Genomic DNA, 72,089 nt, shown 5'->3' on the forward strand with positions numbered 1-72,089 from the left:
ATCAAATTTCAGCTTGGTTCCAACAGCAAAGATGAACCTTCCAATGGCATTTCAAATTGTAGAGATGTGGTTGGTAGGCACCCAATTTGCTGACCCTATCTTGTGCAATATAGCATATTTCACAGTCAACTTCCCAACAGGGAGATGCTTCTTGCTAGGCCACTCCTTCACTTGTTTTGCTATAATTTCCCTACAGACCTCATTGTCTGTGGCTTCCAGTTCACATGCACCTTCTGTACCTCTTCCTAGAAACTTATTAATCATAGTAGGAGAAAAAGTGATACACTTCCCTCTTAAAAACACTTTACAAAATTCCTTGCTATTTTTATCAGCAATGTCTTCAGGGATGTTGACCGCAAATTCTTTAACCAGTCCTTCATAACACTGAGATAACCCAACAACAATTTTCATTAACCCATCATATTTAATTAGGTTTATGACCTCTTTGACCTCCACAGCATCCTTGCCTAATTCTCTTTCCACCGCCACCCTTCTTTGGATTACAAACTTCCATTTTCCTGCACCATCTTCAAGATGGAAAGAAATATTGTCCAGGTGTACATTAACAACTTTTATAGGGGACTTCCTAACAGTTGTCCTCTTGACAGGGGAGATGTCAGGGACATCTTCTTCAACATCTTCATCTGACTCAGAAATTTCTCTCACTTTCCTCTTCTTCACCTCAACTTTGCTCCGAGATTTTGAGGGTCCTACACCAGTAGTCTTCTTAGCAGTTTTGGCTGATATCATTTCAGCCACAGACCTACCCTTTCTAGTTTTCATCCTCTTAGCCACACTAGGCCTCAAGTGATGAAGTGAGTTATCATCTTGGTCATCCGAACTATCAACTTCTAGGTCAATCACCTTCTTTGTAGAATCATGCTTCTTAGACTGTGAAGCATTGACAGTAGGTGATGCCACAAATTTCTTACCAGACACAGTTTGCCCTAAAGAGCCCAAACCTTCAGCAGCCATATCCTTTTCAGACCTAGAGGAATCACCATCCTTCTCATTATGAGGTCCAACCTCAAGAGAGGGGTCCCTTTTTCATAGAGGAGTAGAAACTACCTTTACAAAATGTCCTTCATTGAGAATCCTAGTGACTAGGTTTCTTATGACATGATCAGGGTGATGCATGTCGTCCTTAGAACTAGGGGTATGAGTAGAGCTGGAAGGGATATTAGAACTGTTACCTTGAGTAGGGCATGCAGTGGCTGAAGCATCCATGGGATGGTTGGAGTCAGGAGCTTCGCCTGGAATTACAGACAGGGGAATCACGTCTAAAATATCTTCATCAAGAAAGTCCATTGAAGGCGTTCTATCCTTGTGCGTAGGTTTGGTAGTTTTAGAACCAGATGGTGTTGGATGTTGTGACATCTTGTTGTTTTTGTGGAAAGGTTTCAGTTTCCCAAGCAGAGAAGTTTGATGAAGTCGCAGGAAGTTGGAAATGTTTGAGTAGAGGTTGCGTGTGAAAAGGCAATATATGGAATTTCCAATACTAGGTGATGATTTACCATAAATGGGGCACTTTATTTTAAGTAAGCAGACAATAATTTTATTACCTTTTCCACTCCAAATTAATTGCTACAAATTCTCATAAATACAAATCCCTAATTTCCCTCTTAGAGATTCAAATTGATTTGCATCCAAGGCTTTTGTAAAGATATCAGCTAACTGCATTTCAGTAGCAACATGCTCTAGGACTATGATTTTATCTTCCACTAGTTCTCTAATAAAATGATGACGAATATTAATATGTTTTGTCCTGCTGTGCTGAATAGGATTCTTAGAAATATTTATAGCACTCAGGTTGTCACAGTACAATGTGATGGCATCTTGCGTGACATTGTATTCAGTCAGCATCTGTTTCATCCAAACCAGTTGAGAACAACTACTTCCAGCTGCTATGTATTCAGCTTCAGCAGTGGACAGAGACACACAATTTTGTTTCTTACTAAACCATGATATTAAATTGTTCCCCAAGAAGAAGCATCCTCATGATGTGTTTTTCCTATCATCAACACTTCTAGCCCAATCAGCATCACAGTATCCAGTCAACACAGATCCAGATCCATGAGTGTACAGCATCCCATAGTCACTAGTGCCATTGACATATTTCAAGATCCTTTTCACTTTATTTATGTGACTGACTTTTGGTTCAGCTTGATATCTAGCACAAACACCTATAGCAAAAGTAATGCCAGGTCTTCTTGCTGTGAGATATAGAAGACTTCCTATCATGCTTATGTAGAGACTTTGATCTACACTAACACCATTTTCATCTTTAGAGACTTTCAGATGAGTAGGAGCAGGTGTCCTTTTGTGACTTGCATTCTCCATGCCAAACTTCTTAACAATATTTTTGGCATATTTGCTTTGAGATAGAAAGATAGAATCTTCCATCTGCTTGACTTGTAGCCCAAGAAAATAAGTCAACTCTCCAACAAGATTCATTTCAAATTCAGACTGCATTTTCTTAACAAAATGTTCTACCATCTTATTTGACATCCCACCAAACACAATATCATCCACATATATCTGAGCCACCATGAGTTTTCGTCCTTCATTTTTAATAAATAAGGTCTTATCAATGCCTCCCTTCCTATAGCCATTGTCAATGAGAAATACTGTGAGTTTATCATACCAAGCTCTAGGAGCTTATTTCAAACCATAGAGGGCTTTCCTCAACTTATACACGTGCTTTGGAAGATTTGGGTCTGTAAACCCTTTAGGTTGTTCAACATACACTTCCTCATTTAAGTAACCATTCAAGAAGGCACTTTTTACATCCATTTGGAACAGTTTAAACTTCAGAATACATGCCACTCCAAGCAATAGTCTAATGGACTCAAGGTGACCTACATGGGTAAATGTTTCATCAAAGTCAACTCCTTCAACTTAAGTGTATCCTTGTGCTACCAATCTTGCTTTATTTTTAGTAACCACCCCTTGTTCATCAGATTTATTCTTGTAAACCCACTTTGTTCCAATAACATTTATTCCTTCAGGTCTTGGAACCAGTTCCCATACTTCATTTCTCTTGAATTGGCCTAACTCTTCCTATATGGCATTGATCCAGAATTAATCAATTAAGGCTTCTTTGACATTCCTGGGCTCAATCTTGGACACAAAACAGCCATGTGAGATCACTTCCCTTGATCTAGTTATGACCCCTTTATTTGGGTCTCCTATAATGAGATCTTTAGGATGATCCTTCTGAATTCTGATAGAGGGTCCCTTATTAATTTTGTCAGCTTCAAGTTCAGCTTGAGTGAGTTCACTCTCATTACTTTTGTCTGGGAAATCAACTGGGGCATCATTTAGAGATGTCTCAACATCGTCTGTGACATCAGTATGTTGATCATCAACCACAACATTGATAGATTCCATCATTACTTTTGTTTTGGAATTAAAGACTCTAAATGTTCTGTTGTTTGTTGAGTAACCCAGAAATATACCTTCATCACTCTTGGGATACATCTTCCTTCTTTGTTCACGATTAGTCAATATATAACATTTACTACCAAACACATGGAAGTATTTGACAGTAGGTCTTATTCCTTTCCAGGCTTCATATAAAGTAGTATGAGTCCCTTTCTTCAAGGTTAGTTTGTTGTGAACATAGCAGGCTGTGTTCATAGCTTCAGCCCAAAAGTGGTAGGGCAATTTCTTAGCATGAATCATAGCTCTAGCAAATTCTTGGAGAGTTCTATTTTTCCTTTCTACCACACCATTTTGCTGAGGGGTAATGGGAGATGAGAACTCATGACTAATTCCTTCAGATGAATAGAATCCAGCAAATTTATTATTCTCAAATTCTTTCCCATGATCACTTCTGATTCTGATAACCTGACTTTCTTTTTCTCTTTGAAGTCTTAGGCAAAGATCTTTGAATACCTCAAATACATCAGATTTTTCCCTTATAAAATTGACCCATGTGTATCTGGAGAAGTCATCCACCACCACATAAGCATACTTTTTCCCACCAAGACTTTCCACCTGCATAGGTCCCATCAAGTCCATATGAAGAAGTTCCAGCACTCTGGAAGTGGTGTCATGTCTGAGCTTCTGATGTGACATCTTTGTCTGTTTTCCAATCTGACACTCCCCACAAACTCTTCCTTCATCAATCTTTAAGTTTGGGATTCCTCTGATAGCTTCAACAGATATAATCCTCTTCATTTCTTTGATGCCATAACTTCACTTCTTCTTCTTTGGCTAGAGTACACATTAATGAATAACCAGTTTCTTGAGAACTCCACATATAGCAGTTGTCCTTAGATCTGACTCCTTTCATGATCACTTCATTTTCTTTATTAGTAATTAGAAATTCAATTTTTGTGAAGTTTACATTTAGACCTTGGTCACACAGTTGACTGATGCTGATTAGGTTTGCAGTCAGTCCTTTAACAAGTAGCACATTGTCAAGGTTAGGGACTCCAGGGCAGTTTAGCTTTCCAATCCCCTTGATTTCACCCTTTGCTCCATCACCAAAGTTTACATAGCTGATGGCATGAGGATGAAGGTCAGTTAGCAGGTTTTTGCTTCCAGTCATGTGTCTAGAGCATCCACTATCAAAATACCAGTCTTCTTTGGCTGAAACTCTGAAGGAAGTGTGAGCTATCAGGTTAGTAGCACCATTCCTAGGAACCCACTATTTTCTGTTGACAGGGATGTGATGTTTGGGTCTAGGTTGATGATGAGAAGGACCAGGATAGCCATACAACTTAAAGCAGAATGGTTTTATGTGGCCAAATTTTTCATAGTAATGACATCTCCATCTTTGGTGTTTTCCTTTATGTTGCCTTTCCTTATGATATTGTGACACATGATGTGACATCTTTGTTTTGCTACCAGTGTGACTAAACTCAGGTTTGGATTCATTGAACCCAGGGCCAGACTTGTCTCCTGCCATTTTTCCAATCTGGGGGATTTTGTCTAAGGTGCCAGATCCATTGTTTAGCATTCTGACATACTCTGTCATCTCATCCAGTTTGGAGTTCAAGAACACTACTTCAGTCTTCAACTTAGATATGGTTTCCAAGTGTTTTGTCTTCTCATCCTCTAGTTGGGTTATCAATTTCTTCTGATTTTCCACTTGTTGACACACCTCTTCACTTATGTAACACAACTTTCTGTAGGTAATGGCTAACTCATCAAAGGTTACTTCATCACCACTCGAGTCTTCATCAGAACCCCATCTTCCAGTCAAGGCAGTCACCAGATTGGAAGACTCTCCTTCTGTTTCACTTTCATCAGACCAAGTAGCAGCAAGACTCTTCTTCTGTTTCTTGAGGTAGGTCCCACATTCAGTTCTAATGTGTCCATACACATCACATTCATGGCACTGAACTCCTTTTCCTTATTAGGACTTTTCATCAGATCTTGTTCTTCTTCCAGCATCATTGGACCTACTGATGTCAAACGAGTTGTTCTTGACATTAGACTTAGACCTTACATCCATCTTTTTCAGGAGTTTGTTGAACTGTCTCCCCAGTAATGCTACATCATTTTCCAGATCTTCATCAGTATCTTGACCATTTTCTTCCTCTTTCTCTTCAGTGTTTGACATGAAGGCTATGCTTTTGACTTTCTTTTCAGATCCATCACTCATTCCCAATCAAATGTTTGGAGGGATCCAATTAGCTCATCCATTTTCATATTGCAGATGTCTTAAGATTCTTCTATGGCTGTCACTTTCATGGAAAATATCTTGGGAAGTGACCTAAGAATTTTCCTCACTAGTTTTTCATCTGACATCTTCTCACCCAGGGCTCCTGAGGCATTAGTAATTTCAAGGATATTCATGTGAAAGTCATGAATATTTTCATCTTCTTTCATCCTCAAATTTTCAAACTTGGTAGTAAGCAGCTGCAATCTAGACATCTTTACTCTAGAGGTACCTTCATGAGTGGTTTTGAGAATATTCCAAGCATCTTTAGCCACCTCACAGTTGTTCACCAATCTGAAGATGTTCTTATCAACCCCATTGAATATAGAATTCAATGCTTTAGAGTTTCCAAGGGCTAGTTCATCCTCCTCCTTGGTCCATTATTCCTCAGCCTTCTTATCAGTTCTAACTTCTCCTTCCTTAGTAATAACTGGATGTTCCCAGCCTGTTAGAACAGCCTTCCAAGCCTTATTATCTAAATATTTCAGGAAGGCTACCATTCGAGATTTCCAGTAGTCATAGTTAGATCCATCCAGAATTGGTGGTTTGTGAACAGATCCTCCGTCTCTATCCATAATACCAGAAAGTAATGTCCCAAGATCTCACCCAGAACCAGAGCAGGATGACTGCTCTTATACCAATTGAAATTCTGGTATCAGATATGAGATGTCGAAGGTAATGTCACGATACTAATATCTGAACAATATAAACAGGATAAAAGATAAAGAACAGTAGTACAAGTGACACAAGCAATTGTTAACCCAGTTCGGTGCAAACTCACCTACGTCTGGGGGCTGCCAAGCCAGGAAGGAAATCCACTAAACAGAATTAGTTCAAGGACTATCAGTAAACAACTTCAAGTTACAGTCTTTTCACCTAATCTCTACCCGTGTGACTTTTATCTAAGAACTCTTAGATAAGAGATCCTACTCACTCCCCTTCAATCACAACAGTGATGTAAAAACAAATATTACAAAGAAAGAAGACACTCTTCAAGAACACATACTTGATCTTGCTTAAAATATTCAACCAAGTAAACACACACTCATGCTCCAAAGCTTAGAGTGGACAAATTACAACACAAAAGTCAGTCCAATTCAATCATCAATGGATGAATGAATGGCTCACAATACACACGCTCACACAAGACTAAAACCCTTATTCTCTCTCACTATTTCGTTCGTTATTTCTTGTGTGTTAAAACCAGGTTTTCCATGCCCTTTATATAGAAGTGTTTGAGTGGGCTTGGACATCATAAAACCCTAAAACTATTTTCCATTCGTATCTTCTTATGACAGTTGATCATATCTTGTTGGAAAATAAATCAATCTGGTTTTAATTACTGATTGAATGGCGCGTTCAATCTTCACATCAATCACACATAGATTAACATAAAAAGCACAATCATAAAATACATAACATTTAGAATGAATGTTCTGTATATAGATGTCTTGACATCAGGTCTGACATCTCAGCAAAATCCTACACAACCATATTTTAAACACCTTGCAGGAAGCTGTTATCTCATGTCAAGACAACACTTGTGACAACTTGTGAAAACTCTTGGTTTTACCAAAATTGATGCCAACACATAGAACCAACAACCATGAATCTCAGAATCAAGTATTTGGATGTCTTCAGTGATTCAGCTTTGGTTGTGAATCAAATCAAAGGAGAATGGGAGACAAATCAACCCGGTTTAATACCATATAGAGATTATACGAGGAGGATTTCAACTTTCTTTACAAAAGTTGAGTTTCATCATATCCCTCGAGATTAGAACCGGATGGCAGATGCTCTTGCAACATTGGCATCAATGATTGTAGTGAAATATTGGAATGAAGTTCCCAATTTATCTGTGATGCGTCTTGATAGGCTAGCTCATGTGTTTGTTGTTGAAGAGATCCAAGGCGAGAAGCCGTGGTATTACGACATCAAATGTTTCCTCCAAAGTCAGATTTACCCGCCTGGGGCATCTTTGAAAGATAAGAAGACTTTGAGAAGATTAGCCGGCAATTTCTACTTGAATGGTGATGTACTGTACAAGAGAAACTTTGACATGGTTTTGCTCAGATGCGTGGATAGACACGAAGCAGACTTGTTGATGACTAAAGTGCATGAAGGTTCCATTGGTACTCATTCCAATGGACATGCAATGGCAAGGAAGATGTTGCGAGCAGGTTACTATTGGCTGACAATGGAATCTGATTGTTGCAAATTTTTGAAGAAGTGCCACAAGTGTCAAATTTATGCTGATAAGATTCATATTCCTCCGACACTTTTAAATGTTATCTCTTCCCCATGGCCCTTCTCCATGTGGGGAATTGATATGATTGGGATGATCGAGCCCAAAGCTTCGAATGTACATCGTTTCATTCTAGTGGCCATTGACTACTTCACAAAATGGGTTGAAGCGGCATCATATGCAAATGTAACCAAGCAATTTCTTGTAAGGTTTATCAAGAATCAGATCATATTCCATTATGGTGTGCCAAGTAAGATCATTACTATAATGGATCAAACTTGAATAACAATATGGTGGAAGCTCTTTGCAAAGACTTCAAGATTGCATATCATAATTCTTCTCCCTACAGACCTAAGATGAATGTGGTTGTTGAAGCTGCGAATAAGAATATCAAGAAGATTATCCAGAAGATGGTTATCACATATAAGGATTGGCATGAGATGCTCCAATTTGCTTTACATGGGTATCATACATTTGTCCTCACTTCAACAGGGGAAACCCCATTCTCTCTCGTTTATGATATGGAAGCAGTGCTCCCCGTAGAGGTTAAGATTCCTTCATTGCGTGTGCTCATGGAAGCCAAGTTGACTAAAGTTGAATGGTGTCATACCAGGTTTGACCAATTGAATTTGATTGAAGAGAAGAGATTGTCTGCCATGTGTCATGGTCAGTTATATCAGCAGAGGATGAAGAAAGCTTTTGATAAGAAGGTCAAACCTCGAGTGTTCAGAGAAGGAGACCTTGTGCTCAGGAAGATTTTATCGTTCAAACCGGATTCCAGAGGAAAATGGACTCCCAATTACGAAGGCCCGCATGTTGTTAAGAGAGGTCTTTCAGGCGGTGCCCTGATTCTTACAACTATGGATGGTGAAAAGTTCACTCGTCTTGTGAATGCAGATGCAGTCAAGAAATACTTCGCCTAAAAAAAATAAAAGAATAACTCGCTAAGTTGAAAACCCGAAAGGGTGGCTTAGGCAAAAATGAGCATCTCGGTGGATTGAAAACCCGAAAGGGCAATCCATGCAAAAATTAGAGACATAAAACAGAAAAGAATTTCCCGATAAGTTGAGTACCCCACCTTGGGGCAACTTATGCAAAAATTAGGGATTATAGCAAGTAACTGCATTCTACTTATCTTCAATGATTTTGAAGGCTTGTTTGAGCATAATGGTTGACATCAGTTCATCATCCCAGCAGCGGTCGAGAGTACAGTGGATATCAAGAGTTGGTAGAAGGATTAAGGATTATTTGTATTCAATGTAACCCTTTCCCATGAAAATTACCATTTTCAACATTGTAAAATCTATGGAGTCTTGTCATTTACAGACTACCATTCTATTAAATAAAGTTGAGCCTTTATCCAAATTATTTCTGCTCTTATTTACTTCAGCCAGTAGTTTTAAATTTTATTATGATCATTTTGAAATTAAATTTTTAAATCAAAACCAAGTTTTCTTTAAAATATAAAAGCAAGAACTTTTCCAAAGCAAGTAACAGTAATATCAACAACATTTCAATGGATAGCAAGTCCTTAAGTGTGAAGCATCTGTGGTTCCCCAAGCAGTAACTCTTCGGGTATCCCTAGACGTCAGTGTTGATTCATTTCCTCAATGGAATGCTATTATCCCCAACTGATAGATTCAGTTCCCCGGTGGAGTGTTTAATCCCCAGTGGAACTTCTTTATCCCCAACCAAGTTGGTTGATACCCTGTGGCTTCCTTGTCCCCAACAGAATTTCGGCCTTCCCCAACGGAGTTTTTGCATCCCTAATGAAGTTCGTATCTCCTCAGCAGGGTTGATCTTCAGAGATTTGGTTGATCTTCGCCAGTGGATTGCATTTGCTCCCAGTCAGAATTTCCTCCTGGTTTTTTAGCAGCTTTTGTTGATTTATTTTCTCTATAGGGTTGTCTCCCATTTTTATGGTGTTGACTTAAAATTCCCCACAGATTGGATGTTCTATCCTCTGCAGATCTCCTCTTTCTAGTTAGGGTTAAGCCTTTTGGGATGTTGATCTCTCTGTTCTCCGAAAATTGTCTCCGTATTTTATGGATTGACCGCGGATTGTATCGGTGGTTCAATTCCTTTGCGACACCTCTGTATCCTTTGTGATCATTTTGTCAGAATAATCATCATATATACATATACATATACATTCCTATAATTTCATGATTTGCATATCCTGCACCTTCATATTTGATTTGTTTGAAATTCTCACTCTCTGTTATGGCGGTACTTTATCCCCATACCAAATCTGGTGTCTGTCCTCCTTCAATTGTAGAGTGTCATCCCCTTAAGCAGAAAGACTTTAACCTTTCTTTGTTTCCCCACTGAGTTTGTTTTTCTCATGGATGATTATTATTTCAGTTTCCTCTCAAGTAGATTTTCTGGATGGAATTACTCCCCTTGAGTTATATCCTCATTGGGTTGAGTCTTGATTGACCGTTTTCTTTCTAGCTCTTACCTAGATATATGTTTTGGTCCCCTAAGAGTCTATTACCCAGTAACTGGTAATATTCTTCTTGGTTTGCTGTTTGTTACTTCTTGCCCAATACCCGGAAAGAGTACCATTTTTTTTTCTCCAGTAGAGTCCCCTGAAAGTATATCCTTGATATGTTCATCTTAACCAGGTGACCAGTATCTTTCTTTTCCCCGTAGGAGTTTATCCTTGATATGTTCACTTTCACCAGTGATAGATATTCTCTTTCTTTGGTATTATACCCAGTAAGAAGGTAGTTGTAATCCCCATTTTATTCCTCAGAGAGTTAATCCTTGATATGCTCATCTTAACCGATGACGGATTTTCTTCTCCTTGTGGTCTCCTACCCAGTAACCGGTAGTTATAAATCCTATTGTTCCCCTGAGCGGAGTCAATCCTTGATATGTTCATCTTAACCGGTGACGGATTTTCTCTTCTGTGGTATTCTATCCAGTACCAAATAGATATAATCCCTATTTTATCTCCTCACAGAGTCAATCCTTGATATGTTCATCTTAACCGATGACGGATTTTCTCTTTGGTTGGTATTCTATCCAGTAACTGATAGATGTAATTCCTACTTTTGTTCCCCTTTTCAGAGTCTATCCTTGATATGTTCATCTTAACCGGTGACGGATTTTCTCTTTGAGTTGGTCTTCTACCCAATAACCGGTAGTTGTAAATCCTGCTTTGTCCCCTTGTAGAGTTGATCCTTGATATGTTCATCCTAACCGGTGACGGATTTTCTCGACGGTTTTCTATCCAGTTTTCGATAGATGTAATTACTCCTCTTTTGTTCAGTCGGTATATCCTTGATATGTTCATCCTAACCGATGACGGGTATCCTCTTTGACATTCCCAGGCAAGTCTATCCTTGATATGTTCACTTTAACCGGTGATGGATTTTCTTCCCTGTTGAGTTTATCCTTGATATGTTCATCCTAAGCGATGACGGATACTCTCACCCTTGGTCTTCTGTCCAGTAACTGGTAGTTGTAAATCCTATTTTCTGCAGTTTGTCCCCAGCAAGGTTATTCTTACCCAGTAACCGGTAATGAATACTCCCTTCTGGCGTTCCTCAGCGAGTCATCCTTGATATGTTCATCCTAACTGGTGACAGATGTCCTCTCTGTCATATCTTTATTATCTCCTTACCCAATAACAGGTGTCGCAACCCGAAAAATACGGTCTGCGAAAAAACAACCGGCGAGAAAGAAAATGACAGAAGAGTCGCCACCGTGCGTTATTTATCCCAAAGGAGGGAAAGGAAACGCTCGAAGTAAACCTGGAGAAAGGAAAAGGAAAAGACAAGGTCTCGCAACCAAATCTTGGGTTCGGGAGTCGATTATGCGAAGGGAAGGTATTAGCACCCCTACGCATCCGTAGTACTCTACGGGATCCACTCTTGTTGTTTCTTGTCTAAAGGGTGTATGTTTATCTAATGTACTATTTACTAAAAGGGTCAAGAGAAAAATGACTCGCACAGATATCGCATCCATTGCATACGTATCTCATCTGAATATGAGAATCAGAGTCTTCGTAGCTCGGGTACCTATGGGTTAAGGATAAGTGTGCTCGCTAAGACATTGCGTCTTATGCCTACGTATCTCATCGGGAATGAGAATCAGAGCAAAACGTAGTTCAAACTAACTACGGGAATAAGGGTCTCGATTGCAACTAGGGCAAGAGAAAGGGAATGTCTCGATCGCAACGAGGGCGAGAGAAAAGAATCGCAACAAGGGTGAAAGCAAACAAGGATTAGTTGTTAGTCGTTAGTCAAACTCGGCAAGACATCGCATCTTGTGCCTACGTATCTCATCTGAACATGAGAATCAGAGTTGCCGTAGTTCGGCTCACGTACGCCAAACAAACACAGGCAAAGGCAAACGTGGAGCCTGACTGCCAATCACTGGACTTACATCAGCATCCGAACCAAACACACACAAAGGGGCAAACGTGGAGCCCGACTGCCAATCACTGGACTTACATCAGCATCCGAACCCAACAAAACCACACTGGAACCCGAATGCCACTCGATGGACTTACATCAACTTCCGAGCATACAACAACACACATAAGGGGGTTGAGACACAAAAGTTGAAAAAGAAAAAAAGGGGCGCCCGGAGAGACCTTGCACGGTCTCCTGCCTACGTACCTCATCTGGTATGAGAATCAGGGCGACGTAGTTCCCCTACATAGGGGTTGCCATCTGAATATGGACTTACAAAAGGAGGACACCAGTTGTGTCAAAGGAGAGTGGGCGATGTATTCGCGTCCTAGCAGTAGGTGTCGCAGCTCGCTGAATCGAGTCTTAGGCAGTTACCTCTTTGCAATAGAACGGACTACATGCCACAGGATCGGAGACGCTCGGAAAGGTCTAGAAGTGGGGGAAGCTCTGCCCTAGTGTTGTCATGCAATATGTACTTAAGTGTTAGGATTTACAAATGGGAATATCTACCTAAGGTTAGCATGCAAAGGAAATGAGGATTCTAACTATGTTATCATACAAAAGGATATGGGAATCCTACCTATGTTATCATACAAAGGGTTCTATCTAATGGGTGCTACCTAATCGGAACAAGAATCGACGAATGGAGCGAGGAGAAGTGTTATGGATAAAGGTAGATGGCGATGCATGAAGCAATCGACTTACAAGGTTGATGGCGATGCATAAAGCAATCGGCTTACAAGGTTGATGGCGATGCATAAAGCAATCGACTTACAAAAAGGGTGGATGAATACGTGCTGGTTCTGTTAGGTTTTGAAAAATGATTACTCGACGTTGGATCGAGGTTTTGGTCTGGTTTTGAAATGGTTATCGAATGTTCATTTTAATTCTTGTATTAACAGATGAATAAAGAATGAAAGAATATTATACATTTCATGGGAGAGGGATACATTTGTTATGAATGGGGGTTGTCATGGCAATCAAACAATATAAATATATGCCTCATACATCATACAAATAGGCAACAGTTAATCAAACAAGTAAAATATAAACAAGTATATAATCAAAATAAATAATCAAAGAAATGAAATGAATAAGCATTAAACAACGCATGAGTGTAAGTGTAAGGGAACCGGCTCATTGTAAGAAAGCCCAAGAGTAAGCTATGTGAGGTTGATGGCGATGCTTAAAAAGCAATCGACTTACAAGGGTGTAAAAAATGGGCTCGATATTAAATCGAGAAAAATATGATTTTTATAGTTTTAAAATGGTTTTGCATGCATGATGAACTTAATAGACAACAAATCTATGATAATGAAACTATGAAAAATAATAAAGCATAAACATGACAAAAAAAATGTTAAAAGAAATAAAATACTAAAAGGAAATAAAATGCTAAAAGAAAAATACTAAAAAAATGCTACACATGAGTATTGAACCCACCCCACTCAAGACTATGATACCACCCTTCTCCACCAGACCACTTATGATCATCTACTACTGTGATACTAGGTTAAATATATGAACCGGGCTAAAAAATAAAAAGATTTAAAATAAAAACAAAATAAACATTTTTTATGGTTTTTGTATCTCTGTTAAAAAAACAAATTAAATTAAATAAAAGAAAAATAAAAAAACAAAGGCCTCACGAAATCCCTCTCTTTCGCGTCCTCTCCTCTCTAAATCACTACCAGCAAGCTCTCTCCCAACCTTCAGTGAAAATCGCTCCCTCACCGCTCTCTCAATCTCCAATCTCTCTTAATCGCTCACCTAATCTCGCGCTCAACCCTCTCTCTCGCGTCCTCAACCTTATTCCAAAATGCATAAAACCCACAGCTTAAAGGAATCTGAAGTTTACCTCCGGTAGCGATTTGGTAGTAACGATGAACGATGAAGCCAAAACTTCACTCTTTCGCCTCTCCGATCCAGGTATGTTTCGATTTGGGATTTAGGGTTTTTGTATTTGAAAATCTCTTTGCCGTTTTTCCTCTCCGCCTCCTCAATGTTTTTTCTCTCTCTGATTTCTCTCCTTCTCCTTTTATGCCCACAGGTTAGGGTTTCAATTGGTACTCAGAAGCTCAAAGAAGCAAAAAATTCAGAAGTGCTTTTTTGGTGCTCAGAATTGGAGTGCCTATTTTGATGATTGGACTTGAAAAAGGTAATCTGAACCACACTTTTTCTTCTTCATTTCTGTCTTAACTCTGTTTTGGGTAATTTCTGAAATTTGAATTTTACTGTTGGCTAATTAACTTGTGTTTTTTTTTGTTTTACCGCAGTGAAAAAAATGGAGCATTCTTGGACATAGGAAATTCATCTCTCAGTGATGTTGAGTCTGTGTATGTTCACTGCAGGTTACCATGTTCCCATGAGCATTTTGGTCTATAACCATGGAGTTGGTTTGTTGTATTTTGGTAACAGGTGAATTGGTTCATAGATGCATTGGTTCTATTATACCTTGGTCTTATGGTTTGAAAATATGCAGGGCTTTCAATAAGACCAAGTTACTTGTTCATTTGGCTTGGAGCAGCAGGGCTTAAATGCAAGACATGTTTGATGTAAATGAGGTTTTGTACCAGCTGGATGAATCAAAATCAAAGGCGAGGTAGTCATGATCAAGGTTGATCCCATCAGTTCATGCTTTTTGATGATGAAATATTATAATGCATCCTTGCCCTGTGTCTGCTTGAGGTTCAAGGCAATGCTAACTGATTTTACATGTTGTTGCTGCTGATGCAGGTTGAGGATGAGCATGAGGCTCGACACACGCCTGCTGGTACTGATTCTGGTCCAGGGTATTTGCTGCAAGTTATTTCACGTTTTGACTTAGCTCATTTGCTTTAAGCACTTAAAGGTCATAAGCTTTGAACCACACCTCAATTTATTTTCCTGCAGCCAAAGCGTGAGAACACCGATGGTTTGAATGAACTGAACAGGGGACCTAGGGCCAAAGGTGGCAAGAACCAAAAGGATTTTGCACCGACTGTTCTTGCTGTGAAAGGGCAGAATTTGCCTACTGTTGCTGATGAAGAGAAATAGAAGACTTCTAATATTCCAGACCGTGAGCAATACAACAAGGCTGATTTTCCAGAAGAATACACAAGAGGTCCAGCAGAAACCTGGTGGCTGCCCTATATGCCTTTTGTCCTCAGTTAATACAAGTTGGCAGTTTGTTGGGCTTGCAGAGATGATTGGTCCTGTTGATTTTAACAGAAGTTTGGACTACTGGCAGCAAGACAAATGGAATGGTTGTTTTCCTTTGAAGTGGCACATTGTTAAGGATGTTCCCAACAATGTGTTGAGGCACATTATTTTGCTGAACAATGAAAACAAACCTGTTACAAACAGTAGGGATACACAGGAAGTATTGTTGGAGCCTTGTCTGAAATTGATCAAGTTTTTTTTTTTTTTTTAAGGAATACCCTAGCAAGACGTGCATTCTGGATGATTTTGGTTTCTATGAGGGCCGTCAGAAGACTCTGAGTTGCTTAAGGAGTCTACCACCCTAGCTGTGAAGGACATTGAAAACCACACACTTTCTGAGAATGGAGCTGTCGCTAAAACTGGAGATGCCCCAAAGGGTGCTAAGCCAGTTGTATTGGAGAGTAAAATTGTACCCAATGGGGTTGCTAATGGTTGCTAAGATCTCTCTACTGTTTCCAAAGATGGCGGTGATCGAGTTTAATGGAATATATTCATCCTTTGCAATACTAAACTCAGCAACTTGGTTACGCCTGATTGGATCCGTCTCGCCTTCTCTTGCTGTGTGAAGATGAATGGGTGATTAGTGAGATCTGTACATCAGAAACTTCAAATTCTTGTAGTCCTACAATACAAACTTGCTGCCGTCCATCCTCTCTCATTAAGAGTTTCTTCCTGTCACCAAGAAGATCATACAATTCTCCACCATATATCTCAGAGTAGCTAAGCCAAAATTTAAATTTTTGATTTCGGTAAACTGGTCGATGCAACTGTCTAACAAGGTCGTTCGCAGCTCTGAGTAGTAATGGTTGGTGCACCAGATAAGCCTTTGGAGCTTCCTGTCTTTCCTTTACTTCAAGGCAGAAAGTTGGTTGCTGGAAGTGCGATTGGAGGGTTGAAAGAGACTCAAGAGATGATTGATTTTTCTGCTAAACACAAAATAAAACCTGAAATCGAAGTCATTGATATGGATTATGTTAACACTGCAATTGAGCGGCTCCTGAAAGCAGACGTCAAGTATCGATTTGTGATTGAGATTGGAAACTCTTTGAAACCAACTTCTTAAATTTCGCAGTTTGAATAGTCATTTGTTTTTTTTACTTCTTGTATGCAATAAGTGTTTTTGATAGTAGACATAGAATGTTTGTTGTTAGCTGCGATGCCGTTTCGGCATGTTGCAACTGGTTTTTTTCAATTGCAGCTTGTTTACATTTGTATGTCACTTTGCGGTTACGTTTTGGTTGTTTAGCTGGCTCGTGTTTGCTACTGTCTAAGTCCCTTGCAATAGACGCCACACATAACATGTCCTATTATTATTTGCTACTACTACCAAGCTGCCATCCCACATCACTGTCAGATAGCGTACAAACGTATCCACCTCTGGCACCTATATTTCAATTCACAGCTGCATGAATTTGCTGTCAAACCTCACACATGAATATTGCCATCTTGATCACCAGACATTAGTTCAGTCTGATTTGGGTGCAACACAACACTGCTAACTGCTGCACGACTTTCATATTCCCTTTGACAACCTGGTGCCCTCAAATCCTAGATCTTAATTGGGCCGTCCTCTAAACTAGAATACATACAGTTCCCATCACATTGAAAACCCAACCGCCATTACATTATTGGCATGTGAATCATAGCTCATTACCGACTGAGGGCTATTTGAGCTAACATCAAACAACCGTATGTGAGGATTACCAGCTGCAGCTAAGAAGTGTTTATCCGGGGTTATCTCTAACCGGTTTACTCGTGTATCAGGATATAGAATGGTGCGATAACATCGACCACTCTTGGCTTCCTAAAATCGAATGGTGTGGTCATAGCTGGCAGCGGTGAGTATCGCTGATGGTTGACTCATACTATAATACAAATCTTCTTCTTTTTCTTCTACTGTCAATATACATTCATCTATCAACAGAAAAGATTTAGGACCAAAATCGGGGTATGACAACTGCCCCTATTTAAGCGTCTTCAACTAGAGAATATGAAGCAAGACGTTCTTCATATGATCATAGTGGGAGATGGTTAAATACTAAGAAGACCCGGATTTTGATCCTGAATCCCTATGAAATAATTAACCATGCCTGTCAGAAATGGCAAAGAAGCAATCCCAAAAGAAGAATCCATCTGGTATGGTGAAAATCGGCCTGAGTACCGAAACAGCAAGTTGACCTGGATACCAAAATAAATGGTAACACAGGAATACCCATGGCTTGAACGCCGCACATTAGTCTGAACACTAAGTATCGGAATATGAGAGTATCAATGTTGGTCTGATCACCGGAAATCTGGTCTGAACACCACTTTGATCTGGATATCGGAAAAACTGGCCTGAATGCCACAAGTACTCCGACCTGACCGTCAGAAACTTCTTCGATCTGAAAATCGGAAACTGGTCTGAATGCCACTTCGGTTTGGATACCGGGAACACTGGCCTGAATGCCACTTCGGTCTGAATACTACCTCGGTCTGAACACCGGAAAACTGGTCTGAATACCACCTCGGTCTGAATACCGGAATACTGGTCTGAACACTCGGTCTGGATACTGGAAACTGGCCTGAATGCCACAAGTTGCATCCACCTGAATGTCGGAAACTTCTTCGATCTGAAAATCGGAAATTGGCTTGAACGCCACTTCGGTCTGGATACCGGGAAAACTGGTCTGAATACCATAAGTTCTTCGTCCTGATTGTTGAGAAACTTCTTCGATCTGAAAATCGGAAACTGGCCTGAATGCCACTTCGGTTTGGATACCGGGAACACTGGCCTGAATGCCACTTCGGTCTGAATACTACCTCGGTCTGAACACCGGAAAACTGGTCTGAATACCATAAGTTCTTCGTCCTGATTGTTGAGAACTTCTTCGATCTGAAAATCGGAAACTGGCCTGAATGCCACTTCGGTCTGGATACCGGGAAAACTGGTCTGAATACCATAAGTTCTTCGTCCTGATTGTTGAGAACTTCTTCGATCTGGAAATCGGAAACTGGCCTGAATGCCACTTCGGTCTGAATACCGCCTCGGTCTGAACACCGGAAAATTCTTCATGTCTATCTGCATCGGCGAAGATAACAAAACAGTGATACATGAGCCGGCACGCATGCCAAAGACCTATGCTGGGGATAACAATCGAAAGATTGACCAAAGAGTGCATGAGATATATTATCTATAGCCGTCAAAACGTAGATAATACACTCGCATGGAAGATTATCCATAACCGGGTTGCAGGTTGTTAAATGGATAAACGACCGAAAAGAAAAGCAACGGGGTACCAGACTAGGTATGCAAAAGATGACCAATCAAAAGAGGATAAAGTTGCTTACTCGGAGCAAGTATCCAAAAAGAAGGGGAAGACCCAATGGGGACAATACTGCTTGATCAAGGCAAGTATCCAAAGGGAACAAGACTATCAATACCACCAAGAGGGGATTACATCTACCGGTTAGTAGGCAGAAAACCACGGAAAAGTAACCAGTCATCGATAGGATGAGCACACAGGGTTAACTCCACCAAGGGGATGAAAGTGGGATTTTACAGCTACCAGTTAGTAGGTAGAAAACCACAAAGATAGGACTTACAACTACCGATTCGTGGTAGAAGCCACAAACAGTCTGCTGAGAGACCGAGCGAGAAAAAAGGATTTACAACTACCGGGTAGTAGGTAGAAGACCGCAAAATCCGCCAACAATCAGAATGAACCACAACGGTTACCTCTGCTAGGGGATGAAAGTGGGATTTTACAACTACCAGTTAGTAGGTAGAAAACCACAGAAATAGGACTTACAACTATCGGTTTGTAGGTAGAAGCCCAAAAATTCCACTGAGGATAAGATGAATGAGTGCCGATTAGTGAGCGACTATTCATTTATGCCCCAGGGAAGCACGGGAGACAGCCAACAGGAAGCCAATTTAGGATCGATCCAAAAAGGCAGACTGAAACAGGACTCATCCTAATGAGGAAAGAACTCAATAGGGAAAACCCATCCCGTGTAGGGAGGGAACGGAAACAACCGTCATCCACGAGGATGTATCTCAATGGGGAAATGGCAGGAAAGGATAGACACTTTCTGCTTAAGGGGTTGGCTCTACATGGAGAGATCAGACACACCCATATCTGCTAGGGAGGATCTACTGGAGAGATCTGTATCAACAAATAGCAGGAGACCACCATCAACAGATACACGGCAACAGCTGCATCATGAGTATCTGAATGCTATGATTATGCATGTATGCATGATACCTAAAAATGTATGATGAATGCTGACCAACAGACGTGCTCAACACACAGGTCCGGGAATCAACCATCCGGTACCACTCTTCCGGAGGGAAAACCAAAGTCACCAGAGAGCCAAGAAAATCCACTGGAGACTGGGATATCAGGGAGCAACACCATCCTGCTGGGGAGGAAGGCCACCAGAGGTTTCCGGAGGGATCGTCAGTCATAACCGGAGAAAAGAGTTCAACATACTGGCGGACGCGCCACAACAACTCGTGCTGGAAATCAGAGATACTCAGAAGCAACCAGATCTCTGATGAAGATAGATAGGCCTTAATAAAGCTCCTCATGCTAACAACTCCGCTGGGGATCTATCTGAGGACATGATGGAGTACTGGATGTCAATCCACCAAATACTGAATCTTCCAAGAATAGCACCCATGTTGGGGGAGGGAGGAAGACTGCTCTGCTGGAGAGAGGAAAGTTGAAGTCTTCAATAAATGCTCTGCCTAGGACTGCCCCACAAAAAGCGTCCAAACAGCAAACTTGCTAGGGATGCCCCACAATAGGGCTCAAACAGCACTCTACTGGGGATGCCCCACTATAGGTGCTAATAGGGACTTGGAAGAAAAAAAACTGCACTGCCGGGGACATGAAGATGAACAACTTCAACCAACACTACACTGGGCAATCTCGCTGAGGAGAAACCATGAGAGGTTCAACAGGGAAAAGATACAGTCATGCTCGAGATACGAACAATTGTCTTACCTGTTGGTAATCATACCGCCCTTGGGAGAGCACTGTGGGTCTCCTAAGTATCCTTCCATCATTGTGAATATTCACTTAGTTTGAGAACAATTTTGAAAAATTTATTTATTTTGAAAAACAATGATACTTTATCAATTAAAACATGCAAAACGTTTGTTGAGTTGAAACAAATAAGAGTGCAAATAATTAGATAAAAGCTCAAATTGATGTGATGGAATGGTAGTCTGCAAAGGGCGAGACTCCATAGATCTGTAAAAGTTTGAAATCGGTGATATATATTGGAGAGGGCTACATTGAACATAATGACCCTTACTCTACCATTCTGAATTTCGATGTATTCAGAGCTTTAGTCGACGACGCATCGAGGATTCCTGACGGATGACAGATATAGAACACAGTCTTGTCAAGATGCAGTTACTTGCCAAATCCCTAATTTTTGCCTAGATTGCCCCAGTGTGAGGTGCTCAATCTAGCGGGATGCGAATTCTTTTTTTTCAATGTCTCTAACTTTTGCCTGGATCGCCCTTTCGGGTTTTCAATCCACCGAGACGCTCCTTTTTGCCTAAGTTGCCCTTTGGGGTGTTCGACTTAGCGAGCTTTTTGTTCTTTTTTTGTTTTTTTGCGAAGTATTTCTTGACTGCATCGGGAATTCACAGGACGAGTGAACTTCTTCATCCATTGCTGTAAGTCTCAGAGCACCGCCTGAAAAGACTCTCTTGACAACCTATGGGCGTTTATAACTTAGGGTTCACTTGCCCCTGGAATCGGGTACGAAAGACAAGACTTTCTTGAGCACAGGGTCCCTCGGAACACACGAGGCTTGACCTTCTTATAGCGTGCTTTCGTCACTCTCCGCTGATATAACTGACCATGACACATGGCAGTTAATCTCTTCTTTTCGATCGAATTCAGCATCAGTCAACTTGGGACTTTGAGGGTGCTATTTTTTCTTTTGTTTCTTTCTTTCTTTCTTTTGATTCTGATTTCTTTTGATTTTGCACCCTCTTCTTTCTTTGTATTTTCTTTTTTCTTTTTCTTTTATGCCCCAGTTGGCTGTTCTGCTGATTCTCGAGATACAGCTGAGTGATCTTCTTTTCTTGCTCAAGAAGTCGGGAAATCTCGTCAGGAATCCCTTCAACATCATCTTCTTCCGCTTCGAATACAGGGAATTCACAATTGGGAGATGACGTCAGATCATTGTGTTCAATGGGTTTAAGAAACAACCTGCATAATGATTTTGATATGAAAAGCTTTTTGGAAATCAAACAAGACAATCGTTATGCAGATGAAAAGATTGTTTTTATTCCTGTTTTTAGGGTTTTTTTGTGATCACCAATTTCATGTAAAAAGTGAAAAAGGAAAACAATTGGAAAAAACAAATGTTTAACATGCATTTATTTGAATGAAAATATCATTGCACAAAATGTTGCCAACAATGTCATCACTTCTCCTTTTGGCATGGGAGAAGGGTTTTTAAACAAAGTGATTATTACTCTGACTTCTGAACAACTGTAGGAACACCCACAGTGACCCATTTGTGATAGATCCCACCAGGGATAACAATTGTCAGTATCCTTTGCATCAACAACTTCTGCTTTTGAACAAACCTCTTCGTTGAAGACCTCAGAAGAATAACCATCACCAACCCGGGACTTGCCGTCTTCAAGCTTGATTAACACGGGAACCTAAGTCTTCAAAGCTCGGAATCCCTGACCTCACAAGGTCTTGAACCTTCATCTTTAGCTGGAAACAACTATCCACATCATGACCAGGAGCACCCGAATGATACACACAATGTTGTTCAGGCCTATACCACCACCGAGGGTTGACGGGTATAGCCGGCGGGTCTCTGGGAGTAATCAAGTTCCGCTCTATCAAAGAGGGATACAGCTCTGCATAGGACATAGGGATCGGATCAAAAATGATCTTCTTCCTCTCATTACTCGTACTGGCTTGATTACCATTGGGAGGCCGGTAAGTCTGCTGCTGAGGACGATGTTGTTGATGCTGATATTGCTGAGTTGGTCTTCTCTATTGTTGTTGAGTTGCTGGAATAGTCACAGCAGCGGCCTGACGAAACTGTCCTCTGTTCACACTCCTCCGACGGTGCACAACATTTGTTTCACTTTCTCCCCTTTTGGGTGCCCCAAAGCATAATCATTGACGAGAATAGTGACAGCAGCATTCTCATGAACGGGTACACCCACTGGTGAAGCACGGTGGACTGGTGGAATCACGGCTTCCAGTCTCTGGGCTAAGGCACGCAGCTCCTCTTGCCCCTGAACAACTCCTTGCATAATTGTCATAAACTAGGCCATGTTCGCCCTCATCTCAGCCAACTCAGTCTGAACCTGGTCCATAATCCTCTGATGATTGAGTTTGGTTGAGTAACGATGCGGTCGACGGTCAGCAATCCTGTCTCAGTCAGGAACCAAAGCGAGAAGTCCCTCCAAACACGTCTGCAATGCAAGGATGTTATGTGCATGATATGCATGATGCGGATGCTATTTTATCATGAATGATCCTGATAAAGGATATGCGTATGCGAGTTAACTTTTTTTCTTTTTTTCATGCATTATTATTTTTTGAAAATAAACATGCCATGATGCAAATGATGCAACATGGCTGGTCAGGCTGTGCGTCTCAAGGCACAGGGTCAAAGCTTCGGCTTGAACTCGGAGTCACAATTCATCTGAAACCCAAAGTCATCTGGGGAACTGTCATCTGAACCCAATTTGAGGAACCAAATCACTATCTGAGCGAGTACCCTCAAATTCAGCCCAGGGATCCGAAATAAACGGAACCCTCTGATCAATACCAGGGTCAAACCTCCGGCGTCCAGAAATAAATGTCCATAAATTTGGCTGAACCAAAGTCACCATCACAGCACCACTGGCAGAAACCGTATCTGTAGGGATCAAACCCTCCCCTCACTGGTAGGTTCTAAGAACAGAAGTTTGTCAGCTCCAGCCCTTCAGTCGAGAATAATACGTTTACCACTGAAGGTTTGGCATTATTACGGGATAAAAGACCTCTGCTGACTCCCCTCAACAGGATATCCTAAAGCAAGTTCCCAGTCTCGGGGTCCTCGGATTGAGCAGCGAGAATACGCCCACCAGAGCTAACATAATCACGTCTCGGAGGAGAGGCCTCGACTGAGTTCTCGGGAAATGGTCACCAGAGTCGACGATTTCTAAAGGAATATCTGTCGTTATGGAACACCCATAGGACAAAATATATCCAACAGAAACCTCGTCTGGAATGTGGGTCTCATGAACGACTTAACGTAGCAACATACCACGCAAGCCTCATGACTATCCACTCTAACACCTATGTGTACACTCAAGCCTGGGTAGTGGGCTTATCTCTCATAGAACAGTCCCAACCCAACAAACAAACAACCCACAGATACAGCAAGCATATGTACATGAATGCAATAAGGTAAAGCAGGTAAATGCTGAAAATAAATAACTGTACAAAAGAATAAACACCCAACAAACAAGAGATCTACAAAAGCTAGGAGGGACTCGCTTAGGGAACCGGATCCCCAGCAGAGTCGCCAGCTGTCGCAACCCGAAAAATACGGTCTGCGAAAAAACAACCGGCGAGAAAGAAAATGACAGAAGAGTCGCCACCGTGCGTTATTTATCCCAAAGGAGGGAAAGGAAACGCTCGAAGTAAACCTGGAGAAAGGAAAAGGAAAAGACAAGGTCTCGCAACCAAATCTTGGGTTCGGGAGTCGATTATGCGAAGGGAAGGTATTAGCACCCCTACGCATCCGTAGTACTCTACGGGATCCACTCTTGTTGTTTCTTGTCTAAAGGGTGTATGTTTATCTAATGTACTATTTACTAAAAGGGTCAAGAGAAAAATGACTCGCACAGATATCGCATCCATTGCATACGTATCTCATCTGAATATGAGAATCAGAGTCTTCGTAGCTCGGGTACCTATGGGTTAAGGATAAGTGTGCTCGCTAAGACATTGCGTCTTATGCCTACGTATCTCATCGGGAATGAGAATCAGAGCAAAACGTAGTTCAAACTAACTACGGGAATAAGGGTCTCGATTGCAACTAGGGCAAGAGAAAGGGAATGTCTCGATCGCAACGAGGGCGAGAGAAAAGAATCGCAACAAGGGTGAAAGCAAACAAGGATTAGTTGTTAGTCGTTAGTCAAACTCGGCAAGACATCGCATCTTGTGCCTACGTATCTCATCGGAACATGAGAATCAGAGTTGCCGTAGTTCGGCTCACGCACGCCAAACAAACACAGGCAAAGGCAAACGTGGAGCCTGACTGCCAATCATTGGACTTACATCAGCATCCGAACCAAACACACACAAAGGGGCAAACGTGGAGCCCGACTGCCAATCACTGGACTTACATCAGCATCCGAACCCAACAAAACCACACTGGAACCCGAATGCCACTCGATGGACTTACATCAACTTCCGAGCATACAACAACACACATAAGGGGGTTGAGACACAAAAGTTGAAAAAGAAAAAAAGGGGCGCCCGGAGAGACCTCGCACGGTCTCCTGCCTACGTACCTCATCTGGTATGAGAATCAGGGCGACGTAGTTCCCCTACATAGGGGTTGCCATCTGAATATGGACTTACAAAAGGAGGACACCAGTTGTGTCAAAGGAGAGTGGGCGATGTATTCGCGTCCTAGCAGTAGGTGTCGTAGCTCGCTGAATCGAGTCTTAGGCAGTTACCTCTTTGCAATAGAACGGACTACATGCCACAGGATCGAAGACGCTCGGAAAGGTCTAGAAGTGGGGGAAGCTCTGCCCTAGTGTTGTCATGCAATATGTACTTAAGTGTTAGGATTTACAAATGGGAATATCTACCTAAGGTTAGCATGCAAAGGAAATGAGGATTCTAACTATGTTATCATACAAAAGGATATGGGAATCCTACCTATGTTATCATACAAAGGGTTCTATCTAATGGGTGCTACCTAATCGGAACAAGAATCGACGAATGGAGCGAGGAGAAGTGTTATGGATAAAGGTAGATGGCGATGCATAAAGCAATCGGCTTACAAGGTTGATGGCGATGCATAAAGCAATCGACTTACAAAAAGGGTGGATGAATACGTGCTGGTTCTGTTAGGTTTTGAAAAATGATTACTCGACGTTGGATCGAGGTTTTGGTCTGGTTTTGAAATGGTTATCGAATGTTCATTTTAATTCTTGTATTAACAGATGAATAAAGAATGAAAGAATATTATACATTTCATGGGAGAGGGATACATTTGTTATGAATGGGGGTTGTCATGGCAATCAAACAATATAAATATATGCCTCATACATCATACAAATAGGCAACAGTTAATCAAACAAGTAAAATATAAACAAGTATATAATCAAAATAAATAATCAAAGAAATGAAATGAATAAGCATTAAACAACGCATGAGTGTAAGTGTAAGGGAACCGGCTCATTGTAAGAAAGCCCAAGAGTAAGCTATGTGAGGTTGATGGCGATGCTTAAAAAGCAATCGACTTACAAGGGTGTAAAAAATGGGCTCGATATTAAATCGAGAAAAATATGATTTTTATAGTTTTAAAATGGTTTTGCATGCATGATGAACTTAATAGACAACAAATCTATGATAATGAAACTATGAAAAATAATAAAGCATAAACATGACAAAAAAAATGTTAAAAGAAATAAAATACTAAAAGGAAATAAAATGCTAAAAGAAAAATACTAAAAAAATGCTACACATGAGTATTGAACCCACCCCACTCAAGACTATGATACCACCCTTCTCCACCAGACCACTTATGATCATCTACTACTGTGATACTAGGTTAAATATATGAACCGGGCTAAAAAATAAAAAGATTTAAAATAAAAAACAAAATAAACATTTTTTATGGTTTTTGTATCTCTGTTAAAAAAACAAATTAAATTAAATAAAAGAAAAATAAAAAACAAAGGCCTCACGAAATCCCTCTCTTTCGCGTCCTCTCCTCTCTAAATCACTACCAGCAAGCTCTCTCCCAACCTTCAGTGAAAATCGCTCCCTCACCGCTCTCTCAATCTCCAATCTCTCTCAATCGCTCACCTAATCTCGCGCTCAACCCTCTCTCTCGCGTCCTCAACCTTATTCCAAAATGCATAAAACCCACAGCTTAAAGGAATCTGAAGTTTACCTCCGGTAGCGATTTGGTAGTAACGATGAACGATGAAGCCAAAACTTCACTCTTTCGCCTCTCCGATCCAGGTATGTTTCGATTTGGGATTTAGGGTTTTTGTATTTGAAAATCTCTTTGCCGTTTTTCCTCTCCGCCTCCTCAATGTTTTTTCTCTCTCTGATTTCTCTCCTTCTCCTTTTATGCCCACAGGTTAGGGTTTCAATTGGTACTCAGAAGCTCAAAGAAGCAAAAAATTCAGAAGTGCTTTTTTGGTGCTCAGAATTGGAGTGCCTATTTTGATGATTGGACTTGAAAAAGGTAATCTGAACCACACTTTTTCTTCTTCATTTCTGTCTTAACTCTGTTTTGGGTAATTTCTGAAATTTGAATTTTACTGTTGGCTAATTAACTTGTGTTTTTTTTTTGTTTTACCGCAGTGAAAAAAATGGAGCATTCTTGGACATAGGAAATTCATCTCTCAGTGATGTTGAGTCTGTGTATGTTCACTGCAGGTTACCATGTTCCCATGAGCATTTTGGTCTATAACCATGGAGTTGGTTTGTTGTATTTTGGTAACAGGTGAATTGGTTCATAGATGCATTGGTTCTATTATACCTTGGTCTTATGGTTTGAAAATATGCAGGGCTTTCAATAAGACCAAGTTACTTGTTCATTTGGCTTGGAGCAGCAGGGCTTAAATGCAAGACATGTTTGATGTAAATGAGGTTTTGTACCAGCTGGATGAATCAAAATCAAAGGCGAGGTAGTCATGATCAAGGTTGATCCCATCAGTTCATGCTTTTTGATGATGAAATATTATAATGCATCCTTGCCCTGTGTCTGCTTGAGGTTCAAGGCAATGCTAACTGATTTTACATGTTGTTGCTGCTGATGCAGGTTGAGGATGAGCATGAGGCTCGACACACGCCTGCTGGTACTGATTCTGGTCCAGGGTATTTGCTGCAAGTTATTTCACGTTTTGACTTAGCTCATTTGCTTTAAGCACTTAAAGGTCATAAGCTTTGAACCACACCTCAATTTATTTTCCTGCAGCCAAAGCGTGAGAACACCGATGGTTTGAATGAACTGAACAGGGGACCTAGGGCCAAAGGTGGCAAGAACCAAAAGGATTTTGCACCGACTGTTCTTGCTGTGAAAGGGCAGAATTTGCCTACTGTTGCTGATGAAGAGAAATAGAAGACTTCTAATATTCCAGACCGTGAGCAATACAACAAGGCTGATTTTCCAAAAGAATACACAAGAGGTCCAGCAGAAACCTGGTGGCTGCCCTATATGCCTTTTGTCCTCAGTTAATACAAGTTGGCAGTTTGTTGGGCTTGCAGAGATGATTGGTCCTGTTGATTTTAACAGAAGTTTGGACTACTGGCAGCAAGACAAATGGAATGGTTGTTTTCCTTTGAAGTGGCACATTGTTAAGGATGTTCCCAACAATGTGTTGAGGCACATTATTTTGCTGAACAATGAAAACAAACCTGTTACAAACAGTAGGGATACACAGGAAGTATTGTTGGAGCCTTGTCTGAAATTGATCAAGCTTTTTTTTTTTTTTAAGGAATACCCTAGCAAGACGTGCATTCTGGATGATTTTGGTTTCTATGAGGGCCGTCAGAAGACTCTGAGTTGCTTAAGGAGTCTACCACCCTAGCTGTGAAGGACATTGAAAACCACACACTTTCTGAGAATGGAGCTGTCGCTAAAACTGGAGATGCCCCAAAGGGTGCTAAGCCAGTTGTATTGGAGAGTAAAATTGTACCCAATGGGGTTGCTAATGGTTGCTAAGATCTCTCTACTGTTTCCAAAGATGGCGGTGATCGAGTTTAATGGAATATATTCATCCTTTGCAATACTAAACTCAGCAACTTGGTTACGCCTGATTGGATCCGTCTCGCCTTCTCTTGCTGTGTGAAGATGAATGGGTGATTAGTGAGATCTGTACATCAGAAACTTCAAATTCTTGTAGTCCTACAATACAAACTTGCTGCCGTCCATCCTCTCTCATTAAGAGTTTCTTCCTGTCACCAAGAAGATCATACAATTCTCCACCATATATCTCAGAGTAGCTAAGCCAAAATTTAAATTTTTGATTTCGGTAAACTGGTCGATGCAACTGTCTAACAAGGTCGTTCGCAGCTCTGAGTAGTAATGGTTGGTGCACCAGATAAGCCTTTGGAGCTTCCTGTCTTTCCTTTACTTCAAGGCAGAAAGTTGGTTGCTGGAAGTGCGATTGGAGGGTTGAAAGAGACTCAAGAGATGATTGATTTTTCTGCTAAACACAAAATAAAACCTGAAATCGAAGTCATTGATATGGATTATGTTAACACTGCAATTGAGCGGCTCCTGAAAGCAGACGTCAAGTATCGATTTGTGATTGAGATTGGAAACTCTTTGAAACCAACTTCTTAAATTTCGCAGTTTGAATAGTCATTTGTTTTTTTTACTTCTTGTATGCAATAAGTGTTTTTGATAGTAGACATAGAATGTTTGTTGTTAGCTGCGATGCCGTTTCGGCATGTTGCAACTGGTTTTTTTCAATTGCAGCTTGTTTACATTTGTATGTCACTTTGCGGTTACGTTTTGGTTGTTTAGCTGGCTCGTGTTTGCTACTGTCTAAGTCCCTTGCAATAGACGCCACACATAACATGTCCTATTATTATTTGCTACTACTACCAAGCTGCCATCCCACATCACTGTCAGATAGCGTACAAACGTATCCACCTCTGGCACCTATATTTCAATTCACAGCTACATGAATTTGCTGTCAAACCTCACACATGAATATTGCCATCTTGATCACCAGACATTAGTTCAGTCTGATTTGGGTGCAACACAACACTGCTAACTGCTGCACGACTTTCATATTCCCTTTGACAACCTGGTGCCCTCAAATCCTAGATCTTAATTGGGCCGTCCTCTAAACTAGAATACATACAGTTCCCATCACATTGAAAACCCAACCGCCATTACATTATTGGCATCTGAATCATAGCTCATTACCGACTGAGGGCTATTTGAGCTAACATCAAACAACCGTATGTGAGGATTACCAGCTGCAGCTAAGAAGTGTTTATCCGGGGTTATCTCTAACCGGTTTACTCGTGTATCAGGATATAGAATGGTGCGATAACATCGACCACTCTTGGCTTCCCAAAATCGAATGGTGTGGTCATAGCTGGCAGCGGTGAGTATCGCTGATGGTTGACTCATACTATAATACAAATCTTCTTCTTTTTCTTCTACTGTCAATATACATTCATCTATCAACAGAAAAGATTTAGGACCAAAATCGGGGTATGACAACAGGTAGTAGATAATAAATTTCTGCTCCTCCTGCGTTGGAGTTTATTTCTCCCTAGTTGAGTTGAGTGCGCATTTCCTTAATGAAATCGTTTTTCTCCAGCGTGAGTCGAGCACTTCAGTTTTATCCTGACTTACTCGTATCCCCTGCAGATATTGTTATTTCCCCGGCTGAGTTCTTTCCATTTTTGTGTGGAATCCCTCGAGTCTCCCGGTAGTTTTAAGTCGTAGCCTGGCCTACGCATACCTCCTTTTTATCCCCCAGAGTCTTTGTCTCCCCAACGAGTTTTCCTTATGGAATGCATTATGCTCCTGCAGATTTTCGGTCTCTCTGATTTATTTTTCCTTTGTGGCAATATTTCCCCACAGAGCGTTAACTTTTGCATTCATATCATATGCATCATGAGGTCTCTTAGGGACAAAAATTTGTTTCTATATGTTGTTATTTAAGCCCATTCTACTGAGTCGAGCCGAAGATTTTAACCTTCACCTCCTCAGTTAGAATGTCCTTAAATAGGGGCAGCTGTAAGACCCCAATTTTGACCCTAAGATCCCTCATGCAATTTCATCATAAGCATTAGCATTGGGATCATATATTGACATCCTCCTTACCCCTTCCTTCATTAGGTTTGTTGTGGGAGAGATCACCAAGCATTTTGTGATTATATCATACTTGTATATTATCATTTTACTAACTAAAATACCAAAAACATGTCTTTGCATCTATCTAACTCTTTTGTAGGTAGGGCATGATCTCATTGATTCATCAAGTTCATATCTAAGGTTTGAGACCCTCATGAACAAAGAGCACAACCAAGAATTGATTCAAGAATGGTTATAAGTATCATATATGAGTCCCATTGATCTCTACATGTTATATTGGCCAAGTTTGCTTCAAGAGTTTGTGGTTAATTTGCCTTGGAAACCCTAGTTTGAGTATCTTGAGTAACTTCTCCAACAAGCTATCTCACCAATTGATAAAATTTCTTAAGAGACACTTCAAATATCATCATCTTATGCATATATGATCTACCATGAGCCAAGAAAGTCAAGAGAATTGGAAGTTAGCAAGTTGGTTGGTGGTGGTTGGCCAGATGAATTCATCTGATAAAAACTGGGTCTCCCTAGACCCTATCTCCTACAATTTTCACCATATGAAAATGATTATAAGATGAAACTTACTCTAAATGACATTATAAACAACTTTCACGTTGAGACCTAGAGCTAGTTTTTCTTGGAAAATCATTTTCTATGTTGAAACATTATAGGTCGTTTTGTCAAAACCCTAATTTGAAAGTCAACTTCCCAAAGCCATAACTTGCTCTATTTTTATGAGATGAAATATTTCCAAGTTTCACAATCAAATTCAATGTGTCTACTTGAACTTTTATGCTTGTAGTGGGAGTTAATTCAACTTTTTTGAGCATGTGATATGAGGCTACATTATAGGTCACTTTTGACCTATACCATTGATCAAGTGATTTTTCCAAACTTCAAAAATGCATAACTCTATCATTTCTAATCCAAATAACATGAAATTGGTGACAATTTTTAAGGTATTTGATTGAGATACAACTTTGATGAAGACACTTTTTTCATTTGAAGCTCCTATAAAAAGTTAAGCAAGGTGGAATATTGAGACATATGGCTTGACACTTAGAAATTTTTTGATATGTCAAATTTTTCCAAACTTCCACCTCAAATTTCTCCAAGTTCTAAGCTCCAAATTAAAAAGTGTTCAACATCAAACTTGTTCCTCTTGATCTCACCTTTTTAAAGAGCTCAAACTCACTCATTTTGGACTTGAAATGCATAGGTTGCGCATGGCTTAAACAGGCTGATATCATTTGGCATGGATCAATCTTCAAACATCAATGTGCATGTGCCTTGCAATCTAAGCTAACTTCAAACCATCTGATATGAAATTTTGGACCTCAAGTTATCATATCATGAGCCTATGCGCGCCCATGCACCATTGCATCATCATTTGCCAATTTTGGAAAGTAGAAGTGAGTGTGCAAATATCACTTGATTCATCTATAAATAGAGCTTCAATTGCTCAGAATTAAGAACACCATTGCGCCAGCTTTGATCCCCCATTGAAAACCCTCATTTCTCATAGGATAAACCTGATAAATTCATTTGAATTTGAGCTTGAATCTCCATTGTTTTGGAATTCAATTCTCCAGGAATCCATTACTTCTAAACCTTTCCATTCTCTTCCTACAAGCAAGTAGAGTGAGTCCAAGTGCAAGCAAGCTCAAGATCCATCAAGTTCAGACCTCCATTGAAGGTAATTTTCAGAAATTTTAAATTCTTCGATTCTCTAAAATTCTTGCTCAATTCCATTGATTCCTTGGTTGTCTGAAGTCCTACCAATGTAGGCAAGAAGATTGAGTTGCTTTGAGGTCAAATCGAAGTAACTCAGTTCATGTACCTCAATTTTCAATTCCACATATCTCTCAATATATTTGGAATTGGAATGAATGGAGGTCAGATTCGAGCTCAGTGCCATTTTTTCTTCAAGATCATGTCCTTGTTTCTTTTTTTGGTGATGGTTCATGTTGACCAGTCCGGTGAGCTCCACCGGAGAAGATGACCGGAGCTCTGGCTCCGGCGATGACTTGGCCAATCTCTGAACCATAGGATCCTCCTCTCATGTTCTAATCCTGAGCGTTGTTTTGAATTACCATTTGTGCCACGTGGTTGACTCATGTACATATGGAGCGCGCATTTTGGATCATCAGATCTGCCACCTCAATTAATGAGGGAGATCTGATGGTCCACGTAATTTAGAATTTTTGAAATTTTGTTTTAATTGCATTTTGTTCAATAATTCATATTAAATTCAATATTGATCCAAAAAAAATATGGGACTTTCACCAAAAAAAAATCAAATATTTTTCTCTTTCATATTCTGAATTAAAATTATTTTTTGGATCATTATTAATATTTTTCATGAATTAATTGATTTTGCATTTGTTTTTAATTGCTTAAAAATATGTTTAAATGTCCAAAAATTATATAAAAAAATCTCCAAGGTCCTTTGACCTTGTTTGACCTATGATAAATCTCATGGCCATTTCTTTGGTGTTTTTATGAGATTTTAGGAATTGGACAAAACATATTTGAATTAAATGCACTATTTTATTATTTTCAATTGAATAAATGCCATTTAAATTTTGTTGACCATTTGTATTGACTTAATTGAGTTTGCTTGTTTGTTGTTGGGCCTTGGTCAAGGTTGATTTGACTTTGTCAAGTTAATATCATTGGATTTAGGGGATTGATAGAATGTACATTCCATCTCCCAAAATGAATGAATGATATTAATTTAATAAAATACCTCCTTTGACCAATTTGTGATCTCACTCATCCCCTTCCCACTTCATCTTATTCCTCTTCTTAATTCATTCATCCCATTTGACCTATGACATCTCAAAGTCCTAATGCTATTTGATTGAAAAATTGACATGAGTATGGATGAGATTAGGCCACACCTTTTGCATATTCTTTTTTGTGTGTGGTATATTTCATGAGCATAGTTCATAATACTATGTCTCCAACATGCATTAACACCAAAATTCTATTGCCCGACCTCAAATAGTTGTGACTTCTACATAAGTCCAATTACGATTGCTTAACATAGCGCTAAAATTTTGACACAAAAGGCATAAGCATTCTAGTTAGTGAGATTGTAAGTCTCTCATCTTTCATGGTATTCTGTGGAAACTTGGCCTTCTTTCCTTCCTTTGGAAGATGTTTTGGTTTAAGGATCCATGCTTGTGATAAGTGGGTTGAGTGTTCTCCAAAGAATGTCTTGAGAAAGCAAAGCAAAACAAACTAACCTCTAACCTACTAACTATTGACTTTTAATTTCATGTTCTTTACTTTGATGCAATTTATTTTTAGCACTTCATTTCATTTGCCATTGTACATATCATTCTAATTGTTTATGTTAATGCAATTTTCACTTTGTCCATTTGGACCATATTGTGTGATATATTTTGTTTGTATATACTTTGTTTGTTTGTGTGGTCTTGGACCATTAATGCACATAATAATCATAAAAACCCTAAAAAACCTTGAGTGGATTGTTGGCTTGATCTTGGACAAATGGACTTAGAATCTAGGCAACCTCCCTAAGCTAAAGGACTCGGCCAATGCCAATTTGTGAAGAACCAAATGCTTACAATTTGAAATTCATCTGAGACATCGTTCAAGATCTCTCTTAGTTAATCTGCAACATGATCATTGTGAAGCTGTTATTTTGAACCCGTGACTTGTGGAATTCATCAGTTACATGGGCTATTTTTGAAGAAGATCATGGAATGGATAAGCTTGGATGAAGCCATCTTTATTTGATGCCTTTGCTCTTCAAGATAATATAATTGTGCATTTGTGTGTTGCTTGATTCTAAAAGTCCAAGGGAATTTTGGGTTTCTATTGACATTTTTGTCTATTGGATTGCTACCCATTTGGTCAGATCTTTTCAACTCTAAACTTTTAAATTTTGTGCATAGGGTAGTCTCTTTATCTTCCCCCCATTTCTTTAATTTCAAAATCTCTCCCTCCATTTTCAAAATCTTCTTTGTGTGAACTATTTTTGTTCTAAACTTTGACCACTTTTGCAAAAAAGATAGAAACTTTGGCCTTATGCCATTGCATTTTCAAACATATTTTCTTAAATCAAACTTATGAATAAACTTAACTATACTTGACTTAAACTTTCAAAAAAGCCAAAAAAGAACTAACTCATTCAAATCATTTTAGGCCTTTGTGCCTTTCAAACTTAAATTTTGTTAAAATCAATGCATCCATTTTGAAATTTGTATCACGAGCTACGAGGTTTTGATCCCTCATTCTTATGTTGGTATGTAGGCACAAGACCGAAGGTCTTGTCAAACACAAAAATATAATTAATGAATTCTTTTCTCATCCCCCCATTCTATTTGTTTGTAAACATCACTTTGTACAAAATACATATGCACACAAAAAGGGCTCCCTAGGAGTACTTAGGACACTTTGGGTGCTAACACCTTCCCTCTGTGTAACCAACCCCCTTACCTGTGATCTCTGATTTTTATTAGTTTTTATTTGAAAACTTCTTACTATTTGGGTTTTGTTCGTACATTTCCCTTTTCCCTTGGAAACAATAAAGGCGCGGTGGTGACTCTTGTTAATTGATCTCTAGCTTGTCAATAGCTTGATGATCATGAATTTCCTGCTACACTCTTCAACTGAGAGTTGTTTGGGATACAACCCCAAACACTTAATTCAGTCTTTCTTTTTGGCTTTACCTTATAGTGGAGGCCTGCTAGTCCACGTATTGGTAAATGCCTACCCTTGCTCTTCGATTAAGAGTTTATCCTTTTCTTGGGTCCAAGATACTATCCTTATTTGATCTCGAATTGTCGATTCCCCAACAAGTGATACACTATTCCTTGCACTCCAGCATTACAATCCTTCCTTGACTTGGTGTTTGTCTTGTGAGTCCCTGTTGCTTAGACAAACATCTCTATCTCTCCCTTTCTATTCTCGTAGTTCCGAACTACGATTGCTCTGACTTTCTCATTGCACGATGAGAATACGTAGGCACGAGGATGCGAATCCTTGGCGAGCATACTTCTAATTATTCCTCCTTCGCCTTAGGGCATCATCCATATCCTTCACTACTCATTGTCTACCTTCGATCATAAATCGTTCACCCAGTGACATGCTGTCTTTTTGACATCGAAATACACTTTCTTTGGAATTCCATATACACCCTTTTAGGACACATAATGTAGTCCGTCTTTCTACCTAGAGTTGTTTGGGCAAACAACCCCAAACACTTAATTCCTTCCTTTTTTAGCCAAAACCCTACAGTGGCGGCCTGCTAGTCCACGTATCGGTTAACGATGTTTCCCTTTATGGTAGAAGTCTCATTTCTCTTATGGATTCCAATACACTTTCATCTTTCGATTTCAAACATCACTTCTTGAGTCACTTGTCACCATATACTCTATTCTTTGACTTCGGTCACTTCACCCCGTTCACTTCGTGATACATTCATATTCTACCTTCTTTCACTCCATCTGATATAGCTATTCTTTGAGCCAAATACACGACCTCTTTGCACTCCTTCTTGCGTCACCTTGTGAACCAAGAGATGTTTGGGATTGCACCAAAACACCTATTTCTTCATCTTTTCGGCTTTATCTTATAGTGGCGGCCTGCTAGTCCATGTATTGGTAATAACCACCTTACTCTTGGGTTTATCTTTTCATCCTTGTTGGAGCTCAAAACACTATCCTTTGGTTCAGACCATACTTCCGATCACACTTCTTTTCATCTCCCACCACTAGTTCTTCGAACTATAGAGCTCTGAATTCCTCATTGCACTATGAGGATACGTAGGCATGATGGCCCTAATTCTCACCGAGAACTTTATATATTTCTTTTCCTTTCCCCTTCTTTTGTGAGTAATCTTTAGCTAACACCTATTAGAGCGAGAACAATCAAAACGGTTCCCATGGAGTACCATGGATGTTTGGGGTGCTAATACCTTCCCCTTGCATAACTGACTTCCTTACCCAGCATATCTCTCTTCTCCCCTGGTTTTATCGATGTTTTCCCTTCCCTTTGGGGATAAATAAAGTTTGATGGCGACTCTGTTGTATGTTCGAGCGTGCGATGCGTTCAGGTATATTTCTGCTAGCTTCAGTTGACGACTCTGCTGGGGACACTTTGCTACTTGGAGTACTTCCTAGTCGCTAAAAGGAGTCGAGACTAGTTTAGGTTGTTTTCTCGCTAGTTTCTAGGTGTTCATTTTTATGCCTTACTCACTTTACATTATTTGCTATTATTGCATTCTGGCATCCTGGGTATCTGTATGTGCTATTGTTTGGGTTGGGTTGGTGATACATGAGAGAGAAGCTCTATACCCGAGCTTGAGTATGCACACAGGATAGTAACATGACTAGAGTCGTGTTTGACCTCGGTGGAGTTATTCCGTGATTATGGTTAACACAAGACATCACACCTAGAGTAGATCCTTTTGGGAGCATCATTGTCCGACGAGTCATTCGTCCAAGACAATGGTATCTCAAATTGGGTCGTTGACTCTAGGGACCATTTAGGACCATCCTTTGAGTATAGTACACATCTGTGAGGGGATATGGGTCTTTCTTACAGGAAACCAAGACTCTTCATACTCGTGTTCTTGTGTATACGTCGAACCTTTGAACCTGCAATAAACAGATTATGCAGTTTATCCAGAGCATGCCAGAATTCTGACTATATGATACCCTGCCATCATTGCATCACATAACATCATTACATCATTACATTAACCATTACATGTTACATTTTCATTTTTCAGGGACCTACCGTGCCAATTGCTATTGTCAGTGCAGCCATGGATAAGACGGACCGGAGAAAAACCTATCAGTACAAATTGAGAGACTCCAAGGTCGATGAATTAAGAAAGCTCAGCGAGTTCCTTACTGAAGATTACTGAGTAGCCTTCAAACAAGCATATGGCAATCTATTGGGGGTCTTGTCTACCAAGGAGGATTCAGGGTTAATGTTCACGTTCGCACAGCTTTATGACCCCACTCTACGCTGCTTCACGTTCCAGGACTTTCTTCTAGCTCCCATACTAGAGGAGTTCACCCATCTACTACAGTTACCAGTCAAAAACCAAGCTCCCTACATGATTGAGGAGGACTTCCCAGATTCTGCAGATATAGCTCAAGCCTTGTGCATGAAGAAGGATCTAGTCGAGTCCACTCTCCGAATCAAGGGTAACACGCAGGGCCTATCGTCCAAATTCCTATTCGAAAACGCCACTATGTTTGCTAACAGTGGAAGTTGGGACGCATTTTATGCCAGCTTCGCATTACTTATCTATGGATTGGTGCTATTCCCGAATGTTGAATGCTTCGTTGACAAGATCGCCATCACCATATTCATCTCCCAGAACCCGGTTCCCACCTTACTAGCTGATGTATTTTTCTCCTTCCATTGGAGAAATATGAAGAAAGGGGGAACCACCAATTGTTGTATTCCTTTGCTTCAGAAATGGATTGTGCCCCCACCTCCCAAAGAAAGGGTGTTTGTTGATAATATGGGTGATCTGAAATGGTCACAAAGGTTGATGTTATTAGATGCTGAGGACGTCGTCTGGTTTAGTCTCGATTACTTGAGAGTGGAGCTAATATTCCGATGTGGGGAGTTCCCAAATGTTCCTCTCGTTAGTATAAAAGGGGGTTTGATCAACTACAATCCCGTTCTCTCATTACGTCAGTTGGAATATCCGCTCAAAGAGAAGCCCGAAGACCGTCTATTGGAAGAACTGTTGTTAGATGAAGGGGTTAAGAGTCCAAAGCTGATGAAGAAAGTGCGTAGAGCATGGGGCAAAATATAGCGAGTGGGAAAGAAAGAGCTAGGCAAATAACTATGTACCGTGACTACTTCCTATGCTGATTGGGTGAAGTCAAAGGCCAAAATGATCAAACTGCCATACCCATGGGAACCTTCCATGTGTATCAAGACCCCCAATCCACCTGCCGCCATCATTTCTGAAGTGGACCGCCTTAAAGAAATTATCAATAAGTTCGAAAAAGAGAATGTCGGTCTCTGTTCTAGCCTGATAAAAGTCACCTCAGAAAAGAACACCCTGAAAGCCAGTCTCAGTCAGAAGAGGGAAAGGTTCAACAAAGCAAATACTGATATCCAGATTGAGCAAAACAAAAGGAGAAAAGTGGGAGACGTTCTGAAAGGGTCTTTTGAGACCATTGCAAACAAGAAGAAGGAGTTAGCCGAAGCCTAATATCGAGCCTGCAAGCGGGAAATTGACTACCAGGGCCAAATCAAAACTCTACAAGACCTATTGGAGAAATCTTAGAAGCAGTTGAAGGACAAGCAAACCCGCGCCAAGAAGCTGGAAGTAACCCTCGCACAACTCCAGAGTGACATCGACAAAAGGTTTGAACAGATACTATCTTTGAATCGCCAAGCCCGTCGGAACTTGGAAGAAAGGAACCAGCTGCAAGAGGAAGCTACCCAATGGGAGATTCAGAGCCGTCACTTGTAAGTTCTGAAGGAAAATTGCGGTCCAGAATGCAGCGAAAATTAAAATTTTCTCCTTTAGAGATCCTTACGAATGGTCATGATCAGTAATAGAATATTTACCTCTTGTGACGATTGAAACCTTTGGTGCAGATCTCTTGTGACGATCAAAACCTTTGATGCAGATATATGGAGCGATCACGAACGTTGAACGATGACAACGTCTCTACTCAGTCCACACGAACGGATTCCTTCAATCTCAGTGCTAGCTGGTACGAATGAAGGCTTTGAGTGTGTGTGTGTGTGTGTGTGTGTGTGTGTGTGTGCGTGTGAGAGAGAGAGAGAGAGAGAGAAAACAAAAATAATGCAACCACAATTAATGCTTCTATATAAGGGTTCTATTTATAGAACCATTTGTATGGGCTTCAAGCTAAAAAGCCCACTTAAGTGTATTTTGGCCCATATCTTATAATATGCCCAAAATCACTTAAGCGTGTGGTACCTTACCATATTTCGTGTTCTACTTAAGTACACCGTACCCTACGATGTTCTATAATTCACTTAAGTGCACCGTACCTTACGGTGTTCCTTAGTTACTCTATCTCTCATCAATTCGTCCTTTGTGTGTGACCCTGTAGGTTTTCGCGGTGTTGGCAATTATATTAAATCATGTACTTAACATAATAAACAGTGAGCGATATCGAGCAACACATCACTGCTACCCAAGACACGAAAATGTCATGTGATCTAACAAATCCTTCTGTGATAATACTTATGTGCATAATTACCCTTTTGCCCTTATGTCTATATTGAACACAAGGCATAGACCATGTCATCCTTGTCCAGTTCAATATTGGGCCCATAGACATTTATCCTGTTACACAGGATAGGCAAATTCCATCTAGGTCACTCATGTCCCTCAGCATGCTTCGTGGAGTACCCATCAACTGTCTTTATGGTTATCCAGTTACGGACAATGTTTGATCAACAATAAAGCACTCGACTCTACATCTAGGGTCCATAGTGGTTTCAGGTCGAAGAGTGGTATACACCATTATCACCATGAGAATAACTTATGACACTTTGCATAACATTCTATATAGTATTCTCATAGCGGGTCAATCCGGTATAAATATTACTCTTAATATTCATACCTATGTTTAAGACTTGATAACTCCTTATCCATGATCCATGAGATGTGATCATCAATCTATACATATAATAGTCTTAATGCTTTAATGTTATCCCACTTCACAATAAAGCTCGACTACGGATACTTTAAGAATAGTGTCCTTATGTTTAATGTGATCTCATGATTAAGTCATACTTGATACATTAAACAGACTAGCTATTCTAGGGACTTTATTAAACAAACATAATAAAGAAAAAGTCTTTTATTATTAATAAATAATTCAATACAAGTACCAAAAGTATTGGCCTCTAGGGCTTACACCAACAAGTTCTCCTGGACCAGAAAGAAGAATTTGTGCAGGATATCCTGAGCGGACCGAGTCTTTCCTTGCTACACAACCTCATCAAGGATGCTCAGTATTGGACCAACAGACATGCCCGCTTAGTCGAATTTGCTAATCAGACACTCGAGGACCTTCCTGGGTTGTTGAAGAAAGCCTATGCTGACATGTTTCCTCACAACACCCCGAAGGTCGTTTTCCATTTTGTATCTGTATGTAGGGTTGTCATGGAAAGGATCAAGTCTGATCTCCATGCTAGTTCATCAAAATGACCACAAGTTGTAATAATTTGTATTGTTTATCTTTCAAATAAATAAAAGAGATTTTGTTGAAATGCTGCTAATGTCTTATTCCTGCTCGTTGCATGAGTACGTATGCACACTGGCACCCTAGAAATAATATTTTTTTTCACTCGTTAACATGCATTTATTACATTCATAGCATAAAGTCGTCAGAAAACAAAATGATTACATTCGCCGTTTTTCCGCAGCAATAATGACGACTTGTCATCAGTACCACATATGTTCCAACAAGTCAAGAATCATGGCCGAATACGAAGTTGACAATGTTGCCGTTCGTGAATCCCTCGCCCAGGTGCAAGGTGAGATGAACCTGTTCAGAGGGAACATGGAGACTATTCTTGAGATTCTCCAATCTCAGAGGAGCCCTGCCTCTGCTGCTGCCAACGTCACCCATGATGCTAGGGTGACCATTCCTGATGCTGTTGCTGGCGCTACCGTCGACACTCTGACGGAAACTATTGTGCCCAACCCTGGGAGCCGTCAGACGGTCCTCATGGATGCTGCCAGGATTTCCGCTGCCTACCCATGGGGAATGCCCTCACATCTAGCTACAAGTCTCGCCAGTGGGGGAGCTTTCTTCCCTCACCCAACTCTCTCCTCCGCTGCCACTGCTGGAAATGCAGGGCTCCCGTGGGCTCTCCCCACTCTCCAAACTACTCCGGTCGATGTTGCTGATCTGGATAACCACCAAGGTCAGGCTCCTAATGACCTCCCCCATGATGAAAAGGACTACCGAGGCCCACGCCTCCACTTCCAGCTTCCCAATCAGACTGCTTAAGCTGCGAGCACCGGTCAGGTCCAAGCTTTTCCCTTTGGTTACCCTAGGGCAACCTCCATGCCCATGCTTACATACCCTGCATCCCAGTACGTGCAGACAGGGGCACCTGAGGCCCCTAATGCTCAGGCTGGAATGCAATATCCTCAACCTGCTCATGTTGCTCGAAGTATTCCACCTGGTTTCCCCTACCCGCCTCAGATGTGGTTCAGCCTGAACATGCCTGCACCGATCGCTCTAGAAGTTTCTCGACCGACCAGTCAGGTCGCTCCTTCCACTACTGATCCGGCCAGACTTGCGGATTACCAGCTCTTGGACGACAAAATAAGGGTCGTTAAGGGTTTCTCTTCCTTTGGCGTAGATGCTCGAGACCTCTACTTGGTTCCGAATGTGGTACCAGCTCAGAAATTCAAGGTGCCGGACCTTCCCAAGTACAAGGGCCTCAGGTGTCCCCGCAGTCACCTCACCATGTACTACAGGAAAATGGTCTCACACATTGATAATGACAACCTCTTGATCCATTGCTTCCAAGATAGCCTGGGATTGGTACATGAGTTTGGAGCGTTCAAAGATCCGGTCTTGGAGGGACCTCTCTGAGGCATTCTTGAAACAATATAAGTACAACCTTGACATGGCTCCGACAAGGCTTCAACTACAGAATCAGTCGCAAAGATCTAATGAAACCTTCAAGGAATATGCTCAACGTTGGCGCAAAATGGCGTCTAGGGTTCGACCAGCATTATCAGACAACGAATTAGTGGACATCTTCATGGGTATGCTGCAAGGGCTGTATTTTGAAAAGATGATTGGCGGTTCATCGACAAATTTTGCTGACATGGTAACCATTGGGGAACATGTTGAGAGTGGACTGAAATTAGGGAAAATCACAGACACGACCGCCCAGCAGACAACCGATAAAAGACCGCAGGGGGCTTCGCTAAAAAGAAAGAAGGGGAAGCAAACACTGTAACAGCGAGGGCTCGCCCCAAATATCAATTCCCGACGGCCCCTATGCCATGCTACCCGTATCCATACGTCGTCGCGGCTCAATACCAGCAACGGCCTTTCCAATATCAACCGCAGATAGGCAATCAACAATCGACACCCGTTCAGAAAAATCCAAATCAACAATATAACCGTGATAACAGAGGACAAAATCGAGGACAGAGCAATAGAAACAATTTTGGGAACCGACCCCTAGTTGACAAGATCCCGGTGCCATACTCCAAGTTAGTACCCTATCTAATTCATGTAGGGGCGATCGTACCAAAAGAATTGCTCGCGGCCACTCCCCCATTCCACGCCAAGCACGATCCTAATGATTCGTGTGCGTATCATACTGGATTCATAGGGCATTCTACAGAAAAGTGTTGGCCACTTAAATACAAAATTCAATACTTAATCAATCAAGACATTCTGACCTTCTCCGAAGAAAAACCGAATGTAAAGATAAATCCCTTGCCGAATCATAGTGGCACGTCGGTCAACCCCGTGATTGAAGAGGAAAGTACCAAAGTCATACTGAAGGTTGATGAGGTGAAGACTCCGATGTCCGTTGTATTACAAAAGCTTGAACAATTTGGGTTTCTAGAATGGGTACATGATGATTGCACAGTATGCAAATTCGATCCAGATAATTGCGAGCAGTGGAAAGGATGTGTGCAAGAACTGATGGATCAAGGGTTAATACAATTCTCCAAATCTCAAGCAGCAGAAGAGGTGGAAATGATTAAACCAATAACAATAGTATACAGGAAAAAGAAGGTTGAAGCTCCCCCCAGGAGGATTCAGCCGATTCATTTCCGTGTTCCAACTCCATTTCCGTATCAGAATACTAAGGCAGTGCCTTGGAATTATGAGACCACAACGTATTTAGGAGGAAAAGAAATTTGCATTCCTGACACAGAAATCATCAACATTACTGGAACAGGAGGCATGAATCGAAGCGGCCGTGTATTCGCTCCTAAGTAAACTCCTAGGGTGTCTCCAACACCCACAGTTATCCCACCTAAGGAGAAGGTCACTCCTACTCCAACTCTGCAGGTTGGGGCAACTGTACTTGCCACTCCGAGCATGACGACTGCGCCAGTGTTGACGAAGGTTATTGACAATAATAAAGCTGTCGAGGCTGAAGCATCCAAGGGTAAATAGCCGATGGTTGAGAAAGAACAGTTTGAAGATCACAAGAAGAGTATCACCTTTGAGGAAAGTCAATAATTCCTCAAGTTGATCAAGAAGAGTGACTTCAAGATTATTGACCAGTTGAATCAAACGGCCTCCAAAATATCAATTTTGTCTTTGCTGTTGAGTTCTGAGGCTCATTGCAAAGCACTGCTGAAAGTTCTAAATACCACTCACGTGATGCAAGATATCACAGTCGATCAATTTTACGACATGGTTGCCAATATCACCGACAGTAGGTATCTGGTATTTAATGAAGCAGAGCTACCTCCTGAGGGAAAGGCCCACAACAAGGCACTACATATTTCAGTCACATGTACTGACTCTCTCTTATCCCGAGTCCTCGTTGATACTGGATCTTCGCTTAACGTACTTCCAAAGTCTACATTAAGCCAGTTACAATTTAAGGGGCCCGAAATGAGGACCATTGCATTGATCGTTAGAGCTTTCGACGGTTCCCGAAGGCAGGTAATTGGGGAGGTCGATTTGCCTATTTGTGTTGGACCCCACCAGTTCGACATCACATTCCAAGTCATGGATATCAACCCAGCCTACAATTGTCTGTTGGGTAGACCATGGATTCATGTCGCTGGGGCAGTCACTTCTACATTGCACCAGAAACTAAAATACTTGATAGATGACAAACTGGTAATTGTGTGTGGGGAAGAAGATTTGTTGGTCATTGAACTCTCCTCCTTCAGATATGTTGAAACAGATGAGGGGATTGTCGAGGTTCCGCTCCACTGTCTAGAATTTGAAGATGTCAGTTCCACTACAGCTAACAACAATCAATCATCCCCTACCATCCTATCCTTAGCAAAGAGTGGTAAGCAGACATTGGATAAAGGCCCGCTTCCCGGCAGGGGCAAGGTCGTCAATGTGGCAGAAAAGCGTGACAGGTTTGGTATCGGTTATCACCCGGCAACACGGAAGGCGAGTCCAAAGAAAAAACAATTCAACCCGGTCAAGTTCAGCAGCGCCGGCTATCAAAGTGAGCATACCGTGGCAGTTATTGGAGAGTCCAGTGGCAACAAGCCAGGGGCACCCAGCCTTGTTCGCAGATGTCCTCCAGGATTCAAGCTTCCCAGCTGGATAGACATCGTGATTCCTATGGTGTACTCAGAAAAAACGTAATGCATTTTATTTTCTCCACCCCTCGTCCTCGCCCGAGACGAGAGGATAGCTTGTAAGGCCCCCCATGCTTAAAAGTATTATGTGAATAAATAAAAAGTACTTTTTTGCATGCAAAACATTTGTTCTCTTTCTTTCAGTTATTTTTCTTTTTCACTAAAAACAACGAAATGGCAAAAGATTTCTTTTTTTCTCCACTTTGCTAAAAAAAAGCATACTAAAATAAGCTCATCATATGCAGAGCAAATAAAACCATTGATTACAGCATAACTAAAATCAACTATGTATCTCGACTTCCAATCAACCAAGCTGAAGACGATAGTTAGGAAGATTGTGAATTACTGGATGAACTAGCACCACTCCTTGAGCATGAAGAGAAAGAGATTAATCCATACAAAGAACCCGTGGATGTCATTAACTTGGGTTCTAAAACTGACAAAAAAGACGTAAAAGTTGGGGCTTCTCTTGCCGAGCATGTACACTCCGAGTTGGTAGAATTGTTGCGTGAATATGTTGACGTCTTCGCTTGGTCGTATCAAGATATGCTAGGGTTAGACACCAACATTGTTGAACATTACCTACCACTCAAGCCTGAATGTCCTCCAGTCAAGCAGAAGCTCAGAAGGACTAGACCCGATATGGCACTCAAGATCAAGGAAGAGGTTAAGAAGTAGCTAGACGCTAGCTTCTTAGCCATTTATGAATATCCGCAGTGGATTGCTAATATCGTTCCAGTTCTGAAGAAGGATGGGAAAGTCAGAATGTGTGTAGATTATCGAGACCTCAATAGAGCGAGCCCAAAGGATGACTTCCCTTTGCCTCATATTGATATTTTGGTCGACAACACAGCTCAATTCTCCGTCTTTTCTTTCATGGATGGGTTCTCCGGGTACAATCAGATAAAGATGTCACCAGACGATATGGAGAAGATAACTTTTATCACACCTTGGGGAACTTACTGCTACAAAGGCATGCCATTCGGCTTGAAGAATGCAGGGGCAACATATCAGCACGCAATGGTAACACTCTTTCACGACATGATTCATAAAGAGATTGAGGTTTATGTGGACGACATGATTGCCAAATCCAGAACTGAGGAATATCATCTGGTAAACCTGAGAAAGTTGTTTGTCAGAATCCGAAAGTTTAAAATGCGCCTGAATCCAGCTAAATGTACTTTTGGGGTCCGATCTGGTAAACTCTTGGGTTTCATAGTCAGTTAGAAGGGTATTGAGGTTGATCCCGACAAAGTTCGAGCCATACAAGAAATGCCAGCTCCCCGAACAGAGAAAGAAGTCTGAGGCTTCCTTGGGCGACTTAATTACATCTCTAGATTCATATCTCACTTGACGACTACCTGTGAACCGATATTCAAATTATTGAGAAAGAACCAATCGATTGTGTGGAACAACGATTACCAAGCGAAATTCGATAAAATAAAAAAGTACTTGCAAGAACCACCAATCTTGATACCACCAGTTCATGGTAGGCCATTCATTATGTACCTCACAGTACTTGACGAATCCATGGGTTGCATGTTGGGTCAACACAACGACACAGGCAAGAAAGAACATGCTATCTACTACCTCGGCAAGAAATTCACTGAATGTGAGACCCGATACTCACTTTTAGAGAAGACTTGTTGTGCTTTGACTTGGGTTGCTCGACGCCTGAGACAATATATAATTTGCCACACTACTTTATTGATATCCAAGATGGATCCGATAAAGTATATATTCGAAAAGCCTACTGTTACTAGTAGAATCGCCCGGTGGCAAATGTTGTTAACCGAGTACGATATATAGAATGTGACCCAAAAAGCAATAAAACGGAGTGTTCTATCTGACTATCTCGCTCACCTGCCTGTCGAGGGTTACCAACAGTTGAGGTTTGATTTCCCAGATGAAGACATCATGTTTATCAGAGACTTCACTATGCCAGGCTTCAAGGTAAGCCCTGAGGAAGGCCCCGAACCAGGATCACGATGGACGCTCGTGTTCGACGGTGCTTCCAATGCCCGAGGTCATGGTATAGATGTTGTTATCACTTCTCCAACTGGTTTCCAACTTCCTTTTACCGCTAGATTGTGTTTTGACTGCACTAACAACATGGCAGAATATGAAGCATGTATCTACGATTTAGAGGCGGCAATCGACTTGGGAATTAAAATTCTTGAGGTATTCGGTGATTCAGCTCTCGTAATCAGTCAGGTGAAAGGAAATTGGGAGACTCGGGATATCAACTTAATACCTTATAAAGAGCATATCAGAAAATCGATACCCTATTTTGATGAAATCTCCTTTCACCATATTTCTAGGGAAGAAAATCAGTTAGCCGATGCTCTAGCCACGCTGGCATCTATATTCAAAGTCAAAGGGAAGAATGAAGCACCATCCATCCAGATTGACCACTTAGATGAAACAGCATATTGTCTAGCAATTGAGGCCGATCCTAATGATAAGCCTTGGTTCTATGACATTAAAACATTTCTAGAGAAACAGCAATATCCCGAGGGTATATCCATTACCGATAAGAAAGCTCTAAGAAGACTCTGTTCCAAGTTCTTCCTAAATGGTGATGTGCTATACAAGAGGAATTATGATTTTGTACTGCTCATATGCATGGATAGACACGAACCTAGTACAATCATAAAGTCCATACACGAGGGCTGCGAGGGTGTACATGCGAAGGGTCCTGCTATGGCCAAGAAGATCCTCCGGGCTGGTTATTATTGGACAAAAATGGAGGTTGATTGCTACAATTTTATGAAAAAATGCCATAAATGCCAGATATATGGTGATAAGATCTTCGTGCCACCGACTCCGTTGAATGTTCTAACTTCCCCATGGCCCTTTTCTATGTAGGGCATCGATATGATTGGGATGATAGAGCCTAAATCTTCCAATGGACATCGATTCATCCTAGTCGCTATTGATTACTTCATGAAATGGGTCAAAGCTGCTTCGTATGCCAACGTCACTCGACAAGTGGTTACCCGGTTTATCAAGAAAGAGATAATTTGCCGCTATGGAATACCTAGCAAGATCATCACTAACAACGCCAGTAACCTCAACAACACTATGATGAGGGAGTTATGCGAAGAATTTAAGATCGAACACCACAACTCTTCACCATACCGGCCCAAGATAAACTACGTCGTAGAAGCGGCTAACAAAAATATCAAGAGAATCGTCTAGAAGATGGTCAAGACATACAAGGGCTGCCATGAGATGCTACTCTACACGGCTACAGAACCTCAGTTCGCACATCCACTAGGGAAACTCCATACTCTCTAGTTTATGGAATGGAGGATGTCCTACCCATTAAAGTCGAGATTCCCTCACTCAGGGTCATCATGGAAGCTGATCTTGATGAAGCTGAATGGGTTCAATCTCGGTATGACCAGCTGAATCTGATTGAGGAGAAGCGTTTTACGGCCGTTTGTCATGGTCAGCTATACCAAAGACGTCCCAAACAAGCTTTTGACAATAAGGTTCTTCCTCGTGCTTACCACGTTGAAGAACTCGTGCTCAAGAGGTATTCTGTCATTCACTCAGATCCGCGAGGCAAACGGACTCCCAACTATAAGGGACCTTTCGTCGTCAAAAAGGCCTTCTCCGATGGGTCTCTAATCCTCACAACAATGGATGGGGAAGATTTTCCTTCGCCAGTGAATGCAGACATAGTCAAAAAATATTATGCCTAAAAAGAAAGGATGAAAGCCCGTTCTGTTAACCTCTGTAAGGTTAATCTAGGCAAAAATGGCTATCCCGATGGACCAAAATATGATTTGTCCATGCAAAAGTTAGGGAACCCATATGAAGCTCACTAAGCCGAAAACCCGAAAGGGCGGCTTAGGCAAAAAGGAGCATCCTGGTGGATGAAAAGAATTGAAAGGTCCAGGAAAAAGTTAGGGATAAAGGCATTGTCTATGATCCTCGAGCCCATACGCTAGAAGCTAGATATTAGAGGGTCAAGGACCAATCCAATCAGCGTCAGTCGAAGCATGGTTTTGGATATACAGGTTATGTGGTAGAACGAGGCCGATGTTGTAATCAATGGAGAAAATCATACAAAAATATTTCCCATTGCCATTACAATTATTTTTTTCAATTTTTGCAACGTCCTCATTAAGGGCGTCTGCATCCTTGTACTCACCATATGTACAGATTCTATATCAATAAAATTCAGTTATTCCATCAAACATGTTCTTCTATGTTTTGTATGCAAAATAATTGGCTTGTCTTACTCACATAATGCTTTAAAATTTCGGGGAATAATAAAAAGCTACACTAAAGAGAAACACTTTGCATTACTGTTGAAACCCGATAAACCTGATAGGTGATCGGTGACTCAATAGTAGTGTTACTTGGATACCTTTAACATTCAATCAGCTGGGACACCGTGAGGGTTCCGACCTTTCAGTGTTCCTTAACAGGTAGGGAATTCCGTAATGGCAGTATTGGCACCAATTAAAACTTGTCAGCAATCATATTCTAATTCTTGATAACGAGTCAGAGTTCCCATCACAATACAGACAGACCCCTACAAAGGACAAATAAGCAAACAAGCATGCATCATAAAATAAGAGCATACATCATGCATTGCATATATCCTATTCCTCACCATGATACCCCGCGTAAACATCAAAAGCCTGGGATGGCTTCAGCCACCTGTTCAAGCAAATTTTGGATACGTCGGTATTTTCCACCTCGAATACTTGAATAGCTCGCGCAATTCCTGTATTCATGTTCAAGAAGATTAAACAGGGGCAGCTGTTGTACCCCAAAATTTTCCCTCCCTTTTTTCCTAGTCTTCCATCCAACCATATGACTTGGGATCATTTGCATACATTCATAATTCACTCATATGCATCATTCCTTCACTAATGGATCACGATGGATTCAAAACCTTGGGCTTGTGAAGCTAGGGTTTGTGTGGATATCAAGCTTCAAAAGCATGGTTTGACTATCTCATCAAGCATAGGGATTTTCTAGCCAATCCTCAGGGGTCCTCAAAACCCTAATTTCTCAAGATATGATGATGGGGGTCTCATGGAGCTGCTCTGAATCTTGATATTTTGGTCGGCAACACAACTCAATTCTCCGTCTTTTCTTTCATGGATGGGTTCTCCGGGTACAATCAGATAAAGATGTCACCAAACGATATGGAGAAGATAACTTTTATCACACCTTGGGGAACTTACTGCTACAAAGGCATGCCATTCGGCTTGAAGAATGCAGGGGCTACATATCAGCACACCATGGTAACACTCTTTCACGACATGATTCATGAAGAGATTGAGGCTTATGTGGACGACATGATTGCCAAATCCAGAATTGAGTAATACCATCTGGTAAACCTGAGAAAGTTGTTTGTCAGAATCCGAAAGTTTAAACTGCACCTGAATCCAGCTAAATGTACTTTTGGGGTCCGATCCGGTAAACTCTTGGGTTTCATAGTCAGTTAGAAGGGTATTGAGGTTGATCCCGACAAAGTTCGAGCCATACAAGAAATGCCAGCTCCCCGAACAGAGAAAGAAGTCTGAGGCTTCCTTGGGCGACTTAATTACATCTCTAGATTCATATCTCACTTGACGACTACCTGCGAACCGATATTCAAATTATTGAGAAAGAACCAATCGATTGTGTGGAACAACGATTTCCAAGCGACATTCGATAAAATAAAAAAGTACTCGCAAGATCCACCAATCTTGATACCACCAGTTCATCGTAAGCCATTCATTATGTACCTCACAGTACTTGATGAATCCATGGGTTGAATTTTGGGTCAACACAACGACACATGCAAGAAAGAACATGTTATCTACTACCTCAGCAAGAAATTCACTGAATATGGGACCCGATACTCACTTTTAGAGAAGACTTATTGTGCTTTGACTTGGGTTGCTCAACGCCTGAGACAATATATAATTTGCCACACTACTTTATTGATATCCAAGATGGATCTGATAAAGTATGTATTCGAAAAGCTTGTTGTTACTGGTAGAATCGCCCGGTGGCAAATGTTGTTAACCGAGTACGATATATAGTATGTGACCCAGAAAGCAATAAAACAGAGTGTTCTGTCTGACTATCTTGCTCACCTGCCTATCGAGGGTTACCAACCGTTGAGGTTTGACTTCCCAGATGAAGATATCATGTTTATCAGAGACTTCACTATGCCAGGCTTCAAGGTAAGCCCTGAGGAAGGCCCCGAACCAAGATCACAATGGACGCTCGTATTCGACGGTGCTTCCAATGCCCGAGGTCATGGTATAGATGTTGTTATCACTTATCCAACTGGTTTCCAACTTCCTTTTACCGCTAGATTGTGTTTTGACTGCAATAACAACATGGCAGAATATGAAGCATGTATCTACGGTTTAGAGGCGGCAATCGACTTGGGAATCAAAATTCTTGAGGTATTCGGTGATTCAGCTCTCGTAATCAGTCAGGTGAAAGGCAATTGGGAGACTCGGGATAGCAAGTTAATACCTTATAAAGAGCATATCAGAAAACCGATACCCTATTTTGATGAAATCTCCTTTCACCATATTTCTAGGGAAGAAAATCAGTTAGCCGATGCTCTGGCCACGCTGGCATCTATGTTCAAAGTCAAATGGAAGAATGAAGCACCATCTATCCAGATTGACCACTTAGATGAACCAGCATATTGTCTAGCAATTGAGGCCGATCCTGACGATAAGCCTTGGTTCTATGACATTAAAACATTTTTGGAGAAACAGCAATATCCCGAGGGTATATCCATTACCGATAAGAAAGCTCTAAAAAGACTCTCTTCCAAGTTCTTCCTAAATGGTGATGTGCTATACAAGAGGAATTATGATTCTGTACTGCTCAGATGCATGGATAGACACAAAGCTAGTACAATCATAAAGTCCATACACGAGGGTTGCGAGGGTGTACATGCGAAAGGTCCTGCTATGGCCAAGAAGATCCTCCGGGCTGGTTATTATTGGACAAAAATGGAGGTTGATTGCTACAATTTTATGAAAAGATGCCATAAATGCCAGATATATGGTGATAAGATCTTCGTGCCACCGACTCCGTTGAATGTTCTAACTTCCCCATGGCCCTTTTCTATGTAGGGCATCGATATGATTGGGATGATAGAGCCTAAATCTTCCAATGGACATCGATTCATCCTAGTCGCTATTGATTACTTCATGAAATGGGTTAAAGCTTCTTCGTATGCCAACGTCACTCGACAAGTGGTTACCCGGTTTATCAAGAAAAAGATAATCTGCCGCTATGGAATACCTAGCAAGATCATCACTAACAACGCCAGTAACCTCAACAACACTATGATGAGGGAGTTATGCAAAGAATTTAAGATCGAGCACCACAACTCTTCACCATACCGGCCCAAGATAAACTACGTCGTAGAAGCGGCTAACAAAAATATCAAGAGAATCGTCTAGAAGATGGTCAAGACATACAAGGACTGCCATGAGATGCTACCATTTGCTCTACACGGCTACAGAACCTCAGTTCGCACATCCACTAGGGAAACTCCATACTCTCTGGTTTATGGAATGGAGGCTGTCCTACCCATTAAAGTCGAGATTCCCTCACTCAGGGTCATCATGGAAGCTGATCTTGATGAAGCTGAATGGGTTCGATCTCGGTATTGTCGTACCCCAATTTTGTCCGGGCATAATTTCTTTTCAAAATTAATTTCAGTTTTATTTTTGCATCATACACATAACATGACACACATTTGCATCATGAATAAATGCCGGAAATATCAATCAGAGGGAATTTATTTGAGAATAAAAAAATCGTTTGAACTGTCAAGATTCGAAGAAAGATTGTGATTTATTTAATTTTTCGAATAAATTGTACTCAATTTTTAATTGGTAATTTTTTTTTTTTTTTTTTTTAGATATTTAAATTAAAATAATTAATTAGTTTTTTTTATATTAGTTAGATTTTTTAAAATAGTAGTTAATTTTAGTTTAAATATTAATTAGTTTTAAATTTTAGATAGATAATTAAATATTAGTTGGTTTTCTTTTTTTTTATTATTATTTAGTTTAGATTAGATATTAACTAGTTTTTATAATTTGTAACAATAATTGTATATATCTACATTGGATTCTCTATTCCATAAAAAAACAAAATTCAAAAATTCACTCTGATTTCCTCCCAACGTCTCTCACGCGTACACACTGCTCCACTATCCCACTATCACTCAGTAACTACCTTTCCTCTCTCTCCCATCAGAAAATGACAAAAAAAAAGAGGATACAAAAAGGTCTCAGCACTGTTCACTCATTGGATCATCTCACTATTCACGCTCAGCTCACACTCCACACTCAGACTATTCATTCCCTCTCTCACCCACTATACACCATCTTCATTCATCGCCCAAACCCTCTTCAAACCCTATTCATCGTCTCTCTCAACCGACCATCATCACCATCTCACCACAAATCCACCGTAAAAACCTCACATCCGCTCCTCACTCCCTCAGTCTCAAAACCCAGCCGCCGCCGAATCTAACACCAACCGGAAACCCAAACAACCACGAAACCCCTTTTCACTCTCTCGATCGCAAAACCCTCACAACCATTCCAATCCGCTCATCCGCCGGACAAATCGCCGTGGCTACCACCCTTCGAGTGTCACGAACAGGATCTTTCTTCCTCCAACGGCAACGGTTCTGAGATTCGTCGTAACAAGCTTGCCTCGGTTCAAGTCGATTTGCAGCCGGACAACCGTTGATCTGCGAGAGTTTCACTTCATCCGATTTACAGAAGTGCAATCGATTTGCAACACACCGCTTCAGAAGGATGTCCGCTGATTTCATAACCGTACCCGCACAACAAGTGATTCTTGATTTGGTAACGGTCCGATTTTAAGGATATCTATTGTTTTACTTTGCAGTTAGCTTCGTGCTTCATTTAATTGAATATGTAGATATTTTCTTGATTTTCATTACCGTTTCTCTGCTTGGATGTTGGACTGGTTGGGTACACTGTTAGTTCTGTCTGCAAATCTATTTTGGTTTTGTGTATGAGGTTTTATTCCTGTGCAAATTTTTTCAACGAGTTTAGTTCTTTACGAGATTTCTTCTTTCAATGATATATTGCACTTATTTCAGCTCCATTGAACCAGGTTAGATAGGCAAATTTTATGGTTGTTGGTATGCTTAGATTTAGGGCGTGGTTCATTTGTGCACCGTTTGGTCCAAAATTGCAAATTACTTCATGTATGTGTTAAGTTAGGTTTTAAATGGTTTGATCGCCTTCTGTACGTCTCATGTGGAGTAATTAAGTTAGAATATACCCACTCTTGTTTGGGCCGTATGCTACCGCAAGCACCAGGTTGTTGACGGCTTGGAAGTTATGTGGATAGAGTCCTTAACTTTCTTTAGAAGAATATCAAAAAGTTTTTTTTTTCATTTTGGTTTGGATATTACAGTAATGTGTTCATTTTGGTTTGGATATTAAAGTAACATTTGGTGTGATGCTCCTTTAATCTATGGCATTTTGAAATTAATTTGTTTAGTGTTCATGTTGGTTTTGATATAGCAGTAATGTTTGGTGCTGCTACTTTAATTCATCGCATTTTGAAATTAATTTGTTTAGTGTTCATTGCATTTTGAGAATTAATTTGTTTAGTGTTCATTGCATTTTAAAAATTAATTTGTTTAGTGTTCATTGCATTTTGAAATTAATTTGTTTAGTGTTCATTTTGGTTTTTGATATAGCAGTAATGTTTATGCTACTACTTTGTTTCATTGCACTTTAAAATTGATTTGTTTAGCATTCATTACAGTAGTGTTCATTGTATAGCAGTAGTGTTCATTGCATTTTGAGAATTAATTTGTTTAGTGTTCATTGCATTTTAAAAATTAATTTGTTTAGTGTTCATTGCATTTTGAAATTAATTTGTTTAGTGTTCATGTTGGTTTTGATATAGCAGTAATGTTTATGCTACTACTTTGTTTCATTGCACTTTAAAATTGATTTGTTTAGCATTCATTACAGTAACATTTCGTTGGATGCTACTTTGTTCCATTGCATTTTGAAATTGGATTTGGCTTGCGGGATCACCACTACTTTTTAAACCCATCTTTCAATACAGCTTGTTTTTTATTTTATTTATAAACATAAATAATTTATTTTCATTGTATCGTTATTTTTGATTGTTACCCGATTAAATCTTAAGTCACAATTTCAAATCAATTTCCAAAATTAAATATAATTTCCAAATTCAAATAATTCAAATCATTTTTCAAATCAAACTCAATTTCTAAAGTTTTTTCTCTTTCAAATATAAATTTGGGATGAAAAGGAGATAGAAGGCGTACGCCTTACTATTTCTCAATTACTCGAATAATTGGCGTACGCCATATTGCGCGAGTTCTTGTCATCCGATTAAATCTTAAATCACAATTTCACAATCATTTCAATTTCAAATTTATTTCAATTCATCATCCAACACAAATCACTTTCTATTCATGTCATAAACTCAAATCATTTTCTTCAAATCATTCAACTTCTTCAAAAAGAACTTTCTCTCTTAAAAATAGATGTGGGATGAAAAGGAGATAGGAAGCGTACGCTTCATTATTTCTCAAGTACTCGAATAATTGGCGTACGCCATATTGCGCGAGTTCTTGTCACCCGATCCAATCTTAAAACTCACAATTTCAAATCACTTAAGTATAATTTCCAATTTCAAATAATTCAAATCATTTTTCAAATCAAATACAATTTCTAAAGTTTTTTTTTCTCTTTCAAATATAAATTTGGGATGAAAAGGAGATAGGAGGCGTACGCCTTACTATTTCTCAATTACTCGAATAATTGGCGTACGCCATATTGCACGAGTTCTTGTCACCCGATTAAATTTCAAATCAAATCTTCCAAATCATTTCTACAAATTCCAAATCCTTTTAAATTCCATATTTCAGATGAAAAGAGGATAGGAGGCGTACGCCTCACTATCTTTCGATTATTCGAATAATTGGCGTACGCCATATTGCTCGAATCTTCGTCATCAATTCAAAACCACAATCGAGCAACCTCAAATCATCTTTCAATCCAAACCTACCAATCCAAAACTTAAACTTTTCTCGCAAATCACACACAAATATCCAAACATGTATTTCTTAAATTAAACCTCGGATGATAAAGAATGGGAGGCGTACGCCTCACAATCTCTCGATTATTTGGATAATTGGCGTACGCCATATTGCACAAATTATCGACTTCCGATTAAAACATGCTAAATAAACTTGGATAAGGGAATAGGTGGCGTACGCCTCGTTATTCCTTGAATAAGCAAGTAGGGGGCGTACGCCTCACTACCGTGCGTATTCAGCATCCACAAACAACTTTCAAAATAATTCGAACGAAAAAGGAATAAAAGGCATTCACCTTATTACTCCTCGAGAGAATTGAACGATTGGCGTACGCCACATTGCTCAATCTCTCGTCGTTCTCCAAAAACACCTTAACAAATCAAACCTAACTTCCCGCCCCCGTGCGATCGAAACCAAAACACCCAAACACATCAATTCAACTTGTCACCCCCGCGTGACCAAAAAGAACACTGTCAATCCTTTCTAATGCGCACAACAAACCAGTGCTAGAGCCTCCACCGAGAGTAGACAACGCCAGCGTTTAGCCGTTAGAACGCCGACTTACATAGTCGTTCATCAAAACAAAACCCATCAAATATTCGTAGTTGCCCGAACTACGATTGCTCTGATTTCCTTATTGCACCATAAGGATACGTAGGCAGGAGATTGCTGTATCTTCGCGAGCACACTAATAAAAAACCTCCCATTTCCCCCTCCTGAGGTCTTCACCCATATCTCTCATCAATTCTAATCACTCGAAGCAATCAAGATAAACAGTCAATTAACAGTCAAATAGCAAAATCAGACTAAGAGGTTCCCGTTGAGTACAACGGACGTGAGGGGTGCTAATACCTTCCCCTTGCGTAATCGACTCCCGAACCCGAATATGGTTGCGACGACCATTATTCTTATCTATAGAGGTTTTCTCGATATTTTCCTATCCCTTCATTGGGATAAATAAAGTTCGGTGGCGACTCTGTTCGAACCAACATTTTTTTCCGCGTCCTATCGCGAGGGATCGCATTATCACTCATCATTTTTTGAGGTGCGACAGACTGGCGACTCTGCTGGGGACCCTGCTCCAAGCAAGAGAGAGTCTAGCCTAGCTTAGTCTAATTTTGCTATGACTGTTGGAAAATTTTCTTTTCTTCCACGTTTATTTCTCTGTATTCTTTTTTGATTGTTTGTATTGTATGTAATATTTTGACCTGGGGCTGATGTATGCTGTGAGATAAGCTTCACACCTGAGCTTCGAGAAGAACTTAGAACCCGGAGTTGTGTAGTATTGAACCGAGGGGCGTACGCCTATTGGGACAATACGAAGACTCCACCTGGAGTAGATCTGTTTGGAGTTTCCATCACAATATGGCTAGCCCATCATTGCGGTAGAGGTTCTAAACACGATCCGTGACTCTAGGGACCTCGCCTTAAAACCAAGTTTTGTTTTCATAATCGGTGATTATGTAGTATTGAACCGAAGGGTGTACACCCTGTTCGTGCAATACGAGAATCCCACTTAGATTAGATCATTTCAGAACTCCCATCACGATGTGGCTAGCCCACCATTGCGAGGAAGTTTTGAACTTGATCCGTGAGTCTAAGTTCCTTCCTTGAAAACATAACTTTAGAACCTACCCTTGGGAATTTCTAGTAATCAGACAAACCCGTACTTCTTCCTGTTATACTGATGTACTCGACATGTGAATAATCTCGAGTCTGTATTCCTTTCCGAAGAACATGGCAGAATTTCATGCATTTGCATATCATCATCATGCATTGCATATCATCTCCCAGAAACAAAAACTTACACCATATTCTCCCTTTGTCCAGTAACGCTGACTACTCGACACCGGTACGAGACACGCCGCAACTACAAGATGACACTTGAACAACTTGAAGCCAACCAGGTTTCGATGAGAACCGACATTGACTCCATGCAGGCAAAGATGGACCGTCTGCTTGAGACCATGTTACTCTTGGCCCAGAAGGAGAAGGATGTTGAGACTAACGCTGAAGCCAGGAAAGTTGCTGCCGAGTTTGGATCGCCATCACTTAGCATCCCTGGAGTAACTAACCTTGATGGTAATCCCACCCAGCCTAGAGGAGGACTGATCCCTATTCCAATCCCAATGGTCAATGTAAACCCTCATGAATATTCTGCTACATCTACTCGACATGGGTCCATGATGGGTGATGAAGATCCGTATGAAGCTTCCCACCGACCTAAAAAAGCGGAGCAATTCTGACGAAGAATTAAGAGATGAAGGCCTATTCATTTGAATGAAGGCAATCTTGATGCCATTTTTACCATTTTTTGCATTCTCGTAATTTGTTCTTGATTGTCTAAGTACTGTATGCTTTAAACATTGTCATTTGTATTTGGTCTTATTAATGGGATGATTATGCATGCTTTGAATCCATCTTTCATATTCGCTCATATTATCACATTTGCAAATCACAAACACATACTTTTCCACTTCACCTCCTTTATCGCACTATTGTTAGTAAATGTTGGAAGGAGGATGACGAAAACAAAATACTCATAATTGTTGATCGAATGCTTTCAGATGAAACTTTGCTGATGATGTACAGGCATTGTTTCAAATCCCCAAACACTGGAGAGATAAGGAGTTAATCCCTAGTCAACCACTTCGAGCCTAGAAGTAGGAGTTTCTTTCAAATCTAAAAAAACCCTTACGCTTAACCTGGGGCAGGGTAGTGTTCAGTTAATGTAACTACACATTCAAATTACAAAGGTGAAATATCCCATATGAGGATCAACCATATGACATTCTTCACACACATCCCGAGGTGTCGAAAGAACCATACAAATCCAGAATCTATGTCGGTTGTTCTTCAATGACCAATGATTTGGCAGTCACAATTTCCATACAAAAAAAAGTCAAAGAAAGAGCCCACTAAGTCCAACACCCTGAAAGGAGACTTAGGAAAAAACAGGGGCAATCCCGATGGATTAAAGCTTCAACAAGCGGTCCATGCAAAAGTTAGGGATCAAAATAAAATCAAAAGAGACAATGAAAGTCTCCAACAAAACAAAACAAGATTCAGTGACCACCATACCAAAATCAAAGGGTCACCGACATCCAGAAAAACGAAATAAGGTGGCTGCCATTCCAAGAGACCTTGAATCACCATCTTTATCCTTACACCTGCAAAAAGACGAATGTGTGTGAATTAACTGAACGTAGGATTGGAGATCATCATGAAGAAGGGGTGGGTTAAAATAAAATTTGAGCCTTATATCCTTTTGTTTCAATAACCATGAACCAAGCCACGTTACAACCCTCAAAAGACCTAATTGAAGTAGGGTTTGTTCTGAAAGCATACTACAACAAGGTTGAGTAAACTGACTCCTAGACATTTGCTAATATTCTCTTCTCACTACATCATTCACACACTAGCTAAATCAAGCACCGCGTTTGGACTCATGATCCACTCGCCACACACTACCACAACACTCCAAATGAATGATTGTTTTTCAAAACTTGCATAACTGTTGCATTAAAATCACCATTTCTTGGATAACAATTCTTAATTGTCAGTCAGTGCTTGACATCGAGAAAATTCCAACAAGGGGCAATTCAAGAGGCACTTGATCGTTGGTGCTGACACGAATCAAGACCATCCTGTGAATCAGGGGCATGACATCTTTTGATCATATTGACTTAAGAAGTAGTCAGTACAAGACAAATCTCCAAGCATCGGTTGATCAGGGAGGAAAAACACTTCAATACTCAGGCAGTCCGAGGCAGGTCCCTCAAAGGCTAATTAGGGGTAGACCATAGCCAGATTTGGACATCAGAAAACAAACTCAGACCATGTCATGGGATAATCACTCCTAAGGTTACCTTTCAAGGAGAATTCTTTTGAACACCCTACAGTCAGGGGCAAGACAAGTTGCAAGGGGCAAATTCCCTTCATATCTTCAAGTCAGTCAAGCAGATTGCGTCATACAGTAGTAACTGCTCGAATTCACAACCAAAATGTCGGAAGTTCATACCAGTCAATGTCACATCTTGACAAGAACCCTTGGGGCACATCAAAAGCACAATCATCATGCGTTGATCACGTCGCTATGCTCAGTTACAGGCTGGCCAAACACCTCAGAAGGAGAAATCGAGATCTTCTCAAAGACAAGAACACAATATATCAGCAAGAAATCAAACTTGGGGCACCAAGAGTATCCGCATCTATTGCGTGTTCATCACATCATCAACTACCGAGTGTCGGGAAGTCAGATCCTTTCACCAACCAAAAGACCAATCCACATTGACAATTACCAGAGAAGCCAAAGCCCACCTTGCTGACACCCACACAAAAACAAATACAACCAACACTGGTTTCCAAAAAATACATTGCCTTTGAAAAGGGGGGCCAATCCCAAACAAACCAATCATCCTTTGCATTCAAACATGCATCACATGCATCACATACATCACCTCATACATAATACATACATATCATTCATGTATATAACACAAATCAAAATCCAAGGTTTAGTCGTAGGCATCCAGGCCAACCCTCAGTTGAGTCATTGTTTTTCTCTGAGTGACTTCCTACCCACTATTGGGCATTCCCCATCGAGCTACATCCTTCAACCTTTTGTTGATAAGATGTTATCCTCAGCTAAATCAAAACATTGTTTCTCTAAACACTTACCTTGTTTTGCGTTAAGCATCCCTCAATGAGTCGTTTCCTATAACCTTTTGTTGATAGAAACTATATCTCCCCAGAGAATATTGGTTCTGCAACCTTTTGTTGTTGATACCCCGAGCAAGTCTCACCCATCAACATCCCAACACTACCCAGCAAATCAGATTTACTAAACTTTGACAGTAGCCTTATCTTTTCAATATTTTTCTCACTATCATCCTTTTGGTGAAAGTCCATTGAGGAATAATATTAATCATCACCCTGTTTACGATAACCGTTATCCTTTTGGTAATGGTAAATCCTTGGCATTTGTGATCTTACTGTCATCCTTTTGGTGTCGAAGATCCTTGAAGTTTTGGTCCAACCTTCATCCTTTTGGTGAATGGTGACCTCTGCAATTATTACAGCCTACCGTCATCCTTTTGGTGTCGGCGATCCTTGTGGTGATAAGGATCCTTGTCATTTTGGTTCAGTCCTCATCCTTTTGGTGATGACGTCCAGTTTAATCTAAAATCATCCTTTTGGTGATAGAGATTATGGAGTTTGGTTTAAGCTATCATCCTTTTGGTGATAGTGACATATCGAAAGTCCAACCCCTACTGTCATCCTTTTGGTGTCAGTAATATTTGAAGTTATTATAACTTATTATCATCCTTTTGGTGGTAACAAGTTTTGAAGTTATGATCTCACCTTCATCCTTTTGGTGATGGTGATTGTGGATTCATTATCATCCTTTTGGTGATAACGAGTTATGTTGTTTGTAGTACCTTCATCCTTTTGGTGATGGTGACTATTGACTTATTATCATCCTTTTGGTGGTAACTAAGTTTTGTCGTTTGACAATACCTTCATCCTTTTGGTGATGGTGATTGTTTTGACTTATTATCATCCTTTTGGTGATAACGAGTTCTGTTGTTTGTAGTACCTTCATCCTTTTGGTGATGGTGACTATTGACTTATTGTCATCCTTTTGGTGATAACAAGTTTTGTTGATTGGTCTTACCTTCATCCTTTTGGTGACGGTGACCATTTGAGTTATGTGCTTCTTATCATCCTTTTGGTGATAACAAGTTTGTGTTTTGATCTTACCCTCATCCTTTTGGTGATGGTGATCATTTGCGTGTATGCTTCTTATCATCCTTTTGGTGGTAACAAGCTTTGTCGTTTGACAATACCTTCATCCTTTTGGTGATGGTGATTGTTGACTTCTTATCATCCTTTTGGTGATAACAAGTTTGTGTCTTGATCCTACCTTCATCCTTTTGGTGATGGTAATCAATTGCGTGTGTGCTTATTATCATCCTTTTGGTGGTAACTAAGTTTTGTCGTTTGACAATACCTTCATCCTTTTGGTGATGGCGATTGTTGACTTATTATCATCCTTTTGGTGGTAACAAGTTGTGTCTTGATCCTACCTTCATCCTTTTGGTGATGGTAATCAATTGCGTGTGTGCTTATTATCATCCTTTTGGTGGTAACTAAGTTTTGTCGTTTGACAATACCTTCATCCTTTTGGTGATGGCGATTGTTGACTTATTATCATCCTTTTGGTGGTAACAAGTTGTGTCTTGATTATACCTTCATCCTTTTGGTGATGGTGATTATCATCCTTTTGGTGATAACAAGTTTTATCTTTTAATTATACCTTCATCCTTTTGGTGATGGTGATTATCATCCTTTTGGTGATAACCAGTTTGTGTCTTGATTATACCTTCATCCTTTTGGTGATGGTGATTATCATCCTTTTGGTGATAGCAAGTTTGTTGTGTGACTATTCCTTCATCCTTTTGGTGAATGGTAATCATTGAAGTTATTTGACTTATTATCATCCTTTTGGTGATAACAAGTTTTGTGGTTGGATCTTACCTTTATCCTTTTGGTAACGGTGATCTTTGAAGTTGATGAGTCGACTATCATCCTTTTGGTGATAGCCTTGATATTACACTCTCTGTAATGGAAAACTTTACCAGAATAACCATCATCCTTTTGGTGACGGACATCATCCTTTTGGTGATGACTACTGTTAAAGCTCAACTTATCCGTCATCCTTTTGGTGATGACAATCCTGACAATCATGATGAACTACTATTATCCTTCTGGTGATAGCAAGTCCTACTGTCATCCTTTTGGTGCCAGAAAACCAGTCCCACAATTGTCTCTACCTCAATAAACGACCTGGGCAAGATTTGAATGTTGACTCGAGGGTTGACATTGATCGAACATCCTACCCCCACTACCTTGGCATCCATTGCATTTTCCATCTGCATCTCTCCATTACATTTCAAAGGACAAAATTCGGATCCTTTAGTATTTAATTACCTTCTACCACGAACGTATGATGACCATTGTCATTCTTACTTTCTAGTTCAAGATAATTAAATAGGGGCAGCTGTCGTACCCCAATTTTGTCCGGGCATAATTTCTTTTCAAAATTAATTTCAGTTTTATTTTTGCATCATACACATAACATGACACACATTTGCATCATGAATAAATGCCGGAAATATCAATCAGAGGGAATTTATTTGAGAATAAAAAAATCGTTTGAACTGTCAAGATTCGAAGAAAGATTGTGATTTATTTAATTTTTCGAATAAATTGTACTCAATTTTTAATTGGTAATTTTTTTTTTTTTTTTTTTTAGATATTTAAATTAAAATAATTAATTAGTTTTTTTTATATTAGTTAGATTTTTTAAAATAGTAGTTAATTTTAGTTTAAATATTAATTAGTTTTAAATTTTAGATAGATAATTAAATATTAGTTGGTTTTCTTTTTTTTTATTATTATTTAGTTTAGATTAGATATTAACTAGTTTTTATAATTTGTAACAATAATTGTATATATCTACATTGGATTCTCTATTCCATAAAAAAATAAAATTCAAAAATTCACTCTGATTTCCTCCCAACGTCTCTCACGCGTACACACTGCTCCACTATCCCACTATCACTCAGTAACTACCTTTCCTCTCTCTCCCATCAGAAAATGACAAAAAAAAAGAGGATACAAAAAGGTCTCAGCACTGTTCACTCATTGGATCATCTCACTATTCACGCTCAGCTCACACTCCACACTCAGACTATCCATTCCCTCTCTCACCCACTATACACCATCTTCATTCATCGCCCAAACCCTCTTCAAACCCTATTCATCGTCTCTCTCAACCGACCATCATCACCATCTCACCACAAATCCACCGTAAAAACCTCACATCCGCTCCTCACTCCCTCAGTCTCAAAACCCAGCCGCCGCCGAATCTAACACCAACCGGAAACCCAAACAACCACGAAACCCCTTTTCACTCTCTCGATCGCAAAACCCTCACAACCATTCCAATCCGCTCATCCGCCGGACAAATCGCCGTGGCTACCACCCTTCGAGTGTCACGAACAGGATCTTTCTTCCTCCAACGGCAACGGTTCTGAGATTCGTCGTAACAAGCTTGCCTCGGTTCAAGTCGATTTGCAGCCGGACAACCGTTGATCTGCGAGAGTTTCACTTCATCCGATTTACAGAAGTGCAATCGATTTGCAACACACCGCTTCAGAAGGATGTCCGCTGATTTCATAACCGTACCCGCACAACAAGTGATTCTTGATTTGGTAACGGTCCGATTTTAAGGATATCTATTGTTTTACTTTGCAGTTAGCTTCGTGCTTCATTTAATTGAATATGTAGATATTTTCTTGATTTTCATTACCGTTTCTCTGCTTGGATGTTGGACTGGTTGGGTACACTGTTAGTTCTGTCTGCAAATCTATTTTGGTTTTGTGTATGAGGTTTTATTCCTGTGCAAATTTTTTCAACGAGTTTAGTTCTTTACGAGATTTCTTCTTTCAATGATATATTGCACTTATTTCAGCTCCATTGAACCAGGTTAGATAGGCAAATTTTATGGTTGTTGGTATGCTTAGATTTAGGGCGTGGTTCATTTGTGCACCGTTTGGTCCAAAATTGCAAATTACTTCATGTATGTGTTAAGTTAGGTTTTAAATGGTTTGATCGCCTTCTGTACGTCTCATGTGGAGTAATTAAGTTAGAATATACCCACTCTTGTTTGGGCCGTATGCTACCGCAAGCACCAGGCTGTTGACGGCTTGGAAGTTATGTGGATAGAGTCCTTAACTTTCTTTAGAAGAATATCAAAAAGTTATTTTTTTCATTTTGGTTTGGATATTACAGTAATGTGTTCATTTTGGTTTGGATATTACAGTAACATTTGGTGTGATGCTCCTTTAATCTATGGCATTTTGAAATTAATTTGTTTAGTGTTCATGTTGGTTTTGATATAGCAGTAATGTTTATGCTACTACTTTGTTTCATTGCACTTTAAAATTGATTTGTTTAGCATTCATTACAGTAACATTTCGTTGGATGCTACTTTGTTCCATTGCATTTTGAAATTGGATTTGGCTTGCGGGATCACCACTACTTTTTAAACCCATCTTTCAATACAGCTTGTTTTTTATTTTATTTATAAACATAAATAATTTATTTTCATTGTATCGTTATTTTTGATTGTTACCCGATTAAATCTTAAGTCACAATTTCAAATCAATTTCCAAAATTAAATATAATTTCCAAATTCAAATAATTCAAATCATTTTTCAAATCAAACTCAATTTCTAAAGTTTTTTCTCTTTCAAATATAAATTTGGGATGAAAAGGAGATAGAAGGCGTACGCCTTACTATTTCTCAATTACTCGAATAATTGGCGTACGCCATATTGCGCGAGTTCTTGTCATCCGATTAAATCTTAAATCACAATTTCACAATCATTTCAATTTCAAATTTATTTCAATTCATCATCCAACACAAATCACTTTCTATTCATGTCATAAACTCAAATCATTTTCTTCAAATCATTCAACTTCTTCAAAAAGAACTTTCTCTCTTAAAAATAGATGTGGGATGAAAAGGAGATAGGAAGCGTACGCTTCATTATTTCTCAAGTACTCGAATAATTGGCGTACGCCATATTGCGCGAGTTCTTGTCACCCGATCCAATCTTAAAACTCACAATTTCAAATCACTTAAGTATAATTTCCAATTTCAAATAATTCAAATCATTTTTCAAATCAAATACAATTTCTAAAGTTTTTTTTCTCTTTCAAATATAAATTTGGGATGAAAAGGAGATAGGAGGCGTACGCCTTACTATTTCTCAATTACTCGAATAATTGGCGTACGCCATATTGCACGAGTTCTTGTCACCCGATTAAATTTCAAATCAAATCTTCCAAATCATTTCTACAAATTCCAAATCCTTTTAAATTCCATATTTCAGATGAAAAGAGGATAGGAGGCGTACGCCTCACTATCTTTCGATTATTCGAATAATTGGCGTACGCCATATTGCTCGAATCTTCGTCATCAATTCAAAACCACAATCGAGCAACCTCAAATCATCTTTCAATCCAAACCTACCAATCCAAAACTTAAACTTTTCTCGCAAATCACACACAAATATCCAAACATGTATTTCTTAAATTAAACCTCGGATGATAAAGAATGGGAGGCGTACGCCTCACAATCTCTCGATTATTTGGATAATTGGCGTACGCCATATTGCACAAATTATCGACTTCCGATTAAAACATGCTAAATAAACTTGGATAAGGGAATAGGTGGCGTACGCCTCGTTATTCCTTGAATAAGCAAGTAGGGGGCGTACGCCTCACTACCGTGCGTATTCAGCATCCACAAACAACTTTCAAAATAATTCGAACGAAAAAGGAATAAAAGGCATTCACCTTATTACTCCTCGAGAGAATTGAACGATTGGCGTACGCCACATTGCTCAATCTCTCGTCGTTCTCCAAAAACACCTTAACAAATCAAACCTAACTTCCCGCCCCCGTGCGATCGAAACCAAAACACCCAAACACATCAATTCAACTTGTCACCCCCGCGTGACCAAAAAGAACACTGTCAATCCTTTCTAATGCGCACAACAAACCAGTGCTAGAGCCTCCACCGAGAGTAGACAACGCCAGCGTTTAGCCGTTAGAACGCCGACTTACATAGTCGTTCATCAAAACAAAACCCATCAAATATTCGTAGTTGCCCGAACTACGATTGCTCTGATTTCCTTATTGCACCATAAGGATACGTAGGCAGGAGATTGCTGTATCTTCGCGAGCACACTAATAAAAAACCTCCCATTTCCCCCTCCTGAGGTCTTCACCCATATCTCTCATCAATTCTAATCACTCGAAGCAATCAAGATAAACAGTCAATTAACAGTCAAATAGCAAAATCAGACTAAGAGGTTCCCGTTGAGTACAACGGACGTGAGGGGTGCTAATACCTTCCCCTTGCGTAATCGACTCCCGAACCCGAATATGGTTGCGACGACCATTATTCTTATCTATAGAGGTTTTCTCGATATTTTCCTATCCCTTCATTGGGATAAATAAAGTTCGGTGGCGACTCTGTTCGAACCAACATTTTTTTCCGCGTCCTATCGCGAGGGATCGCATTATCACTCATCATTTTTTGAGGTGCGACAGGTATGACCAGCTGAATCTGATTGAGGAGAAGCGTTTGACGGCCGTTTGTCATGGTCAGCTATACCAAAGACGTCCTAAACAAGCTTTTGACAATAAGGTTCTTCCTCGTGTTTACCACGTTTGAGAACTCGTGCTCAAGAGGTATTTTGCCATTCACTCAGATCCGCGAGGCAAATGGACTCCCAACTATGAGGGACCTTTCGTCGTTAAAAAGGCCTTCTCAGATGGGTGTCTAATCCTCACAACAATGGATGGGGAAGATTTTCCTTCGCCAGTGAATGCAGACATAGTCAAAAGATATTATGCCTAAAAAGAAAGGATGAAAGCCCGTTCTGTTAACCTCTGTAAGGTTAATCTAGGCAAAAATGGCTATCCCGATGGACCAAAATATGATTTGTCCTTGCAAAAGTTAGGGAACCCATATGAAGCTCGCTAAGCCGAAAACCCGAAAGGGCGGCTTAGGCAAAAAGGAGCATCCTGGTGGATGAAAAGAATTGAAAGGTCCAAGAAAAAGTTAGGGATAAAGGCATTGTCTATGATCCTCGAGCCCATACGCTAGAAGCTAGAAGCTAGACATTAGAGGGTCAAGGACCAATCCAATCAGCATCATTCGAAGCATGGTTTTGGATATACAGGTTATGTGGTAGAACGAGGCCGATGTTGTAATCAATGGAGAAAATCATACAAAAATATTTCCCATTGCCATTACAAATATTTTTTTTCAATTTTTGCAACGTCCTCATTAAGGGCGTCTGCATCCTTGTACTCACCATATGTACAGATTCTATATCAATAAAATTCAGTTATTCCATCAAACATGTTATTCTATGTTTTGTATGCAAAATAATTGGCTTGTCTTACTAACATAATGCTTTAAAATTTTGGGAAATAATAAAAAGCTACACTAAAGAGAAACACTTTGCATTACTGTTGAAACCCGATAAACCTGATAGGTGATCGGTGACTCAATAGTAGTGTTACTTGGATACCTTTGACATTCAATCAGCTAGGACACCGTGGGGGTTCCGACCTTTCAGTGTTCCTTAACAGGCAGGGAATTCCGTAATGACAGTATTGGCACCAATTAAAACTTGTCGGCAATCATATTCTAATTCTTGATAACGAGTCAGAGTTCCCATCACAATACAGACAGACCCCTACAAAGGACAAATAAGCAAACAAGCATGCATCATAAAATAAGAGCATACATCATGCATTGCATATATCCTATTCCCCACCATGATACCCCGCGTAAACATCAAAAGCCTGGGATGGCTTCAGCCACCTGTTCAAGCAAATTTTGGATACGTAGGTATTTTCCACCTCGAATACTTGAATAGCTCGCGCAATTCCTGTATTCATGTTCAAGAAGATTAAATAGGTGCAGCTGTTGTACCCCAAAATTTTCCCTCCCTTTTTTCCTAGTCTTCCATCCAACCATATGACTTAGGATCATTTGCATACATTCATAATTCATTCATATGCATCATTCCTTCACTAATGGATCACGATGGGTTCAAAACCTTGGGCTTGTGAAGCTAGGGTTTGTGTGGATATCAAGCTTTAAAAGCATGGTTTGACTATCTCATCAAGCATAGGGATTTTCTAGCCAATCCTCAGGGGTCCTCAAAACCCTAATTTCTCAAGATATGATGATGGGGGTCTCATGGAGCTGCTCTGAATCTTGATATTTTGGTCGGCAACACAACTCAATTCTCCGTCTTTTCTTTCATGGATGGGTTCTCCGGGTACAATCAGATAAAGATGTCACCAGACGATATGGAGAAGATAACTTTTATCACACCTTGGGGAACTTACTGCTACAAAGGCATGCCATTCGGCTTGAAGAATGCAGGGGCTACATATCAGCACGCCATGGTAACACTCTTTCACGACATGATTCATGAAGAGATTGAGGCTTATGTGGACGACATGATTGCCAAATCCAGAATTGAGTAATACCATCTGGTAAACCTGAGAAAGTTGTTTGTCAGAATCCGAAAGTTTAAACTGCACCTGAATCCAGCTAAATGTACTTTTGGGGTCCGATCCGGTAAACTCTTGGGTTTCATAGTCAGTTAGAAGGGTATTGAGGTTGATCCCGACAAAGTTCGAGCCATACAAGAAATGCCAGCTCCCCGAACAGAAAAAGAAGTCTGAGGCTTCCTTGGGCGACTTAATTACATCTCTAGATTCATATCTCACTTGACGGCTACCTGCGAACCGATATTCAAATTATTGAGAAAGAACCAATCGATTGTGTGGAACAACGATTGCCAAGCGACATTCGATAAAATAAAAAAGTACTTGCAAGAACCACCAATCTTGATACCACCAGTTCATGGTAGGCCATTCATTATGTACCTCACAGTACTTGATGAATCCATGGGTTGCATTTTGGGTCAACACAACGACACAGGCAAGAAAGACCATGCTATCTACTACCTCAGCAAGAAATTCACTGAATGTGAGACCCGATACTCACTTTTAGAGAAGACTTGTTGTGCTTTGACTTGGGTTGCTCGACGCCTGAGACAATATATAATTTGCCACACTACTTTATTGATATCCAAGATGGATCCGATAAAGTATATATTCGAAAAGCCTGTTGTTACTGGTAGAATCGCCCGGTGGCAAATGTTGTTAACCGAGTACGATATATAGTATGTGACCCAAAAAGCAATAAAACAGAGTGTTTTGTCTGACTATATCGCTCACCTGCCTATCGAGGGTTACCAACCGTTGAGGTTTTACTTCCCAGATGAAGACATCATGTTTATCAGAGACTTCACTATGCCAGGCTTCAAGGTAAGCCCTGAGGAAGGCCCCGAACCAGGATCACGATGGACGCTCGTGTTCGACGGTGCTTTCAATGCCCGAGGTCATGGTATAAATGTTGTTATCACTTCTCCAACTGGTTTATAACTTCCTTTTACCGCTAGATTGTGTTTTGACTGCACTAACAACATGGCAGAATATGAAGCATGTATCTACGGTTTAGAGGCGGCAATCGACTTAGGAATCAAAATTCTTGAGGTATTCGGTGATTCAGCTCTCGTAATCAGTCAGGTGAAAGGCAATTGGGAGACTCGGGATAGCAAGTTAATACCTTATAAAGAGCATATCAGAAAACCGATACCCTATTTTGATGAAATCTCCTTTCACCATATTTCTAGGGAAGAAAATCAATTAGCCGATGCTCTAGCCACGCTGGCATCTATGTTCAAAGTCAAATGGAAGAATGAAGCACCATCCATCCAGATTGACCACTTAGATGAACCAGCATATTGTCTAGCAATTGAGGCCGATCCTGACGATAAGCCTTGGTTCTATGACATTAAAAGATTTCTGGAGAAACAACAATATCTCGAGGGTATATCCATTACCGATAAGAAAGCTCTAAGAAGACTCTCTTCCAAGTTCTTCCTAAATGGTGATGTGCTATACAAGAGGAATTATGATTCTGTACTGCTCATATGCATGGATAGACACGAAGCTAGTACAATCATAAAGTCCATACACGAGGGCTGCGAGGGTGTACATGCGAAGGGTCCTCCTATGGCCAAGAAGATCCTCCGGGCTGGTTATTATTGGACAAAAATGGAGGTTGATTGCTACAATTTTATGAAAAGATGCCATAAATGCCAGATATATGGTGATAAGATCTTCGTGCCACCGGCTCCGTTGAATGTTCTAACTTCCCCATGGCCCTTTTCTATGTAGGGCATCGATATGATTGGGATGATAGAGCCTAAAGCTTCCAATGGACATCGACTCATCCTAGTCTCTATTGATTACTTCATGAAATGGGTCAAAGCTGCTTCGTATGCCAACGTCACTCGACAAGTGGTTACCTGGTTTATCAAGAAAGAGATAATTTTCCGCTATGGAATACCTAGCAAGATCATCACTAACAACGCCAGTAACCTCAACAACAATATGATGAGGGAGTTATGCGAAGAATTTAAGATCGAGCACCACAACTCTTCACCATACCGGCCCAAGATAAACTATGTCGTAGAAGCGGCTAACAAAAATATCAAGAGAATCGTCTAGAAGATGGTAAAGACATGCAAGGACTGCCATGAGATGCTACCCTTTGCTCTACACGGCTACAGAACCTCAGTTCGCACATCCACTGGGGAAACTCCATACTCTCTGGTTTATGGAATGGAGGTTGTCCTACCCATTAATGTCGAGATTCCCTCACTCAGGGTCATCATGGAAGCTGATCTTGATGAAGCTGAATGGGTTCAATCTCGATATGACCAGCTGAATCTGATTGAGAAGAAGCGTTTGACGGCCGTTTGTCCTGGTCAGCTATACCAAAGACGTCCCAAACAAGCTTTTGACAATAAGGTTCTTCCTCGTGCTTACAACTTTGGAGAACTCGTGCTCAAGAGGTATTCTGCCATTCACTCAGATCCGCGAGGCAAATGGACTCCCAACTATGAGGGACCTTTCGTCGTCAAAAAGGCCTTCTCAGATGGGTCTCTAATCCTCACAACAATGGATGGGGAAGATTTTCCTTCGCCAGTGAATGCAGACATAGTCAAAAGATATTATGCCTAAAAAGAAAGGATGAAAGCCCGTTCTGTTAACCTCTGTAAGGTTAATCTAGGCAAAAATGGCTATCCCGATGGACAAAAATATGATTTGTTCATGCAAAAGTTAGGGAACCCATATGAAGCTCGCTAGGCCGAAAACCCGAAAGGGCGGCTTAGGCAAAAAGAAGAATCCTGGTGGATGAAAAGAATTGAAAGGTCCAGGCAAAAGTTAGGGATAAAGGCATTGTCTATGATCCTCGAGCCCATACGCTAGAAGCTAGATATTAGAGGGTCAAGGACCAATCCAATCAGCGTCAGTCG

At 40.3% G+C, this 72,089-nt stretch overlaps 2 protein-coding genes and 2 pseudogenes across 2 annotated transcripts; 2 read left to right on the forward strand and 2 right to left on the reverse strand.

The window, feature by feature from the left end:
* Positions 1 to 16,808: 16,808 nt before the first annotated feature.
* LOC127075748 (target of rapamycin complex subunit LST8-1-like) lies at positions 16,809 to 17,405 on the reverse strand (annotated as a pseudogene).
* An 11,906-nt stretch (positions 17,406 to 29,311) lies between these two features.
* LOC127075749 (target of rapamycin complex subunit LST8-1-like) lies at positions 29,312 to 29,908 on the reverse strand (annotated as a pseudogene).
* A 16,939-nt stretch (positions 29,909 to 46,847) lies between these two features.
* On the forward strand, positions 46,848 to 47,777 carry LOC127137750 (uncharacterized). Its single transcript, XM_051064177.1, has one exon. It carries the CDS (start codon positions 46,848 to 46,850, stop codon positions 47,775 to 47,777), a length of 930 nt encoding a protein of 309 aa, XP_050920134.1.
* A 3,491-nt stretch (positions 47,778 to 51,268) lies between these two features.
* Positions 51,269 to 52,992, forward strand: LOC127137751 (uncharacterized). The gene is made up of 2 exons (XM_051064178.1): positions 51,269 to 51,739; positions 52,972 to 52,992. The coding sequence occupies exons 1-2, from the start codon at positions 51,269 to 51,271 to the stop codon at positions 52,990 to 52,992; spliced, it is 492 nt and encodes a 163-aa protein (XP_050920135.1).
* The last annotated feature ends 19,097 nt before the right edge of the window (positions 52,993 to 72,089 follow it).

The sequence above is a fragment of the Lathyrus oleraceus genome, chromosome 4, assembly GCF_024323335.1.
Source record: "Lathyrus oleraceus cultivar Zhongwan6 chromosome 4, CAAS_Psat_ZW6_1.0, whole genome shotgun sequence".
Classification (NCBI taxonomy): domain Eukaryota; kingdom Viridiplantae; phylum Streptophyta; class Magnoliopsida; order Fabales; family Fabaceae; genus Lathyrus; species Lathyrus oleraceus.

What these genes read in the sequence shown, in the direction of transcription:
- LOC127137750 (XM_051064177.1), top strand. Translation starts at nt 46,848, where the DNA reads ATGCCAGGCTTCAAGGTAAGCCCTGAGGAAGGCCCCGAACCAGGATCA.
- LOC127137751 (XM_051064178.1), top strand. Translation starts at nt 51,269, where the DNA reads ATGGCAGAATATGAAGCATGTATCTACGGTTTAGAGGCGGCAATCGAC. An exon ending in AGTTCTTCCTAAATGGTGAT is followed by an intron (nt 51,740 to 52,971) that starts GTGCTATACAAG and finishes ATTATTATTTAG; the next exon opens with TTTAGATTAGATATTAACTA.